The sequence below is a fragment of the Mus musculus genome, chromosome 6 (assembly GCF_000001635.26).
Source record: "Mus musculus strain C57BL/6J chromosome 6, GRCm38.p6 C57BL/6J".
NCBI lineage: Eukaryota > Metazoa > Chordata > Mammalia > Rodentia > Muridae > Mus > Mus musculus.
This window is the reverse complement of record NC_000072.6, coordinates 75422173-75494261: the sequence shown is the minus strand read 5'-3', so window position 1 is coordinate 75494261 and position 72089 is coordinate 75422173. Positions and strand designations below refer to the sequence as shown.

Here is a 72089-nt window from a genome sequence, read left to right as displayed (position 1 = left end):
GCATCAAGGCACTAACACAGAAAAATAAAGATGTCCAATTTCAAATCTTTCTAATTTCAAAACTTGCTGTTATTACTTACAAGGCCATTCACAAACTGCAATTCAATTGAGTCATATAAAAATTGAATAGAATTTACTAGTAAACTACAATATTTGAAGGTGAAGAGAGAAAAATAACATTGTCCAATGTTGTAACACCTGTGAGGCAAATAGTGAAAAATCCCGAGAGCAGTTATTTTCCCAGAAACAAGCTTCAAGGAAAATAAACAAGTTTATGCAATTGTCTGTCTCTTTTCAAAGGATATTCTCACTGACATCAATTTGTTCTTAATTTGTCGTTTTCACATTCCAAGCACCAAATCTAAGAACTAAAAATTAAACATAAATGAAGGTGATTTAAATGCCAAGGGAGTTGACAATGTGGAGTTTCCTAAAGCTATTTCAGTGTGTCAGGGCAAAGAAAACAATTGTTCTGAGAAAACAATGATGGTTCAGGAGACAGGCACCTTTAGTGTTGCATCTGTCTTAGAGCTGGAAGAGTCAGTTTGAAATAAGAGTGTCAGTGCCACCAGTGAAGCACATATCAGAGGTGAAATCTACTGCGTTCTGAGTTTTTCATCAAGGGATTGCTTCTTTGAGATGGGTACCTGGTTCCTGGGATGTACAATAGCAGATACTGCCTCACATTCAGACGAACTAATACAGGAAACCCAATTTAAAAAAAGAAAAGACACTCGGTAGGAAAGTGGTGTATTTTTGTTCCTTAAAACATGCTACTATGAAAATGGTATGTATCAACCAAAACTTACAAGGCTCAGGTCAAGAAAGCTGAAGCCTATGGCATTCATGATTCCATACTAAAATTTTGCAGTTAATATTTTGGGTCCCCAAACTCCAAAGGTCCTTGATCAGCAACAGCATCAGATCATGTGCTCACAATAAGATAATTGCCTCAAACTAGTTTAAACAACATTTGACGCTAAGTGCTGTATGGTCACATTCTAGAACTTGGCATAGAACTGAGTTTTTTTCATATCTAATATAGGGTTGAGAAATGGCATGGTTGGTGCCTAGGGACTGAATGTTGAACAAGGACATAAATGACTACAAAGTTCCACTGAGAATTAATGAAACTCGTTTGACAATGAATATGAAATATATGAAGATTCTTTTAGGATCATTAAAATATCACATTTTTAAAAAATAAAGGCTTATTTTATATTAATAAACAAAACCTGAGATTTGAATAGAGATCCCCATCATTTTCTGTGCTATAGAAATGATTTTGATATATTTTTGTGTTCTATTCTGGGTAGAAGTACGCTTTTCTATATCAAAACATGTATAAAATTTTCATGCTGAAAAGAATGGCTTTGTATCTTATTTCCAGCAAAGATGGATCACTTTAATAGCTAATAACTCCCTTTTCTCATTCTAATCTTTAACAGTCAGATGTGTAGTCACTATGAACAATGGTGTCTAGGAAGTATTGCTTCAAAATCCCACCATTTGTGTGTGTAGCACATTTGGCAATCATACTGTGATTATGTTTTTCAAACTAAAGAAGAATAAAAGGCATCAAAAACATTTTAAAAACTGAGAATTTGGAAATAAGTAAGGAGTATGATGGAAATATTTTTCTTTTTGGCTTGCTTCTAATTCAATTGGTTTTGAATTTATATTTAACTTCTCAGAATGTTTCCTTAGACTGGATATATAGTACATGCCGTTAACTTACACTGTGACAGTTACTAAGTCTATATTTATGTGCAGTCTTCAAAAATGTATTGCTAACAAAAAGGAGAAAATGGGGATAAAAGAATATTCTAGAATTCTCAAAGTTTTGTTCACCATTTTGTTCTTTGCAAAATAACAACCAAGGTTTTTTGAAGTAGGTAAGAAATTAAAATGTAGCTAGAAGAAACATACAAACCACAAAACAGATAATGTTCATTTAAATTCACTTCAACAAAATAATTCTAATTGATAAGCTGTGTCTCAGAATCCTAAATAAGAATGTTAATCAGATTCTATAATTTTCAGACAATTTTATAGAATTATTGTAGTGTGTGTATGATATTTAGATGTCTGTGTAGAAAGGTTCCTGCATGTGATGTGCTGGTATATGTCTAGGTGAGTGTGGAATCAAAAGGTCAATCTCAGATAATTTCCTCAACAAAATTTCACATAAGTTTAGAGATGTCTTTTCTCAGTGAATCTGATGGTCATCAATTTGCCTGGTTATTAATCTCTCCCAGTGCTACGTTCATAAACATGAACCACATGATACAGCTTACATTTTGTTCCAGAGCTCCAAATCACTTCCTCACTTGCTTCTTTACCAACTGAGCCATCTCTTTTGTCCCACAATTAAAGAATGTATATGCTTTTTCTTAGGTTTTGTAAGACAACAGTGTTAATCACCTTATCTGTTTAAGTTTACAGAAATAAAAAGCATGCTGAATAAATATTCCCTTGCTTTTTTAAGACATTGGCCTAGATTGAAAATTTGGTTCAGAAAGTGATATAAAACTGTCACTTTATCAAATCTGTCGTGTTCTAGTTCTATAACTATTTTGAACACTACTGAGTTTAAAGCCAAAATGTATGTTAGTTATTCTGTGAAATAAAGCATTACATGGTCATTAGAAACACTCAAAAATTTCCGAACTATACAACATTTTAAAGGGATGGAAGTTGCTGCCAAAGGACTGGATCTTCAGGACCTACATATGGTTTCTGATCACATCATGGGAGTCTTCCCATAACTAGCAATGGGTCATGAAAATCCTGATGCTTCCTTGGCTTTTGCTTCCTCTATCCTAGTGAAGGCATTGGATACTTCATTGTTCTCTGCTCTGTGTTGGGGTCTAGATTAGACTTACCTTTTGACCTTTTCTGACTTGAGTGAAAGTTGATAACATTGTTTTCTGTTACCTTATCAGAAATAATGATCTAAGAGTCTTCTTTCATGATTACCTGTCACTCCCAGCATACTTCAGTCAAAGAAAGCAGATACTGTGTTTTCTTCTTATTTTCCTTTATGGGTAACCACCAACACTTGAGAGAATATGATCCTTTGGCTCTGAGTATCAAATATGAGGAAGAAAGTGAAACTCCACATTACTCTATTATGCAAGGCTACAGTTTCTAAGCTCCTTCAGATTTGCAGCCTTCTGCTGCATAGTGTAGTCCCTTTATATTTGTTATGCATATGGTTTGTAGAATTTTACTTCTGCTTGGCAGGAGCAATAGAAAAACACCACGTTTCTATATCCTATATGTTGAACCTCAGTTATATGTGTAAATTAATGTAGGCATGCATGCCATAGTGCCTGTGTAAAAATCACAGGGCAACTTGCAGGATGGAGTTTTTTCATTCAACTATGTGGGTCCCAGGGATTGGACTCATGTTGTCAGGCTTGGCAATGAGTACCTTTATCTTCAAAGCATTTCACTGAGTCTATATAAATGTAAAGTATTTCCAGTAGGTTTACTTGTTTGATTTCTTGGTCCCCAGGTGCTGGTAGGTTATGGAACATTTGCAAGCAAGGTATATACTGGCTGGAGAAAATGAGCTACTGGGGCCTAGCCCTGAGACTTTATGCTCTAACCTCACTTCCTTTTCACTCTCTGCTTCCTGAATACAGCTACAATATGACCAACTATTCTTCCTTCTCTAAGTACCTTCCTTCCATGTCTGCTGCCATGTCCTTTCCACAATGGAATATAGTCTTCAATTTTAATAAACCAAAATAAATGCTATCTCCCTTAAAAGGGGGAGCATAAAAGTAAAAAAGCAGGAGATAGGAAGGATGGTAGAGAAGATGGAAGAAAAAAAGAGGGACAGAGCAAATCATGATAGAAGGGAAGGAAAAAATGAAACCAATACAAAATAAAAGGATAGAGATGAAAATATATGCCTGTAGAGAGAATATCTTGTGTATTGTATGGCTGTGTCACCTGTCAATTAAAAAGCCTATGTCCTATGGCTTAGGCAGAAAATAGAGATGAGACATCTGGGAGTCAGAAAAGATTCTGGGATAGAGCCAGGTGGGAGATTTACTTGGAATATTTGACAAGATAAATGCATGGTATCTGAACACAGGTATCAAGCCATGTGGTAGAATGTAGGGAGAATAAATGGATATTTTAAATTATATCTATTCAGGGAAGAACCTAGCTATATGGCCAAGGTATTCAAAAATATACTTTGAGTCTCAGTCTTATTTCTGGAGCATATGGCTAGACAGAATCAGGGACTAACTTCTACAGATGCCTTTATTGAAAAACCAAAATGTTAATCTGGAATTATATGAGAAAAACATATATATGGATTATAAAAAACACATATATGGATTATATAAAAAATATCTTTCCGCATATATACTTATTTAGAAAATTCTTGTGAAAGTAGTTTTCATGTCCACATTGAATTGTGAAGGGTTTATGTATCTATTAAAATGTTTGTTGTGTCAAACGTCAGTTGAATTGTTACTATTATTAGGTCATTGGTCAGCCTATTGTATTCTGATTATCTTCATACACTCTACATTTCCATGTATTTAGTTTATGTGCTTGAACTTTTTCTGCTTGCATGGAGTAGGGGTCTGCAGCTTAAGGAGAGTTACTTAATTCTGTATAGGACAGTATCACCTACTTCACTCTTCATTAATATATGTGCTACTATCTTAAGAGCGAGAATGGAGGAGCTGCAATTATTTCACATATATTTCTGTCTTAAACAAATGTTGTGTTTATGTAACACAACCTCTATAGTGTCCTTTTAACAAATGGATGCTCATAACTTGATAACTTCCATATTCATTTCCCTTTAAGATGCAACTATAGTATAGATCATAATTCTTTCTTATTTATTTTTACTGTAGAATATTGAACAAAAATAAAGAACCCTGTTAGTTCATTAAGACGTTCGGAAATTCTGGGCAGTGGTGGTGCACACCTTTAATCCTAGCACTTGGGAGGCATAGGCAGGTGGATTTATGAGTTCAAGGCCAGCCTGGTCTACAGAACGAGTTCCAGGACAGTCAGGGCTATACAGAGAAACCTTGTAATGAAAAACAAAACAAAACAAAACGAAACGAAACAAAACAAAACAAAACAAAACAAAACAGTTTGGAAATCTCCTGTGTTTTTATTTCTTGAACAAGTCACTCAATTTCTGCTGTGTCAATATGATTGAAATTCCAGTAATCATATAATTTCTTTTGAAATATCTATTTTGTTAAATATAAATGTAGAATATTCTTATTTTTTAAACATACATTACATAATATAAATAAGCATTATTTTAATCAAGAATCTAAACACTGTATTTTAATTATGAATCTGCTCAGATATTTTCAAATGACCCTAATATTTGTCTTCTTTTTTAACTAAGATTTCAAAAATTGTGACGTAATAATTTCAATTGATTAAAGATTTTTTCACCTATTGTTTTCCCTTTCATTCCTCAAATATATTATATTTAAAGATTTTTAGGACTATGAAAACTGTACAAATATTGTCATTTTACTTTGTTCACACTTGGGTTCCTGTGACTATTAGTTTTCCAATTACAAGCAAAAGATGCTATAAACTGAGTGTTACATGAAGAAACCCTGACATTGATGCAAGTATTCTCGGTGCTTGCATGCTAATAATGTTTCAATGCTATATGTATTCTATATTCCCAGGTAACTGTGATGGCTAACATGTCATCATAGCAGCCCCCACACCCACAGACTTTTCAGAATTTCTCACAACATTTTTCTTCATATTTTGGCAATTTTTAGTAACTCTCCAGTTACTTTAGAATATTCTGCTCAGTTTATATTCGCCTGACCATATTTTTGACTTAGATGTTTTCTATCTATCTATCTATCTATCTATCTATCTATCTATCTATCTATCTATCTATCTATCTATCTATCTACTGGAAACAGTACCATAAAAGCTAAAGCTATGTACCCCTTTTAAAGCTCAATACACAAGCGAGATGAAGCTGAAGTGTTTTATTCAAAATTGTGGGCAAATACTTAGAGATGAGGTAAATAATTGATGTGGCCTCAAACTTACACCAAGCATAATCACATTCATTAAAAAATGAGAATCTTGTCTAAGAAGGATATTTGTCAGATATCATATGTCTACTGAAGGGGTTACATTTCCTTCTGCCTCACATACTTATTAACTGGGGATTCTCAATGAACATTTTTTACTTTACATTAAGAATTGTCTTCAGTTAAATGTTTTTCATCTGTATAGATTTATAGATATTTATTTTATTCTAGATACTGTAGTTTACATTTACTTTCAAATTATTCAATTTTGGTCATACGCACTTCCAAGTGCTGTTTTGATTTTTCTCTGTTTATCACTGATATTTTAATTTTTGGGCAAACAGTAATTTTGAATAACATTTATACTATCCTAGTACTTTAATTGGAATAAAACATGAAAGCATGCATATGAATCCACCTATACTATGTTTACATATCTATATCCATCCATCCATATATATCCATATATATCATGTATATTTACAATACATAAGGCAATATGTTCATACTGAACTACATGCACACACATTTGTATATACAGTTAATTCCACCACATATATATTTCCAAAGCATGACACATTTGTCAGGACTTCATCATATTCTAAGTGGAAATTTTTCATTATTCTGGATTCAGTGAGTTCTTTTCTTTTTTTTTATTTTTTATTAGATGTTTTCTTTATTTACATTGCAAATGTTATCCCCTTTCCTCATTTCCTTTCCCCAAACCCCCTATCTCATCCCCGCCGCACCCCTGCTCACTAACCCACCCACTCCTGCTTCCCTGTCCTGGCATTCCCCCATGCTGGGGCATTGAGCCTTCACAAGACCAAGAGCCTCTCTTCTCATTGATGTCCACAAGGCCATCCCCTGCTACATATGCGGCTGGAGACATGCGTTCCTCCATGTGTACTCTTTGGTTGTTGGTTTAGTTTGTGGGAGCTCTGAAGCAGAAACCGAAGGAAAGGTCATCCAGTAACTGATCCAGTGAGGTCTTACAGATATCTATCTGTACACCATAAAAGACCAGATGTTTGATACTCACCTATTCCTTTTCTTTCTCTATAGCCACTTTCACTCTGATTTGTGAAAAGGATTCTCATTAAAATAGACCTGCTTTCTCTATATTGCTAAATACATATAGGAGAATCCAAATTGCTACTCAACACCTCTAGAAGAAATAATATAGCTTTAAGTACTGAGTTAGTTAAGTTCATTTAGTCTTCAGCCTTACAGGGTAAAATGCTGTATCACATTTTCTATGTTGTGTGAGCTACATCATTGCTGTTCTGTTTCCTTCTGGTATGCTGTGAGTACAATTAGATTCATCCTCTCTAGTTTAACTGCTAATATGAGTTTTCATATGGATTATAATTATCCATTTGCTTCTGTGTAAATGAAATATCACAATGATTCCTAGAGCTGAGGCCATGCCAGGATTTGCAGAAATACCACCATCTCCTTCCATAGTTTCATCTGTTTTCTTCTCCTTGGCATGTACCTTTTCCTACCTATTTTCTTTAGGTGCCTCAACTCATTAGCATCGGCTTTTGACTGTTTAGGATGAACTTTTTACTGTTGGTAATCATCCTATAGCTCCTATGTTTAGTTCCCATTGACTAAACTCTCTCCATCCTACCCTTACTCCCTAGGTCTCAACCTTGTTCAAAACTTTTGTATTCTCGCTGAGTTTTCATTAATAAGATTTTTAAGTTTTATATATCATTTCTGATTGATTGTCAGCTTCAATGCTTTCCCTCTGCTTTGTTAGCCATCATATTTTCACCAAACCTAGCCTTCTGATAATGCTAGTTTTTAATTTCAACAGAGATTTATATTTGAGAATAAGACTACAGCAGATAGTCATGAGGTACTCAAACCAATTCCAACTATGAAATTCAAATAACTCATGGCCAGTGAACATTTTCTAAGTGGAACCAAACACATGAACCTTCTTTACTCCTTCAAGTTCATTCTGTCCTATGTGTTTAGTTTTCTTCACTCTCATCTCCCCTAGAATTCTATGATGAATGGCAATTAGTTTATGTTTTTACATTTCATGGATATTAGAAGTTAAGTTGTGTTTTAATGCTTTTAGATTTCCATCATTTTTTATTGCTTATCTATTCCCAAGCCTTTGAGACTTTTATTTAATATTTTTGTATTTTATACATCTGAAATAACAGCTTTATTTGGGAGAGTTATGAATCTGTAGTTTTTCAAAGAAATTTGATGTTTCTTTTTTATCAGTTTATCTGGTGCTCTCATTTACTTTTAAATTTTTTATTACAAACTGAATTGTTTTACATGTTAATGTAATGTTGCTTTGAGTGGGTACACATAAGTCAAACTGTACCTTTTGATGAATCTAGGATTATGATGCACAATTTTAATCCCACTACACTGGAAAGTGGCACCATGTGGGTACAAATCCAGTCTGTTCTCCAAAATGAGTTCCAAGTGAGCCAAAGCTATATGATGAGATTCTGTCTCAAAATAAAGCAATAATGAAAATGTCACTTACAATTCATGACATATTTATAATACTTTCTTCACATCATATATTATTAGAAATTCAAGAATTGCTATGAAAAATGAACAATGGTTATTATGATCCATCATTTATCTCCTATTGTTGTTGGGCTATCTATAGGAAGACAGAAATGAACACATATCTCTTTTTGACTGTTTATCCCAGAGGGAGTGCCAAAAATAGACTAAGATAATGATTCCAAGCAAGACTTTTTAAACTAAACCAGTGAGTTTATTGAGGTTACTAACAAGTGTATGTACAAGGGTTCACATACAGGAAATGTCAGTTTGAATATGCTTGACCCATGGGCGTGACATTATTAGGAGGTATGACCTTATTAGAAGAGATGCAGCCTAGTTAGAGGAAGTGGGTCAATATGAACGTGGGGTTTTGAGGTTTCATATAACTGCTTAAGTCAAGTGAGTATTAGTCTTCTGATTGACCTCAGAAAAAGATGCAGACCTCTTAACAACAATGTTTTCTATATTCTTACAAGGATGGCCTATTAAGAGCTACTTAAAGAATCACACCACTTTCCAAATGCAACATCGCCAAATCCACATTGCTCCAAAAAAAAAAAAAAAAAAAAACCATGGTGAAACCTATCATATCAATACCCCTGTTCCTGGCACCAACTTCTGCCTTAGAGCTACTATTGCTATAAAGAAATATCATGACCAAGTCAATTCATATAAAGATACCCTTTAATTGAGGCTGGCTTACAGATTTTGAGGTTTAGTCCATTTTCATCAAGCCAAGAGCATGGCAGCATCCAGACAGGCATAGCACTAGAAGAGCTGAGACTCTCCTACTGAATGACAGCTCACCAGATTTCCAATTTAAGCAGTTTACAGGTTGTATATCAGAGACAGCTTAAATTTTATTATTAAGTGAGATACATTCAACTAAAAATAATTCTAGTTTACTGTTCCTGGAAAGATAATATATATTAATATAGTTTACATCATGATTTCTAAAAAGGCACTTAAAGCAATGAGTCTTGGTCTTTATAATTGTGCTGTTTTCAGATTTATTTTCTTGGTAATAATGGAAAGGTGATCAAACACCTACTCAGATGCCTTTATGAAAGCTGTTTATACATAAAACTAAACAAGTTGTCTATTGCAAGATGGACAATATCACAGAGAAACTTCAAACCATACACTTATAATTGTGTAGTGACACTGGCAGCTGCCTCAGTGGTGTGAACTATGATTGGCATGAAATGCACAGTCTTTTCAAATCAGACCAAAGAACTGGCATCATTGGATGGCCTCTTAATTTCCTCAATTGTCCATTGGAAGCCTAAGTAAGACCATAATATTTCATGAAGGAAATTCTTTGGCATAACTAGACAATTTCCTGTAGTTTCCTTATAGTCTCTTTTAAAGGAGCTTTAACTTTGATGATATTACCTCATTGGAAATAATGATATTTTAAAATGCTACAAGATGTGGCAAATTTAAAAACATGGGGGGTTGTTTATTTTTATTTTTAATTAAAATTTAATTACATTATTTTCTTCTTTCCTTTATCTTCACACCCTTTTTTTTCTGTGTTTTCCTCTATCACTTCTCAAATTCAAGGTCTCCTTCTTTAATGGTTATAGATAGATAGATAGATAGATAGATAGATAGATAGATAGATAGATAGATATAGAGATAGAGAGAGATAAAGATAGAGATAGAGATTTGAAAATATCTAGCTGAACTCATTACTTTATATATGCATAAATATTTTGTTTATTAGTTAATTAGTTATAAACAATTCAAGGATGGCCATTCAGAATTGTATAACTAATTATAGTCCCTAACCCTGGGAGAAGCTAAATCTCTCTCCCTCTCCCTCTCCCTCTCCCTCTCCCTCTCCCTCTCCCTCTCCCTCCTCTTTACAGCCATGATTTTCTTCTTTTCTTAGTAGTCCATAGTTGTCTATAGATTTTGAGTAGGGATGTGGTTTTCTGTAGGTATTGCCTAAATATGTTGAACATTTGTTCAAATATGTATTATCCATTTGTACTTATTATGTTAGGATCTGTATATTCAGGTATTATAGTTCATTTCTGTTTGGTGTCCAGTGTTTGCATTTAATAATAATTTCTAGATAGTGAGTATATTCCTTTATATATTTGATGTTCCCCAAAGCCAGTGCCTTTGTAAGTCAGACTTTCATTTTCCTTTGATTCTAGAAACTTTATTTTTAATTTCTCTATTATTTTGTCAATGGTACAAAATTATTCAGCAGTGTACTCTCCATCCAGTTTTGAAAATGTGCATATGAGCTCTTTTCCTTCTTTGCTTCTTATTTCTGTGATAAAGTACCGTGAAATTAATGGACTAATGATCCATAACTGAGGAAAGTTATGGTAGGAACTCAAGGTGGAACAGGTAGAGGAACCATGACAGAAAATCATTTACTGGATTTCTTCCAGACTCAGATTGAACTACCCTTCTTGTATCTCTCTGGGCCACTTTTTAAGGAATGGGGCATCTACAACACACTAGATCATCCCATAGCCAAAAAACTAATTCCATAGTTTTAAAATTAATAAATTAATTGAATAAAAATAATAAAATTAACAAATAAAATTAATTAAAATTAATTGAGGCAATTCCTCAACTAAGGTTTCCTTTTCCTTTGTGTCTTGGGTCTCCTTGACAAAAAACTAACCATCATACTGCTGTTTCTTCATCTATCAAATTCAAATTTAATTGTACTCTTCTGTGTGATTAGGTACAAGACATTATTTTGAAAATTTTTGTCTTTGTTCTATGTTCCAGGAGGTTCCAAAACTGTGCATGAAAGGCTGTGCATTCTGTATCTGTTGAACAGCAAATTCCACATATTTGTTAAGTGCAATTTATTTACCATATAAAGTCTGAGATTTCTTTCTTGATTTTTAGATTTGATGATTTTTCTAAATATGAGTATGAGAAACAGTTATCACCTAATGTTATTTAACCAGAACCTTTGTGATCTATTGTGTTCATTACTGCTCATTCTTAAACATTTGAGAACCCCAGATTTTGGTGCTTGTATATTTATAGTTAATATATTTCTTAAGAAAGTATTAATGAAGAGAATCCTTTATTAATAATCTGGAAAGTTCTACATCTTCCCTGACTATTTTTTATTTGAAGTTTCTTTTATCATTTACCCAAATAGGTACCATAGCTTGGTTCTGCTTAGTAGACTGTTTTCTCTCTTTGATTCAAAGTCTATGGATATGTTTGCCAGTGAGATGAAGGTTTTGCTTGAGACAACATATGGTTGAGTATAATTTTTAATTCCACCCAACCTACTGTATCTGTCTTTATCGTAGGTTAGTTTGGAATTAGATTAATGTTGAAATTAAAAGACTTAGTAAGGTGTTTGTGTAATGTAATGTGTGGGCTTCTTCCATTTCACTTGAAGTTTAAATATGTCAAAGTTAGACCATCCTAAGACAAGACAGACATTTGTTGACATAACTCAATTTGTTGATTCACCTGGAAAGTTCAGTATCATTTAAGGAATTAGAGAGAATGAGGAACAGCTATAGTTAACTTCTTAGGTACAGATTTCCTCCCACATACTTTTCCTTTCTGAGGGAAGGAATCAGAACTGATGGTGGTGTAGCAGCAAACTGCAAAAGGCATAGTGAATAGCTGTGACATTGAAATAAGTTCTTCATAAAGTAGGGAAGATGGGACTATATTTGGTTTGAGCACGAATAGGAACTTAGTGATAACAAGTTTGTACATTGCTATGGTGTCTGTAACAGACTCTCATTTTCATATAGTTCACTTGTTTTACTAGAGTAAGAAAATGTTGTAAGTTTAGTAAAGTACTTCAATAATAAGTTTCTCTTCTTTGTTTCTTCAGGCTTTAAGCACAATCAGTGAGGTTTGGGTAAATGTTTTTAAAATAGTTATGATAACCTACATAGATTTTGTCCTATGTTTACCAATTTTTAACTGACAGAATGCGAAATGCAGCTCCAACATCCTTATCTCCATGTCTTAGTTTGAGTTTCTATTGCTGGAATGAAGATACCATGAACAAATAGCAATTTGTTGCTAAAAGGGCTTATACTTCCAGATCATAATCCATCATTGTAGGAAGTCAGGACAGAACTCAAGCAGGGCTAGATCCTGAAAGTGGGATCTGATGCAGAGTCTGTGGAGGGTTGCTGCTTACTGGTCTGCTTCTACTGGGTTGTTCGGGCTTCTTTCTTATAAAACCCAGGACCACCAGCTTAAGGATGACACCACCCATCCTGGGCTGGAACATTTCCCTCTGGTTACTAACTGAGAAAATCCTTACAGCTCTATCACACGAAAACATTTTTTCACGAGAAGCTCCATCCACTCTGCTGACCCTAGCTTGTGTCAAGCTGACACACAAAACCTGCCAGTACACTAGTGTATGGAATTATGAGGGCAAAATCATATCAAGAATAACACAACCTGCTTATGAATAAAAAAATCACCTGGCACCTTAAGAAATGGTCCCACTGATAAATATTAATAGTAAAATTCCATTTGCAAAGTAATTTTTCCTCCTGTTAAATCTGGAAGTGTTGAATTTCCAAGTTGATATGAAATGGTTTTCATTCAAGGGCATAAGGTATAAGTTAGACTTTGGGTATAGGGAAGATATAATGATTAGTTTAAATGCAAAAATAAAATGTGTTCACTAGGATTATTGTAAGGATAGCATTGGTCAGTTGCTAGAATGCAAAATAGAAAGGGTGATCCCTTCATCAACCATAAACTGATGGCAATGACCCTCAATATGTAGAGATGATTCACACATTCACACTGTCTCTTGCAATGATGGCACATTGATAACTTTTTAAATCTTTCTTTTTTTTCCTCTGCTTCCAGATAATTTTATTTCACCTGGTTTTCCATTTTTAAAGAAGGGAAATCTTTTCTTTTAACAACTGTTTTATGCATGCAATCAACCACTGTGCTTGACAGTAAGCTCTCAGTTGAGAAGGGGGCAACTAGGGAGGTCATCTACAGGGCCACAGTTTATTTTCTGTTCTGTACTATTTTGATTCTGTATTCCTTTCAAAATATTCTGCCAGGTGTTATACAGAGAAGCTAAGAAGATAAGAGTGATACTAGTTTCTGTTTTTTAATTAAATTATCTATGTTAGGTCTGGATACATTTACAAAATGTAGTGAAAGGACTAATACACATAGATACACAGTTATACATCAATATAGATGCATGTTTATTTATTTAATTATTTGTTTATTTTTTTATGTAAATGGTGCCTTCACTTGCCCCCCCCCCTCACAGAGTCCCTCTCCCCATCCTCCCTCCCATTCTCCTCTGAGAGGGTGAAGCCCCTCTAGGTATTCCCCAACCCTGGCACATCAAGTCTCTTCAGGATTAGACATATCTTCCCACTGAGGCCATACAAGGCAGTCCTCTAAGTGCCTGGCTCTTTGGTCGATGGCTCTCTCTCTAAGAGCTCCCAGGGGTCTACTTTAGTTGACACTGTGTAATGCCCAGTTCACTGAAGCAGGTATTTTTCAGATCACTGTAAATATTCTGTTAGTTTTACCTGTTGATGTGGATTTCATTTTCAGGACTGAATTATGGCTCAAATTAAATTTGATTGGAGATAAAAATTGTGGATATTAGGATACTTTGAAATATTATATTTTCCATTTTGTGACCTTCAAACTTATTATGAGCATGATAATAATATAAGTTATTTAGGGGAAGCAGTCCAGTCATCCTTCACTGTCCACATTTTCAGATCTAACCAGAATTTTTAGCAGTTTATACAGGCTATGTAATTCTGAGCCAAATTCATCTGGAAGATTTCTGAAATTTTCTCTGAATATGGGCTGAATACCTCTGAACAGTTTTTCTGAAAACTATTTTGATTTTAGTTTTCAATTTATCTCAGGTCTATCTAAAGTGTATATGTGTCTAAATATCAGGCCAATGAGATGGATGGCATTTTCATGACAAATAAAAGGCATGGGATGGTTTAGGAGAGCTGTAATGAAGAATTTGGCAATCTTGAGGTCTGGAGAAGCAAGACAAAGAAACAGGCAGAATTGTATAGGAGGAAGTTCTTACCATAATACTGAAAAGGTAATATTGGGCACATAGAAATAATTGAAGGGAGATGGGAACGAGGGAAGATTTTTCTAGGGCAATAGACAAATACTTTGTAATTAAGGCTGTTGAATTTCTCATTTTCTCTGGTGAAAGATTTGAATGAAATAAAGCACTTCTTTTTAGGTTGAAATTTTCATATGGATATCTTTATGTTCATGTGAAGATGTTCCCATGCCATCTGTATTTTACGGGTTATAATCAGGAAAGCACTTGGCCAACAACAAGAGCTCAGGTGAACAGTTCAAGCTGTCTTTCACTGGAATCACTGTGTTAACTGAAAATGAAAGGATGCTATCCAATGAGAACAGATACAGATAAATACTGTAGGGCAGTCACCACTATCTGCATTTGTGGCAGAAATTTAAAAGTACATAAAATATGAAAGCTGCATGCTTGAGGAAAGGAAAGCTTCCCAATGCAGTGGTGTTTCTCATGACTGTTATCCTCCAGAAGCCTACTCAGGAGTGTCTCAATTTCAAGTACATTCAGGCCTCATAGCAAGATACTATATCAAAGAACAACCAAAGAATAGCAGTCACACAAACATAAGGATTTTCTGTTCCCCGATGTTCAGTTTTTAATGTGAGCTAGCGATGAGGTATTGTCTCTACAAGTTATATAATACATTTATATTAATAAAAATATTAGATAAATTCTCGTAATCTGTTTAATATATTAAAATATTACAGATTATAATTTCTACACCACATAGTGTGGTTCAATTCAAGTACAATTATAGGGTCTTTTCTGGAGACTGATTCTTACATTCATTACTGGTAACCTACAGAAGCAGTATTAGGGGACCATTATATAAAACATTTTCTTAGGCTATTATAACTTACATAAGCAGCAAACCTTTAAAATAAGAGATCCCTTCAGCTGAATAAGGGAGACATGCTATGATATGGGAAAACAATACTCTGTTGACAATGTAGTCTTTGCTTTAGAGTTATATTTTGTCCATTATTAACTAGAAAATGTACTTTGTGTTTTGTTTTGACCTCCTTTTTTCTACCTTTCTGTATTGCTGAAATGTGATATCTGAATATTATCTCAGAGTTGTTGGAAAGTCTAAGTCCCCCAATCTTGAGCATGTTATACCTGCTTCAGAGACTACAATGGACATATAAATTATAAATTTTAAATAGTTTTAGTACAACAGTAAATATGGGATATCCGGGAAGTGTTATCTGCAAAGCTCAAACTAAATTATTTTTCCTCCTCCTCCTCTTTCTTCCTCTATTTTTTCTGTATATGTCTGTGAAGAGAGTTACTACAGATGGTTTGCTTTTACGATTTAAGAATTTGACCTATGAGGTCTTAAAAGAGAACAATGCTCAAAGTCATTAGCATTTGGAAGTGTACCTCAGAACTTTCTTTTCTGTTATAACTTGTGGAATGAAAAGAAAACAATATAAATAATTCATGCCTGTAAACTAATATAGATTGCAAAAAAAAAAAAAAAAACCTAGGAAACCTAACAATTTGCTTGTCAAGGTGAAAGCTACTTTGAGGAATACCTGATAGGCACACATCAATACATTAATCTGCAACACTTACATAAATGTCATTGCAAAGATAATTAACCCTTAACATTGGTCTTTCAAATACTAATGGGACACATTCTCAGACATTGCAGCTAATGGGAAAGTTTTGCAATTATTCCTGTTTGTAGAGAATTCTTAGCAATCTGTAAAAGTATTGTGACTATCATTCATCGAATATAGAACATGAACTACATTTATCATATATAATATGTTATATAATGCATACTAACTATATTAACATATTGGGTATACCCATCTCAGTCATCTGGGGCTAGAATCACATGTGAGCCATTATGATAACTTAATATTTTGATGGATGTTTGGAGATATAAATTTTGATCATGCATCATGTTTCCTGGCAAGCATTCACCTGAGTAATTATTCTTCAAGTAAACAGATACTACCTAAAATTAAATATATGTGAAATACATGAGAACTTTGTTGTGGAGCAGTGGACCATGCCCGGAAACTGAGTAAGGTTGAGTGGATTCAGAAACCCTGGCACCCATTTGAGGACCATAGGAGTTTCCCTGCTTTCTAATAGATTCCTAACCTGGAAAACAGGACCGCATCCCCCACATCGGAATGTGACCAATGTAACACAGAACAGAGTTCTCTTTGCTAATGAGGTATCTATATTGGACCTGAGGATTTAGCCAATTAGCTTCCAGTCCTCCCTCTTTGGACATTACTTCCTAAAAAAGGTTTTCAATTACTGGTCTACCCTAAGGAAGTTGTATGCACCCATTTTCCACAATTAAAAATCAATAAATGATATGAACAAGCACGGACTACTGTCTCTCTCCTCAAGAACCACTGAGAGAAGCATGGAGCAAGCTTTCATTTACAAAGTTTTCTGTAGAAGGCCCCTCTGAGCTCTAGAACATTCACACCTGAGTTCCCTTCCCCAGTCCTCAGACTGTAGTCCTCTCCATTCCCAACTCCCTATTTTTTCCAGCAGGATCTGGATGTCTAGGAGTCAGAGAATACCTGTTTCAACCTCATTGTGCCTAGTTTCTCATCTGGGCTGAAGTGTCAGCTTGACTAATTTTTAAGGATAGACTAAAAATAAGAGGTCATCTACATATAGTATAAGATTAAGTGTAGGAAGAGACAAGAGAATAAATAAGAGGCCAAAGTCTTCCAAATGTATGCCAACTGTCCAGGACCCCTGGTGTAAGACAGTCCTAGTAGGTTGGATGGAGAGGTGGATATCTAAGTTAGTCCAAGGAAAGGCAGATATTTGTAACTGGGGATTGAGAGGGAAAAGAAGACATCTTTGTGATATGGAGAAATTGGAGGTTCAGAAGGTCATATTAGAGCAGAGTTAAAGAGTGTATGGGTATGGACTCTATGGGATAAAGAGGAACAATGCAGAGTTGATGAGTCACAGATGCTGAAAAAGTTGATATGTCCTGTCATTGGTTTTGTTTGATTGTTTTTGTTGTTATTTTGTTCTGTTTTGTTTTTTAACTGTGTGCATAGGGGATTTAAAGGGGCAAGATGTAACCAGAAATGTTGTTCTCTTAAGAGGTCATAGATGAGTGATTTAAGGCTCTTGAGACTTTGAAGGAAGAGTGGGTTCAGGCTTGAGTGATGAACCAGTTAGTGTGCTATAATTGGATATAATTGGATGATGGGGTGCAAGGGAAGGTGTTTGACTTTAAATGAGCATTGTGTATCCCAGTCCTGAGGGTAACCCGTGAAATTGGTAAGGGAAATTGTGTGTTGGAATGTTTGACTTAGAGAAAATGAGAAACAGCTAGTAAGCCTGGAGTAAAGTTGAAGCTGGAAACAAAGGAAATAGGGCCCCCACCTTACCAACTATGTTCTCAGGAAAGTCATGTGACCTGTTGGTACACCAGGAAAAAACTTAGTAAGAGGAATATCCTTAAAGATACAGTTGAATGGTAGGTTTTAGCAATGTTGGAAAGACTATTCTTCTATCCTGTCCAGAGGGGATCAAGAAGGAAAGGTGGGTTCCCATAACCCCATCATGACTTGGTGGCCTTGGTGTCCAGGGGTAAGGATATGAGTCACCCTGATGCTGTGACAACTGCCTGTGACTCCATGTCAGAGATGGTGACTCAGGCTAAGAGGGCCTTTGGTTGTCCACGGCCCAACTTAGGTGGTGAGCTAGAAGGTAATCTGGGTCCAATTCCCTTGTGCCATAAGGGATACAGGAACAGTCAACAGCTCAATATCCCTTTAATGGCACTCTGGACATGGTCAGTATTGTTTGTGAAGGTTAGGACATATCATGGTCCAGTAATCCTTTTAAATTCATTTGAAACAGAGACCATATGGTCCTCAGACTGTGGGAAGCATGGAAGCATGGGGATTGGCTGCCACCCCTGGAAAGCCTTAGCCAGCATTTGGTACTTTTGTTCGGGGGTTTTTTGATCTCTCCCATGATCCAACCTGAAGTTCAGTGTTAGTCCTTTACCTTTCAGAGTTGGGGTTTTGTTTGTCTGTCTGTTTGTTTTTCTTAATGTTAAATATGGCTATAAGGCTGGGAAATTTTAGGAAAAAGAAGAGGTTTAATGGAAACTTATTTTTTACCTGGGGTCTTGGGATTCAGAATTCTATATTGTAAGAGGGCCTTTTCTAAGGTAGTCTAAGAATTGAGATAGGTTTTTATATTTGCTCTTGGGTTTTCCATAGTTTACTGCTTAAAGAGCAGCTTTACAGAGACCAGTCAGAAGGCAGGCTGTTAGTCTTTATCTAGGATATTCCCTGGGGTATCATAGACCCATTTGGGATCCTTCAGTTGTGCAATGTTAGTTTGGTGCATCTCATCTGTGTGAGCTCTAGGCTTTTCGCAGACTCCCTGTGTTCCTCAGGGAGAAGGTTGTTGGTAACAATCATATCGATGTCATAGATGGTAAGGTTGTAGAACTTGGTGGTGCATTGGAATTCTTTGATGAAAGTAGAAGAGTTGGCAGTACTAGACTCCAGTCTTTGTTTTTGTTTGTTTTGTTTTGTTTTGTTTTTATTTGAGAGAGTTCATTCAGAAAGGCAAGCAAGAGTGCAAGAGGATCACCAGACCCTCAATGGTCAGAATCAGGTGTGCCACTTTGTGGTTGATTTACACAATTGCTGGCCGTGGATGGGATGTTTCGTGATTGGGAGCCTCATGCCCCAGATTCCCACATGGATTAGCCATAATATTCATTTAAAAATAGTATCTCCCAAGGAGGACTTTTAGGCCCCTTTGTTCTCTAATAATACTCTTACCTACATTTGCCTCTTTTCAGATGGCCCACACCAAAGGAAATTTCTGCATTTAATTCAGAACGTAATTCACAAAACCCAGTTGTTGTTTTATGTAATGGTTGAATTGTCTGAGTCTTCCACAATGCATTTAGGAGTAATTTATCTCTTAACACTTTAGAAAGTGTCCTATTACATAGACATGTAGGGTATGTTCTTTTTTTGTCTTTCATCCAAAAGCCTGATATAGGGTTTGAAACTGGGAAAAATAAAATATACAGATTTTAAGTGTTCACTGAATTTCCCCGCAGCCAATTACTATGGATCTTTTAAGTGATAAGTATCTGTGAGGGCTTCCATAGCATTAGGTATAGTGGCTAAGTTGTGGTTTTATATGATTTCTACTATTTTTGTTTATTTAGGTTTGCCTCAAAACTCAATATATTGGTGAAGCTGGTCTTCAAATCCTTGTCTACCTGCCTCTACTCACAAGTGCTAGGATAACAGGTGAGAATCATGGTATGTAATTTGAGACTTTAGACCTGGGTGACTCTCAAATTCACATTTTTGCTTGGTTACCATCTTTTCTATTTGTAAATGAAATAATACCACTGCCTGATTTATATAGTGTTGAGAAATGAAATACTACATTGACACAATTTAGCAAATGCTTGCTGTTACTGTAGCTTGTAGGGTTTTGTTTTATTTTTTTGTTTGTTTGTTTTTGTTTTTTGTTTGTTTGTTTGTTGGACAAATGAAAAGATGAGCTAAATGAAGCATCCATCACCCCTGAGAAGCCATTATCTGATTGGAATCTTCATCACTCATTGATCAAAGGCTCAACTTAAATTCTACTGGTGCAAGGCTATGCTGATCTCATGTGTCCTCCATTATAGCACTCATTGATGTGATTTCAGAATGAAGAGTACATAAAATTAAAATTGGTTTCAGATGAGTGTCTCAGTCATGCTACCTGACTCAAATATTTCAAATATTTTATGGTGCTAAGAGGTCCGACACAAGTGACATTGTAGTCAATACAAATCATTTGTTTGTGCTCATAGTCACTCATTTAACATTACTTCAGCAGTAGTTCAAAGAATGCTTCAAAATAACTTAACAAAAACTTTTATATAACATAGGTAAATCCCTACAGTATATATTTAAATCCCCTCTATTTACTCCATGCCCTGATATGACATGCGTCTAAGTACCTTTTATACTGGACAGTGGGACCTCCATATTTTTTACCACACTGACAATATCTATCAATCATTCAATACTGGCTCACAGACAGTACATTCAGAAACGCATGAATGTACTAACATGTTCTAGGATGGCAAATTACATTTATGTTTTTCAGGAATATTTCAAATCCTCATTAAGCCCCTAATATTCCTCCCCTCATAGAAGCCAAGATTATTCCTAAGAGGCAGTCATTGTATAGCCTCATTGCATTGACGATTTTCTGAAGTTCTGCTCTATGTGCAGTGTAGTAAGAGTTTTTGTTTCTATAAGAACCTAGTTATGTGACATGAATATTAAAAAAAAAGCAGGGTGTGAAATATGGGGCTGTTGCTCTTTGTCCACAACCATTAAATATGATTGACTCATGCTCTAAGAGGGTCTGAACTTTGCCAGCTGCTGACAGTTTCATTCTGAGAATTCTAGAGAGGCAATAAATGCCAGAACCTGCAGCAAGGCAGGAGGTACTCCATGAAGAAGACTGGACTCCTCCTGCTGTATCTGGTTCCTCTTGCTGTGGTTTATCCAGTGGTGTACAGCAAAGAGACAATAAGAAGAAACTGGAGATATCCTGGTAATGAAGACTGGACTTGGCCCAAGGAACTCAACACCTCTTTTCAGCAGGGAAAAGTATATTCTATGCTCTGAAATAGGTCTATGCCCCCTTTCCCTTCTAACCTTCTTTCTCTCCTACCTAGTATTGGATCATCGGAAGTGATCAGGGTGGAATAAGGGTTGGAAATGTGGCATGTATAAGAAAAATAGCTAAAAAGATATTGTGCCAACATTTCAGGGCAGTGATTACGCCACCCTGCCTGATTAACGCCCTTCATTATTTCATAGAATTATGCAAAAGTTTGCTTAGCAAGTACAACTGAGTACCAAGTATCATAAGGAAGCATCTTAAGGCAGGGAAAAACAAGGCTTGAAATGAGGTATAAGCATCAGCCATAATAGAAACATATTGAGAGTAATGCCTTAGTTACGTACATCACCTCATCTGTAGGCACATATATTTTAATACAATGTTACTGTTAAGTTTCCAAATGCTAAATTTCCAAAGGAAAATCTTTTTTACATTATTATATCATATTTAGTTTATTTTTTTCAAGATCATTTGGAATTGTGGATATACATCCACATTCAAATGAAATCACAAGATATATTTGCATTCCATACAATGTAGTGTGAATGACCTAGAATCTGCTTAATGAAACCCCCAAAATATATTCATATTCCCTATAAGGTAGTGTGAATGACCTAGAATCTGTACTAAATAAATAATGCTATCATCAGTTCACTTTTGGCAAATTTCCTTTAAAGTGTCTCCACACTTGTTTAAAATATTTCTGTCCATCAAAATTGTTCATTACTAATGAGAAGAAATTCAGATTCATAGCAGTCAACTTCAGAGCAACCTAGATATTGCTTAGTGATGTGTCACATAACTTTAATTCAAGCACTTAGTGGGCAGAGGCAGATGCATCTCTGTAAATGCCTGGTCAGTGATAAATACTACAATATCACAATCAGGATAACCAAAACATCACATACTTTATTTTTGAGACTTAAGCAATCAGAAGAGGATTTTTTTGTGGAGCAGTCTGAGAAATCAGGATAAAACAGAGATTTTCTTCACAAAAGAAAATTGTGTGTTTGTTTCCAAACTGGAAGAACATATGCATTTTATATATACAAAGTAATTAATACAGTCATGTGCCAGGTGTCTCATATAAACTTTCTACATTTATCATGATAACCTGATAGAAATCTGTCCTTCTAATAATTCATAGAAACTGTTCTTCCCCAAGATCAGTCTGTACCTCAGGCCTCATTGCTTTCTGCAGTGTGCTAGTGAACTCTTTTGGGAAACCCAATACCCTAGCCTTCTATAATACTTTTTGCACAGTTCTCAGTATCATATTGGGACCTGCCTTCTGCTTTAGTGTGTACTTAATTGGTTTTATTTATCTTGACACATTAATTTATGATGATCATTCCCCTAACAGCATTATTAGTGTTAAAAGGAAAGCAGTGATTTATACAGGTTTTCAGTGTACCCAAAGTATAAAATAATGACCTTGAATTTGTTTGGGGATTTCCAACTTCTGGTGAGAAATGATAGAACCATAATTATATTACCATCTTAAATTTGTAAATTAAACATTTTTTAAAAATCATGAAATATATTGTAATTAAATTATATAATGTCCATCACTTTTTTCTACCTACAATCTGTGCAACTTGTTTCCCTAATGAAGACAATTCTGACTAATAGAATGTTAACCTGAAAAAAAATTTAGCTTGGATCCCTGTTAAATTGGAGATCGCATATCTTTTCCCATTGCCATGGAGACTTAGGCAGCAGACAGGGTCCCTACACATCGAGGGAGGTTGCAGTTCATATGGTGGAATTTTAGGACTCAGAATGTTACGTGAAGCAATTACATTCTTTTTTCCAATTTGAACTTGTAAAGCTGACACAAGATCCTGTAAGGACACAGGCAGACAATAAGTTTGGGTTGATTCTAAACTTACAGGAAAGGAAGCTACACCTGTGTGACTTTTAGATCTTCTAGTTCCAATACTTGCACCACACACTTTCTTTACTGATTGTGAAGGGTAAAGAGACCAAGTATAAAATTCTACTCCCTACACAACACAGACTGCTTCCTTCCTCCTAGTCCTCAGATTTTAAATACAGGATGTGTCAATTACCATTCTTGAGGGTCTAATTGGTATATTTGCATATTGACAGTCTTCTTGTAACAGAAGGCACCAGTTCTATTTTTGTTGATCTAATTAGCAAATTTACATATTGAAAGTCCTTAAAATCCACCTTACATATATTCCCATTGCATTTATGAGAATAATGTTTTAAGATTCTAGGCTCTGTCCTTTTGGAGCTTGAGATGCTTTCTCACTGGTTACCATAACCTATGACGTTCTGGAGGTATTTCAAATTCTTTTTCCAGGAATGGAGTCTTTGATTTACTAATTGGATATAATATAATACTGCTATTTTCTTCATCCAAAGAACTCCTAGAAAAAAAATGTTGTTTTCACAGGCCTTTTAAGGAAAGTTCTACCTTGTCTATTCATGAGGTCTATTTGAAAGAGTATATTTTTAGTTTGCACTTTATAGAAAGTTACATGAGCAAAACATAGGATGAGAAGCAGAAGTGAAATGATGCTTTCAATAAAAGTTGCCCACAAATCCCTTCCTAAGAATACTAGCTAGACAAAACATGAACATTGCTTTTGCATGAGCCTGAACACAATGAGGATCTGACAGTGTTTCCATTCAAACAAAAGAAAACAGCAAGTAAACACAGCTGTTAATGCTATTGGTGTAGGAACCCTAGACAACTTTGCCTAGGTTCTGTGAGATGTTATGCTATACAAGGTACAACTTGTGAGTCTACATTGGGTTCAGAAGTGTGTAAGTGACTGGTAGTAATTAAAGAATTCTTAAAAACATCCACAAGCAAACAAACCAACAAAGGACCACCTTGTTGTATCATTCTCACCACTCTATGAGGCACTGATTAGTGTCTGACAAGGGCTGTCACTCTCCATTGGCTAGTAAACATTGTTCATTTCTGCCGTCTACTAAATTAATTGGCCAAGTTTAAATGACTTTTAACTGGCTTTGTTATAGAATCAGAACCTTTCTCTCGGCATAACAAACAGGGTAAGTTTTTTGAACTTCTATGGGAAAATGGAGCCTTTTGACTTGCTTCTTTCTAGGTGATCTGAAGAGTAAAAGGATGAGCCTTGGGATCATGCTGGGGATGGAATAGTTTTTTATTCTTTCTCATTTTTCATTCTTTAGTTTTGTACTCCTTGTTTATTTTCTGGTATATATTCACTGGTGACTTCTGGAAAGAATCCTCCTTTTCTCCACACATTGCAAATAGTGAATTTTTCATGGTCTCATTATTACTTATAAGGAAATGAGACCAAGAGATTCTCTCTTCACCTGACCCTTGTATTTGTGTTGCATTGTTAAGACCTCATAGCTGAGGATAACACTGAACTCTTAATACTTCTCTCCATCTTCCAAATGCTGCATAGCAGGTCACCACACATTTTTAAATGGTTTAGGTACTTTACAGTGCATAGGCTTAAGTAATTTGACATGTAAGACTTAGAAAATAATCAAACTCACATTAATGGTGTTTGTATTGTCAAGACTCTCACAGTGGTACTAGAAGGAGCTGGCAGATTAGAGAGAGTCCTCCTACACTTCTTTACATGCCCCTATTCTCAATGTTTTTGAAGTTATATAAATGTTCTACTCACCTTTCCATCTTTATTATTACATTTAGAGACTTTACTTTCCCTTAAGCAAGCAATTTCAATTTTTTTTTTTTTTACTTCATAATAGAGGATATTTGAAAATTATTTTCCAAAGGCTTGAATTTCTGGATGATTTAATTCTCTGTTTCTCATTCTAATACAGCCATCTCATTTTGCCACTAGAGAAGTGTCAAGAACACTTTAGGTGTCTGAAACCTTTGGTACAAGCTAACTATAACTATCTTTTGTTCTATTCTTTTATAACTGTCAAAAATTGGAATTTACATATTAAGCAAAATATGAAAGCCATGAGAACTACAAACAAAACTGAAAAATTTACAACATGAGTGTATAATTAAAATTTTATGAATGTTTCCATCATGATACAGAAATTCTGAACTGCGCTGACCCTTCTTCCTGTAAGAATGATTCCTGTGTACTGATGAGCAATAAGACTGATATAGTGGAAATTACGATACTGCAGGAGCTGTACCATTGTGTTACTCTGATTCTTATATGTTATATCAAAGTGTTATTTAACACAACATTATAATATCATGACAATGGATAGGAAAACCAGAATGGCTGTGAAGACACGAAGAATGAATAAGGTCTAAGTAAGTAGCTCTGACAGCAGAAGAGTAGACTCATATTTGAGGCTTGATGGAGCAGCTAGGTGACAGATTTCATCATTTTGTACAAAATGTTTATAATTTACACCTGTTGGATTATAATTTGGAGAATCTTAACTTAATAGGTTTGGCAAATGTTTGACTATGGGTAACTCAAATCATAGATAGGAAAACTATGAATACTACCTATTATACTAATGAACCAGAGATTGGGTTGCAATGGCCTAAGTTGAGGTACATAACATTTTCTTCCCAAAGAAAAAGAATGTTTCAGGATGGAAACAGCTATATAGACTCATCTTCATTATGATGAGTTTTTTATTTGGAAAGACTTGAATAAAATAACACAAAGGTAAACTCCACTATATCTTGACTAGAAAAAACACAGCCTGAAATCATATTTGTAAAACTTCAAAATTTCGACTATCATCTATCTCTTTTCTTTTTCCAAGTTGTTTTTCAATAACATTGTAAAACTACCTTTTCAAATGTATGATTGATGGTTTTCTGGTCGAATAGAAATCGCTTCACAGATTTTTTTTTCTCATTTTAAACATTCAGCTATTGCTTTGATGGAGGCACTCATAAAAGCATACATATAAATGAATCATGATGATAGAAAGCAAATCCAATATCCAATATCCAAGTTTTTACATTTTCAAAAGAGCAATCTACTATTTTATTCAGCCTTGCCTGCAATTGCAAGAAACTCTGTGTCCTATGCATTAATGACCCACCTTTTTATATTTGGACATTAAATAAAACAAGTTATACATATACATATACATATATATATATATATATATATATATATATATATCCCCTTTAAGTACACAAATAAGAATATAGATGGGGAGAGCACCCTCATAGAGGCAGATGGGATAGGGGGATTCTGAAGGGGAGACCTGGAAAGGGGAAAACATTTGAAATGTAAATAATGAAAATATCCAAGATAAAAAGAATATAGATATGATTAAAATATTACTCCACTTTAATAATTCTCCATATAAATAGGATGAAATATAAATACGATTTACTTTACATTAAATGAAAAACTCAAAAATAATTATATTGTTTAACCATAACTAAAAAAGTTTATTCTGCTGATGTATTTCAAAGCAAGGGATCTTACTAGTCCCCTATTTTAACTTTATAAATCATTTGTCAAATATGGAAATCCACTAATCAAGCAAGAAAATGAATAACACTGGCCCAACTCTATGAAGTCCTTCTATTGTTTCCATTATATTTGATGAGGCTTTTAAAAATTTAGAATAGCTCAGCTTGTGCATATATTTATTCTCACTAAGAAGTAGCATATTATGTGACTACTATGTTTTGAATTTGAGATGTCTCTCTTAGACTCGTGTACTTGACATTTGGCTCCTTACTGATGTTCCTATGTAGAAGGTTGTGGAACATTTGGAAAGTGGAGCCTCAGAGAAGAAAGTCTGTTAGTTAGGGAAGGACTTAAGGACGCTTAGCCAGGTCCTTTCTGTTCACTCTACCCATTGATATGATGGAATCTGATTTTAAAACAAAACAATGCACAAGGAAACAAAAGAGGTTTATTCTTCAGACTCCATTGTTCATATTAGAACATTTTTGTCCCTGAGGCTGATATGTGAGTTTATAAATTTACCTTCTCCAAGTCAATTCTGATACCATGGACTAATACAATGCTTACTAATTTCTATCTCATAACTATGATGTGGCCAGAAAGGCAGATAAGGTAGATGAAAACTTTACCTCTCCTTCTGTCCCTCGAAATCCAATCCTGCAATCCGTAGTCTTACTTCAAGTTCTGTAGCTGACCACATGAAGTGCCCTGCCATAACTCCTGTCTTCTTCTCTGGTGGATCATACAAATCTTTCCCTTTGACATTTCTCCTCAGTGTGCACCCCTTTATCTCAGCAGGCACCTTCAGATAAAACTAACCAGGGAAGCTGGGAAGCTAACTACAGGTAATACTTCCATTCTTCTAAGTCAAATCCCCAGGTTCATTCCCTGTTTTCCATCAAACCACCTGTTGTGGCCTCTCCTTAATTTCTGCCTCATTCACAGGGGACTAAGAAAATTCTAGTTAAACACCTGGAATTCTGTCTTCCCATGGATCACCAACATCCTCCTTATCCCATCTCTCTCTAAATGTCAGTTCCCAATACCTAAAATGCATTTTACCTGGAAGCCCCAGTGCTAGCACCAAGGGATATCCCAGAAAAATTTCTTACCAGGCAACACACAGCCACCAAACTTTCCTAAGAAGCAGGGAAGGTATCAGAAACAAAGGGACAAAACACCCATCCAAAAGAGAAAAGAGCAGACATCAGTATCCAGAATTACAGTATTCACTAACCAAGATGTCCAGATGTCAGCATAAAAACACACTTAGTATTAACCAAGAGAATGTGTTTTCATTATAGTCCAACAACCTTACCAGAGTCAGTGCAGAGAATCGAAACATAGCAGAAGCTTAAGACAAGGACTTTAAAATCGCCTTTATGAATGTGATACTGTTACTTAAAGAAGAAAGGAATAAATCACTTAAATATATGAAAACACTCAACACAATGGAATAAAATTAATTAAACAATCCAAATTCTAAATGTTTAAATAAAATCAATACAGAGAACCCGAACTCAGCAAAAACTAGAAATGAAAATTTTAGGAATTCAAATAGGAAGCTGAGAAGTAAGTCTCACTAAGAGAATAAAAGGAATGGAGGAGTGGCTTATGCTTTGAAGATATAATAGATGATGTTGAAATGCTGGTCAGCTAAAATGCTAAATTGTTAAAAAGAAACTCTTGGCACAAAACATCCAGGAAATGTGACAATGTATGAAAAATCCAAACCTATAAAAAATAGGCATAGAAGAATGAAGTAAAACCAAGGTCAAAGGCACCGAATATATTTTAAATGCAGCCATAAAATAAAATGCCCTTACCTAAAAAAAGGAGATGTCCACTTGTTATTCTAGTGCAGTGGAAGACCAAAACTTGTGAACGTAAACAACCAGTATCCAACGTGACTTAAGGTCCACTCTATCAAATGGATACCTGACACTGCTTGAGTGACCAAGAAACTGAAGCCAGATATTCTATCCTGGGTGTGTGAGCTAAAACCAAATATTACCATTACAAAACAAACAAACACCCCCCCTAAAAAAGAAAACAATAAGTCGACTTCACATGACAGTTTGAATACTCAGAGATAAATACCATGCTCAGGCGTTGTCAGAGAAGCTTCCTCTGTAGAAGTTGGCAACAGAGACAACCTCCAGCCAGATAGCATGAAGAGAGCGATAGGCACTGGAACCTGCATCTACAAATGGATGTCTCTATCAAATATCTTCTTTTAGGGTTTAGGGAACATTGCTGAACAGGAGTCAAAAAGAGTGTCAGAGGCAGATGGGGTGGAGAAAATCAAAGGAAAAGAAACCTTAAATTAACATGATCAAAACACCTAAGCAGAAGCCAAACAAATAAGGTCATTTGAATCAACATGGTCTATGTACATATAAATTCACAGATGCTGCAGCAGCACAAGGCCTGAAAGCATCTTCTTCAGTATGAGACCCTAGAGCTAAAAGGAGAAATGGCCACAATCCTTAACCCATCCTTAACCCAGAAGCTATCTGCAATTGATAACCATTTGCAAATGGAAGGTTGGGATTCTCTGCAGGAGTCTCACTAGGGAAACACACTACTTTTAAGGATAGTCCCAGAAATAGATAGACAGCAGAAGACAAAATCAATGGCATCTTTATAAATATTTTTTTCTCTTTTCCATATAGGATTTTGCCTCTGTATTTTGGAGTCTAGTTTAGGGTTTTTATAAGATTTCTGATTTTTGAATACATTTCTGTGTCTGTGTCTGTTTCTTGTGCCTTTTCTTGGGCTCTTTTCCATTTGTTTGTTTATTTGTCCTATCCAGATATGGAAGTTTTTGTTTTATATAATAGCATTATTTTTATTTTAATCCATTTACAAGCCTGTTGATTTTCTAATGAGAAATAGAAATGTGGATCTCCATAGAGGAGAGATAGTAAAGAGCTGAGAGCATTAAAGTAGAGGGAGAAAAAAATTTAAATGATATGTTACATAAGAAAATAATCTATTTTCAATAAAAGGATAAAAAGATACCTAAAAAAGTAAAATAGAAAAAAAGAGATGTGTATGCCCCCACTTTGGATACTTCAAGAAAAAGATTTCTCTTGGCTGTATTAAATGATGAAAAAATATGGTTTAGAAAGAGGAGGAGCTTAAGCTCTTAATACCATGTAATCAAAAATTAATTAATAAAACAGGTAACAGATTTTAGGAGAGTCCCTGCAACAGTTGTTTGGGACCCACTTGAAGAACAAGTTTCACATCTGCTACATCAATGTAGAAAGGCCTAGGTCTAGCCTGAGCATATTCTTTGGTTGATGGTTCAGACTCTGAGAGCCCCAAGGGTCTAGGTTAGTTGATTTTGTTGGTCTGCCTGTTGAGTTCCTATCCACTTTGAGGCCTGTGATTCTTCTTCCTATTCTTCCAGAGAAGTCCCCAAACTCCATCCACTCTTTGGCTGTGAGTGTCTACCTGTCTAAGTCAGCTGTTGGTTGAAGCCTCTCAAATGAAATCATGGTCATTTCTGCAAGCATAACACAGTATCATTAATTGTGTCAGGGATTTGTGTTTTTCTATGCATGGATCTCAAGTTGGGCCAATGACTGGTTTGCCGTTCTACCAGTCTCTGCTCCTTCCCCTGTGCTTGCATTTGTTGTAGACAGAATAAACTTGTTTCGACAGTTGTATGGGTGGTTTTTGTCTCTGTAACAGAGACACAGCTAATGTCACCCACAATGATTCTTGGGCACATCCCTTATCCCAGGACTCTGTCTCCTCCTGAAGATCTCCCCCCCTTCCGACCTCCTTACTCCCCTTGTTGCAGATTTCCATTTATTTTAATGACCATCTAGCCATCTCTTCTCCCCTTCTCACAGCTGAACCTGACCACCTCGATTCTTTCCCCCATCCCCTCCCTCTCAGTTCCCTCCCTCCATCTGCCTCTTATGACTATTTTATTCCCCCTTCTAAGTGAGATTCAAGCATTTTCACTCATGCCTTTATTTTAATTTAGATTCTTTGGGTCTGTGGATTATAGCCTGGTATGTGTATTTTATGGCTAATATGCATTTATAAGTAAGGGCATATCAGGCATCTTCTTTTGGGACTGTCTTACCTTACTCAGGATGATATTCTCAACTTCCATTGATTTGTTGACAAAATTCATAATGTCTTTGTTTTTAATAGCGAAATAGTATTTTATTGTGTAGATGTAGGATAGTTTCTTTATCTATTCTTCAGTTAAGGATCATCTAAGTTATTTCTAGTTTCTGGCTGTTACGAATAAAGCTGATATGAACATAGTTGAGCAAGTGTCTTTTTATTTTCATTTTATTTGATTTATTTGTGAAAAAAATCTCAAATAACTAAAGCTACATTGGATTGTGGCCATAGAGAATCTCTACCTGTGAACCAATCTCCAGACTTGGGATAGTTTGCACACCCAGAACCCCTTGATTGAAGGGACTTCCAGGACCCTTGAGGAAGGATCATGTTAATATACCTAAGAGTTTTACTATTATCTTTTCTCCCTTCCTTCTCCATCTTTTTTCTTTTCTTTCTTTTTTTTTTTATATTTCTTATTAGGTATTTTCCTCCTTTACATTTCCAATGTTATCCCAAAAGTCCCCCATACCCTCCCACGCCCCACTCCCCTACCCACCCATTCCCACTTTTTGGCCCTGGCGTTCCCCTGTACTGGGGCATATAAAGTTTGCATGTCCAAAGTGCCTCTCTTTCCAGTGATGGCCGACTAGGCCATCTTTTGATACATATGCAGCTAGAGTCAAGAGCTCCGGGGTACTGGTTAGTTCATAATGTTGTTCAACTTATAGGGTTGCAGATCCCTTTAGCTCCTTGGGTACTTTCTCTAGCTCCTCCATTGGGGGCTCTGTGATCCATCCAATAGCTGACTGTGAGCATCCACTTATGTGTTTGCTAGGCCCCGGCATAGTCTCACAAGAGACAGGTATATCAGGGTCCTTTCAGCAAAATCTTGCTAGTGTATGCAATGGTGTCAGCGTTTGGAGGCTGATTATGAAATGGATCCCTGGTACGGCAGTCTCTAGATGGCCCAAGGTGCCCCAGTGCTGGCACAAACCTGAAGGGACTTGTGAGCCTGGTCAGGCCAGGTTTTCTGCTTCCCTATTTAATGCAATCTCAGGTCCCGAGCGACTGAACTGGAGCAGAAGTTGTGTTCCACTCACCAGAGGTCTTAAGATCCCATGGAGGTTCCTGTGGGGACCTTGCAGGTGTCTGCAGACTCTGTGCTCAAGGTACCCCAGTGCTGGCGTGGACCGGAAGGGACTTGTGACCGAGCAAGTGTCTTTGTGGGATGTTGGAGAATTTCCTGAACAGAACAAATCAATAATTGATAAATGAGACCTCATGAAACTCTAAAGCATCTGTAAGGCAAAAGACACTGTAAATAAAACAAAGCAACAGCCTTCAGATTGGGAAAGAACTTTCTCCACTCTTCCATATGACAGAGGGCTAATATCAAAAATTTATAAAGAACTCAAGAGCCCTTCCGCTCGACTCGAGACTCGAGCCCCAGGCTACCTTGCCAGCAGAGTCTTGCCCAACACCCGCAAGGGCCCACATGGGACTGTGACTCCCCACGGGACCCTAAGACCTCTGGTGAGTGGAACACAGCGCCTGCCCCAATCCAATCGCGCAGAACCTGAGACTGTGGTACATAGGGAAGCAGGCTACCCGGGCCTGATCTGGGGCACAAGTCCCTTCCGCTCGACTCGAGCCCCGGGCTACCTTGCCAGCTGAGTCGCCTGACACCCGCAAGGGCCCACACAGGATTCCACATGTGATCCTAAGACCTCTAGTGAGTGGAACACAACTTCTGCCAGGAGTCTGGTTCGAACACCAGATATCTGGGTACCTGCCTTGCAAGAAGAGAGCTTGCCTGCAGAGAATACTCTGCCCACTGAAACTAAGGAGAGTGCTACCCTCCCGGTCTGCTTATAGAAGCTAACAGAGTCACCTGAAGAACAAGCTCTTAACAGTGACAACTAAAACAGCTAGCTTCAGAGATTACCAGATGGCGAAAGGCAAACGTAAGAATCCTACTAACAGAAATCAAGACCACTCACTATCATAAGAACGCAGCACTCCCACCCCACCTAGTCCTGGGCACCCCAACACAACCGAAAATCTAGACCCAGATTTAAAAACATTTCTCATGATGATGATAGAGGACATCAAGAAGGACTTTCATAAGTCACTTAAAGAATTACAGGAGAGCACTGCTAAAGAGTTACAGGCCCTTAAAGAAAAGCAGGAAAACACAGCCAAACAGGTAGAAATCATTAAAGAAAAACAGGAAAACACATCCAAACAGGTGATGGAAATGAACAAAACCATACTAGAACTAAAAGGGGAAGTAGACACAATAAAGAAAACCCAAAGCGAGGCAACGCTGGAGATAGAAACCCTAGGAAAGAGATCTGGAACCATAGATGCGAGCATCAGCAACAGAATACAAGAAATGGAAGAGAGAATCTCAGGTGCAGAAGATTCCATAGAGAACATCGACAAAACAGTCAAAGAAAATACAAAATGCAAAAGGATCCTAACTCAAAACATCCAGGTAATCCAGGACACAATGAGAAGACCAAACCTACGGATAATAGGAATTGATGAGAATGAAGATTTTCAACTTAAAGGGCCAGCTAATATCTTCAACAAAATAATAGAAGAAAACTTCCCAAACATAAAAAAAGAGATGCCCATGATCATACAAGAAGCCTACAGAACTCCAAATAGACTGGACCAGAAAAGAAATTCCTCCCGACACATAATAATCAGAACAACAAATGCACTAAATAAAGATAGAATATTAAAAGCAGTAAGGGAGAAAGGTCAAGTAACATATAAAGGAAGGCCTATCAGAATTACACCAGACATTTCACCAGAGACTATGAAAGCCAGAAGAGCCTGGACAGATGTTATACAGACACTAAGAGAACACAAATGCCAGCCCAGGCTACTATACCCGGCCAAACTCTCAATTACCCTAGATGGAGAAACCAAAGTATTCCACGACAAAAACAAATTCACACAATATCTTTCCACGAATCCAGCCCTTCAGAGGATAATAACAGAAAAGAAGCAATACAAGGACGGAAATCACGCCCTAGAACAACCAAGAAAGTAATCATTCAACAAACCAAAAAGAAGACAGCCACAAGAACAGAATGCCAACTCTAACAACAAAAATAAAAGGAAGCAACAATTACTTTTCCTTAATATCTCTTAATATCAATGGACTCAATTCCCCAATAAAAAGACATAGACTTACAGACTGGCTACACAAACAGGACCCAACATTCTGCTGCTTACAGGAAACCCATCTCAGGGAAAAAGACAGACACTACCTCAGAGTGAAAGGCTGGAAAACAATTTTCCAAGCAAATGGACTGAAGAAACAAGCTGGAGTAGCCATTTTAATATCGGATAAAATCGACTTCCAACCCAAAGTTATCAAAAAAGACAAGGAGGGACACTTCATACTCATCAAAGGTAAAATCCTCCAAGAGGAACTCTCAATTCTGAATATCTACGCACCAAATGCAAGGGCAGCCACATTCGTTAGAGACACTTTAGTAAAGCTCAAAGCATACATTGCACCTCACACAATAATAATGGGAGACTTCAGCACACCACTTTCTTCAAAGGACAGATCGTGGAAACAGAAACTAAACAGGGACACAGTGAAACTAACAGAAGTTATGAAACAAATGGACCTGACAGATATCTACAGAACATTTTATCCTAAAACAAAAGGATATACCTTCTTCTCAGCACCTCACAGGACCTTCTCCAAAATTGACCATATAATAGGTCACAAAACAGGCCTCAATAGATACAAAAATATAGAAATTGTCCCATGTATCCTGTCAGACCACCATGGCCTAAGACTGATCTTCAATAACAACATAAATAATGGAAAGCCAACATTCACGTGGAAACTGAATAACACTCTTCTCAATGATACCTTGGTCAAGGAAGGAATAAAGAAAGAAATTAAAGACTTTTTAGAGTTTAATGAAAATGAAGCCACAACGTACCCAAACCTATGGGACACAATGAAAGCATTTCTAAGAGGGAAACTCATAGCTCTGAGTGCCTCCAAGAAGAAACGGGAGACAGCACATACTAGCAGCTTGACAACACATCTAAAAGCCCTAGAAAAAAAGGAAGCAAATTCACCCAGGAGGAGTAGACGGCAGGAAATAATCAAACTCAGGGGTGAAATCAACCAAGTGGAAACAAGAAGAACTATTCAAAGAATTAACCAAACGAGGAGTTGGTTCTTTGAGAAAATCAACAAGATAGATAAACCCTTAGCTAGACTCACTAAAGGGCACAGGGACAAAATCGTAATTAACATAATCAGAAATGAAAAGGGAGACATAACAACAGATCCTGAAGAAATCCAAAACACCATCAGATCCTTCTACAAAAGGCTATACTCAACAAAACTGGAAAACCTGGACGAAATGGACAAATTTCTGGACAGATACCAGGTACCAAAGTTGAATCAGGATCAAGTTGATCATCTAAACAGTCCCATATCACCTAAAGAAATAGAAGCAGTTATTAATAGTCTCCCAACCAAAAAAAGCCCAGGACCAGATGGGTTTAGTGCAGAGTTCTATCAGACCTTCAAAGAAGATCTAATTCCAGTTCTGCACAAACTATTTCACAAAATAGAAGTAGAAGGTACTCTACCCAACTCATTTTATGAAGCCACTATTACTCTGATTCCTAAACCACAGAAAGACCCAACAAAGATAGAGAACTTCAGACCAATTTCTCTTATGAATATCGATGCAAAAATCCTCAATAAAATTCTCGCTAACCGAATCCAAGAACACATTAAAGCAATCATCCATCCTGACCAAGTAGGTTTTATTTCAGGGATGCAGCGATGGTTTAATATACGAAAATCCATCAATGTAATCCATTATATAAACAAACTCAAAGACAAAAACCACATGATCATCTCGTTAGATGCAGAAAAAGCATTTGACAAGATCCAACACCCATTCATGATAAAAGTTTTGGAAAGATCAGGAATTCAAGGCCCATACCTAAACATGATAAAAGCAATCTACAGCAAACCAGTAGCCAACATCAAAGTAAATGGAGAGAAGCTGGAAGCAATCCCACTAAAATCAGGGACTAGACAAGGCTGCCCACTTTCTCCCTACCTTTTCAACATAGTACTTGAAGTATTAGCCAGAGCAATTCGACAACAAAAGGAGATCAAGGGGATACAAATTGGAAAAGTGGAAGTCAAAATATCACTTTTTGCAGATGATATGATAGTATATATAAGTGACCCTAAAAATTCTACCAGAGAACTCCTAAACCTGATAAACAGCTTCGGTGAAGTAGCTGGATATAAAATAAACTCAAACAAGTCAATGGCCTTTCTCTATACAAAGAATAAACAGGCTGAGAAAGAAATTAGGGAAACAACACCCTTCTCAATAGTCACAAATAATATAAAATATCTTGGCGTGACTCTAACTAAGGAAGTGAAAGATCTGTATGATAAAAACTTCAAATCTCTGAAGAAAGAAATTAAGGAAGATCTCAGAAGATGGAAAGATCTCCCATGCTCATGGATTGGCAGGATCAACATTGTAAAAATGGCTATCTTGCCAAAAGCAATCTACAGATTCAATGCAATCCCCATCAAAATTCCAACTCAATTCTTCAACGAATTGGAAGGAGCAATTTGCAAATTTGTCTGGAATAACAAAAAACCTAGGATAGCAAAAAGTCTTCTCAAGGATAAAAGAACTTCTGGCGGAATCACCATGCCAGACCTAAAGCTTTACTACAGAGCAATTGTGATAAAAACTGCATGGTACTGGTATAGAGACAGACAAGTAGACCAATGGAATAGAATTGAAGACCCAGAAATGAACCCACACACCTATGGTCACTTGATCTGCGACAAGGGAGCTAAAACCATCCAGTGGAAGAAAGACAGCATTTTCAACAATTGGTGCTGGCACAACTGGTTGTTATCGTGTAGAAGAATGCGAATTGATCCATACTTATCTCCTTGTACTAAGGTCAAATCTAAGTGGATCAAGGAACTTCACATAAAACCAGAGACACTGAAACTTATAGAGGAGAAAGTGGGGAAAAGCCTTGAAGATATGGGCACAGGGGAAAAATTCCTGAACAGAACAGCAATGGCTTGTGCTGTAAGATCGAGAATTGACAAATGGGACCTAATGAAACTCCATAGTTTCTGCAAGGCAAAAGACACCGTCAATAAGACAAAAAGACCACCAACAGATTGGAAAAGGATCTTTACCTATCCTAAATCAGATAGGGGACTAATATCCAACATATATAAAGAACTCAAGAAGGTGGACTTCAGAAAATCAAATAACCCCATTAAAAAATGGGGCTCAGAACTGAACAAAGAATTCTCACCTGAGGAATACCGAATGGCAGAGAAGCACCTGAAAAAATGTTCAACATCCTTAATCATTAGGGAAATGCAAATCAAAACAACCCTGAGATTCCACATCACACCAGTCAGAATGGCTAAGATCAAAAATTCAGGTGACAGCAGATGCTGGCGTGGATGTGGAGAAAGAGGAACACTCCTCCATTGTTGGTGGGAGTGCAGGCTTGTACAACCACTCTGGAAATCAGTCTGGCAGTTCCTCAGAAAACTGGACATAGTACTACCGGAGGATCCAGCAATACCTCTCCTGGGCATATATCCAGAAGATGCCCCAGCTGGTAAGAAGGACACATGCTCCACTATGTTCATAGCAGCCTTATTTATAATAGCCAGAAGCTGGAAAGAACCTAGATGCCCCTCAATAGAGGAATGGATACAGAAAATGTGGTACATCTAGACAATGGAGTACTACTCAGCTATTAAAAGAATGAATTTATGAAATTCCTAGGCAAATGGATGGACCTGGAGGGCATCATCCTGAGTGAGGTAACACATTCAAAAAGGAACTCACACAATATGTACTCACTGATAAGTGGATATTAGCCCCAAACCTAGGATACCCAAGATATAAGATATAATTTGCTAAACACATGAAACTCAAGAAGAATGAAGACTGAAGTGTGGACACTATGCCCCTCCTTAGATTTGGGAACAAAACACCCATGGAAGGAGTTACAGAGACAAAGTTTGGAGCTGAGATGAAAGGATGGACCATGTAGAGACTGCCATATCCAGGGATCCACCCCATAATCAGCATCCAAATGCTGACACCATTGCATACACTAGCAAGATTTTATTGAAAGGACCCAGATGTAGCTGTCTCTTGTGAGACTATGCTGGGGCCTAGCAAACACAGAAGTGGATGCTCACAGTCAGCTAATGGATGGATCACAGGGCTCCCAATGGAGGAGCTAGAGAAAGTACCCAAGGAGCTAAAGGGATCTGCAACCCTATAGGTGGAACAACATTATGAACTAACAAGTACCCCGGAGCTCTTGACTCTAGCTGCATATATATCAAAAGATGGCCTAGTCGGCCATCACTGGAAAGAGAGGCCCATTGGACTTGCAAACTTTATATGCCCCAGTAGAGGGTAACACCAGGGCCAAAAAGGGGGAGTGGGTGGGCAGGGGAGTGGGGGTGGGTGGATATGGGGGACTTTTGGTATAGCATTGGAAATGTAAATGAGTTAAATACCTAATAAAAAATGGAAAAAAAATAAAAACTCAAGAAGTTAGATATTAACATCACTAATAACCCGATTTCAAAAATGAGGTACAGAGATAGAGAATTATCAACACAGGAACATCAAATAGCTAAGAACTACTTAGAGAAATGTTCAGGACTGGTGAGATAGCTCAGCCTTTAAGAGCACTGACTGCTCTTCTGAAGGTCCTGAGTTCAAATCCCAACTGCCACATGATGGCTCACAACCACCTGTAATATCTGACACCCTCGTCTGGTGGGTCTGAAGACAACTACAGTGTACTTATTTATGAGCAGGGCATGGTGGTGCACACCTTTAATCCCAGCACTCAGGAGGCAAAGACAGGTGGATTTCTGAGTTCAAGACCAGCCTGGTCTACAGAGTGAGTTCCCTGACATCCAGGGCTATACAGAGAAACCCTGTCTCAAAAACGAAAACAAAACAAAACAAAACAAAACAAAACAAAATGTTCAAAAGTTTTAGTAATCAGGGAAATGCCAATCTTATACACCTACAAATATCAAAGACTAAAGAAAAAGAAAAAGAAAGAAAAAGAGAAAGAAAACCTCTAAAGATAGCACATACTGGAGATGATATGGAGCCAGGGTAGTACTTCATTGCTGGAGGGTGTGTAAGACCACATGAAGCTCAAGAAGAAGGAAAACACAAGTATGAATACTTCAATTCTAGAAGGGGAAACAAAACACCCACAGGAGGAGATACAGAGACAAAGCATGGAGCAGAAAATAAAGGAAAGGCCATCCAGAGACTGCCCCACCTGGGGATCCATCCATTATATAATTACCAAACCCAGACACTATTGTAGATGCCAAGAAGTACATGCTGACAGGAACCTGATATAGCTGTCTCCTGCGATGCTCCACCTAACAAATACAGAGGTGGATGTTCACAGGCAACCATTGGATTGAGTACCAGGTCCCTAGTTGAGGATTTAGAAAAAGGACTGAAGGAGCTGAAAAGGTTCGCCACCCCACAGGATGAACAATATTAACCATTCAGAACCTCAAGAGCTCCCATGGATTAAACCAGCAACCAAAGAGCACACATGGACGGACCCATGGCTCCAGCTCCATACGTAGCAGAGGATGGTCTTGTGGACATCAATTGGAGGAGAGGCCCTTGGACCTGTGAAGGCTTGATGACCAAGAGTAGGGGAATGGCAGGACAGGGAAGCAGGATTGGGAGGGTGGGTGGGTGAGCACCATTATATAAACAGGAGGAGTGGGGATGGGATAGAGGCTTTCTGGAGGGGAAACCAGGAAAGGGGATAATATTTCAAATGTAATAAAAATATCTCGTAAAAAATTCAATTAAAAAACATTTTGGAATTTCCTGAGAAAACTGTGACTAGTTCTACCTCAAGAAACTGCTATAGCACTCATGACAATATACCTAAAATATTTAGCTTTCTTACCTGCATAGGATCCCTAGCTTCATTAATGGTGCCACCAACAATAGGGTGGGGACGCTTACATCAATCCGCAATAAAGACAACATATTCAGGAGCTACCACAGTAGAAATAATTCTTCAGATTAGATCCTTTCCCCAGATATTCAAGTCTGTGTCAAGTTGAATTTATAGGTTACTAGACCATAATATAATGACGTCTAGGAAAATTTGGCAGGTATTTTCCAAATATCCAAATATATTTATGTGAGTCTCACTGTTTATGTCTCTGTGTGTGTGTATATATATATATATATATATATATATATATATATATATATATATATATATATATACATATATACACATATAATGTTTAATAAGAAAAGTGTAATCTGTAAAATTATGGTTATATAACTTTATATAATGTAGGTGAGACTAAAGCTAATATAAAATTATTTTATGTTATTAATTTATACTGTTCTATATAAAAAACAACAAACAACAATCAGATCCATTTACAAATGTACTGAAATTAATGTATGACACAAGTCTATAGAGCAATTTTTATCCAGTAACGTGGCTTTTCTGTCAATGGATCACATCCAAAAACTTTTTAGGTCTATTTGATTAGACTGGAATGCAAGTAGGCCACACATATTTAGTCCTACTGGCTGAAATACAGACATACCCTGTAATAAACACCTTTAACCTCAAAGAGCATAGTTAACGTTATTTTGTAGAAGGAAGCAGTTTGAATGTGATATCTCTTTGTGGAGCAGATAAAGTGACAGTTTAGGAAATGTTTGATAGAATGGGTCAGAGATAGATATGCTGAACTTACATGTTAACAGACAGAGATAGGTAGCAGGTGAAGACAGAACTAACCAGAGAATGATAATCTACCAGAAGATAAGAACAAATTTCCATAGTTTGTGTGAGACCACACAGAACAATTAAGTGAGAAAGTGAGAGAAATCAGATCAGTTATCTTGGAGATGAGTTTGAGGCAGAAAAATCAGTGGAACAAGCCAGGAAGAGTAAGCTTCTGAGATGATAATTACATCTGGCAGATAAAAGTAAAGTTTACATGTGTCATTCTCATTAACAAATCTGTATAGCAAATAATTCCCTGTTCTATGGTCAAATTTAAGGAAGAAACTACGAGGAATATATTGACTTGCTTAAATGTATATAAATGGAAAGTAGGCCTTTTATCCAAGTAAGTTGGCTAATTTCTAAGAAGAGAACTACCTTAAGATAACTTCATTGTTCTCACTGTCTACTCTTGTGAAGTCAATGTTAAGCTCTAAACATGCCCCAGTCCTCATAATCTATCCTGCACCCGTATCAAACTCCAGGTCCCATCCTTTTCTCACATTTGCCATTCCTCTGTCAAGATTCGACAAACTTAACATTTTTAGTTGTTGTTGTTGTTGTCTAAAGGACTACATTTTGACAATCTAGTGAATTCATGCTTGACAGTGTTGAGATCCAGGCCTGTTCCCAAATCCTGTCAAGGCAATCTGGCTACGACAGTTCAGAGCTCTGCATTCAGAAAAGCTAACATGTCTATATCCTGCAGTGCCTTGCTAAAAAGACATATGCTCATATGTCAGAATGAAGCAGATTATGTAGTGGTCTGAGATCGTCCAGGTTTACCTCAGGCATTTTAAGTAATATTGTTTTGTCTTAATAATTAAGAAATAATTTTTATCAGTTTTTGAATTACTTATTATATTTGTATACTGATATTTTTGGTAGAAAACTGCTATGTCATTAATTGTATTCCTGCTCTGTCTACTTTTGTTTGAAATATATAAAATAAATTTCATAAGAAATACTGAACATAGAAATGAACATTTTATTAGAGCTGGAACTGATGGTAAACAAAGCAAGATATTCTTACAATACATAAATCATTGACAGGAAAACATTTATTTGCAATCACGTTTTCAGAAGTTCATGAGAACATTTCATGTTGAAGACTTGAAAAGACAGAAGTCTTCCTAAACTTTTGCTCTAACAGTAATTGGAGTTTTTTATGCAAACATGATTTGAGATGTGTCTCCTACCTTAGAGAGCCCACCATAAGCAACAGAGTTAAGCAACTATTTCCTCACTCAGATTCATCTTGGTCTCAATCAGTGCCCAAATGAGGCCAGACTCTTGTGACTTAAACACTTATAGACTGAAATTATAGCTCTGATGCTAATATTTATGTTAAATTTCATGCAGAAAATGTCTAGCTAAAAGGATGGAGAAAACAATATGAGCAAGGCAGTTTTTTTTTTCCAAACAGCTATTTTCAAAAGTAGGACTGCAAATTCAGATCTCCAAAGATCTAATATGTTACAATTTTACTGAAGTAAGAATATTTTTGGAATAAATTCATGCTCGTGGCATCTTAGTTAGATGTCAATATCTAAGCCAAATAAGCAAATTTAGACATCTTGTTTCTTTATCATGCCTATCTGCCTACTGCTTCAGACTTGTAGTCTTTTTCTCAAAAGATGTTTCTCTAATTTTATGTTCTTTCTTATTCTTTGCTTTGAGTACCCACTACTCTTTATCTGGCTTGCAGAAAACTGCATCTCTGTAAAAGTTGAGCGACAGTATGAATAAAACTTCACTATTGAGAAGGAACTAGGACATTAGACTGATCACTTAGTCTTTTCAGGGTGAAGTGGAAGATAAGAAGTTTTTTTTTTCCATTTTTTATTAGGTATTTAGCTCATTTACATTTCCAATGCTATACCAAAAGCCCCCATACCCACCCACCCCCACTCCCCTAACCACCCACTTCCCCTTTTTGGCCCTGGCGTTGCCCTGTACTGGGGCATATAAAGTTTGCAAGTCCAATGGGCCTCGCTTTCCAGTGATGGTCGACTAGGCCATCTTTTGATACATATGCAGCTAGAGTCAAGAGCTCCGGGGTACTTGTTAGTTCATAATGTTGTTCCACCTATAGGGTTGCAGTTCCCTTTAGCTCCTTGGGTACTTTCTCTAGCTCCTCCATTGGGAGCCCTGTGATCCATCCATTAGCTGACTGTGAGCATCCACTTCTGTGTTTGCTAGGCCCCGGCATAGTCTCACAAGAGACAGCTACATCTGGGTCCTTTCAATAAAATCTTGCTAGTGTATGCAATGGTGTCAGCGTTTGGATGCTGATTATGGGGTGGATCCCTGGATATGGCAGTCTCTACATGGTCCATCCTTTCATCTCAGCTCCAAACTTTGTCTCTGTAACTCCTTCCATGGGTGTTTTGTTCCCAAATCTAAGGAGGGGCATAGTGTCCACACTTCAGTCTTCATTCTTCTTGAGTTTCATGTGTTTAGCAAATTATATCTTATATCTTGGGTATCCTAGGTTTGGGGCTAATATCCACTTATCAGTGAGTACATATTGTGTGAGTTCCTTTTTGAATGTGTTACCTCACTCAGGATGATGCCCTCCAGGTCCATCCATTTGCCTAGGAATTTCATAAATTCATTCTTTTAATAGCTGAGTAGTACTCCATTGTCTAGATGTACCACATTTTCTGTATCCATTCCTCTGTTGAGGGGCATCTGGGTTCTTTCCAGCTTCTGGTTATTATAAATAAGGCTGCTATGAACATAGTGGAGCATGTGTCCTTCTTACCAGTTGGGGCATCTTCTGGATATATGCCCAGGAGAGGTATTGCTGGATCCTCCGGTAGTACTATGTCCAATTTTCTGAGGAACCGCCAGACTGATTTCCAGAGTGGTTGTACAAGCCTGCAATCCCACCAACAATGGAGGAGTGTTCCTCTTTCTCCACATCCACGCCAGCATCTGCTGTCACCTGAATTTTTGATCTTGGCCATTCTGACTGGTGTGAGGTGGAATCTCAGGGTTGTTTTGATTTGCATTTCCCTGATGATTAAGGATGTTTAACATTTTTTTCAGGTGCTTCTCTGCCATTCGGTATTCCTCAGGTGAGAATTCTTTGTTCAGTTCTGAGCCCCATTTTTTAATGGGGTTATTTGATTTTCTGAAGTCCAACTTCTTGAGTTCTTTATATATGTTGGATATTAGTCCCCTATCTGATTTAGGATAGGTAAAGATCCTTTCCCAATCTGTTGGTGTTCTTTTTGTCTTATTGACGGTGTCTTTTGCCTTGCAGAAACTTTGGAGTTTCATTAGGTCCCATTTGTCAATTCTCGATCTTACAGTACAAGCTATTGCTGTTCTATTCAGGAATTTTTCCCCTGTGCCCATATCTTCAAGGCTTTTCCCCACTTTCTCCTCTATAAGTTTCAGTGTCTCTGGTTTTATGTGAAATTCCTTGATCCACTTAGATTTGACATTAGTACAAGGAGATAAGTATGGATCGATTTGCATTCTTCTACATGATAACAACCAGTTGTGCCAGCACCAATTGTTGAAAATGCTGTCTTTCTTCCACTGGATGGTTTTAGCTCCCTTTTCGAAGATCAAGTGACCATAGGTGTGTGGGTTCATTTCTGGGTCTTCAATTCTGTTCCATTGGTCTACTCGTCTGTCTCTATACCAGTACCATGCAGTTTTTATCACAATTGCTCTGTAGTAAAGCTTTAGGTCAGGCATGGTGATTCCACCAGAGGTTCTTTTATCCTTGAGAAGAGTTTTTGCTATCCTAGGTTTTTTGTTATTCCAGATGAATTTGCAAATTTCTCCTTCTAATTCGTTGAAGAATTGAGTTGGAATTTTGATGGGGATTGCAGAAGTTTTAAAAAGAAGTGTTTCTTTCAGGCTTTACAAAGAAAGTTGTAGACAAAAAAAAATATTATTATCAAAAGGATGGATTGTAAACTCTTCCCACTGTCTCCAAATTTTTGCAAATACCATAATTGTCGTAAAATGATCACTATGCCTGCTACCATGAAGAGCATTTTGGTAATATTAGATGGTGCAGTTAAGATCATATAATCCATCACACACAAAATCTTAGAAATTTGTGAAGATCAGAGAGCTATTCACAGTTGATTCATTTAGACACAATAAGTTTTTTGGTTTTGGGGGTTTTTTGTTTTTGTTTTTGTGTTTTGGGTTTGTTTTTGTTTTGTTGTTGTTGTTGTTTTTTGGCTTTTTTTTATTTTTGTTTTGTTTTTGTTTTCTTTTGTTTCTTTTGTTTTTTAGGGTTTTTTGTTTGTTTTTTTTGTTTTTGTTTTTTGGCTTTTGGGGGTTTTTGTGTTTTTGTTTTTTGTTTTGTTTTGTTTTTTGTTTTGGTAGATGTACCAGAAGGAAATTTCTGTACTTACATCTCTAAGGACTCCTGATTTTGTTCTTTCCTACTATCAATATATTTTTGCTTAGCATTACCATGTCTAACCTATTGAGGTTGAAGGGTGTTATACTTTCCATCACTGCCTTTTTAAAAATCAACACAAGATAGTGACATCTGATAATATAGATTTATTAGCTTACAATATGGCAGTATACTTCATCAAAGGCAGAAAGGAAAACAATTTGTTTGCAAAAGGGAATTTACAAATCCCATGTAATCTAATCATGGAGTAACATCCCTTCAGGGTTGATGTATTCCATTGATTAGAAGGAAATTACTTCAAAGAAGAAGATTACTCAATGTTTAAAAGACCAGGATTTTTCTATGGAGGAAACCTTTTTCCAAAATACCGATTATGACTTCATTAGTTTATTTGTTTAAAGAGAATATTTTTGGACTCTGGCGTTTGTGATATATATGTCATATATATGTGTGTGTGTATATATATATATGTGTGTGTGTGTAATATATATATATATATATATATATATATTACATATGATAAATAAGTTTTGTGAGTAATCCAATGTAAGATCTCTTTCTTTCTAGTACCATTCCAGAGTGTGAAGTATACAATACCACACTGCTAACTACTCAGCACGGGAAGATATTGCTTGAATTTAACTGAAAATCAATGAGAACTAGCACAACAGACACAATTATGCGGCCTTATTTTAATTGTGTATTTAAACAAACACAGCACTATATAAAACACACAATATGTACTCACTGATAAGTGGATATTAGCCCAGAAACGTAGGATACACAAGATATAAGATACAATTTGCTAAACGCATGAAACTCAAAAAGAACGAAGACCAAAGTGTGGACACTTTCCCCCTTATTAGAATTAGGAACAAAACACCCATGTAAGGAGTTACAGAGACAAAGTTTGGAGCTGAGACAAAAGGATGGACCTTCTAGTGATTGCCGTATCCAGGAATCCATCCCACGATCAGCTTCCAAACGCTGACACCATTGCACACACTAGCAAGATTTTGCTGAAAGGACCCAGATATAGCTGTCTCTTGTGAGACTATGCCGGGGCCTAGCAAAAACAGAAGTGGATGCTCACAGTCAGCTATTGAATGGATCACAGGGCCCCCAATGGAGGAGCTAGAGAAAGCACCCAACGAACTAAAGGAAACTGCAACCCTATAGGTGGAACAACAATATGAACTAACCAGTATCCCGGAGCTCTTGTCTCTAGCTGAATATGTATCAAAAGATGACCTAGTAGGCCATCACTGGAAAGAGAGGCCCATTGGACTTGCAAACTTTATATGCCCCAGTACAGGGTAATGCCAGGGCCAAAAAGGGGGAGTGGGGGGGTAGGGGAGTGGGGGGGTGGGTATGGGGGACTTTTGGGATAGCATTGGAAACGTAAATGAGGAAAATACCTAATTAAAAAAAAAGATGGACAAACACACACACACACACACACACAAAGAAATGCAAAGAAAATACATAGGCAATCCTAATAATGACTAAAGTAGAATTTAAGCATATCACTAGTCCATAATTTCTCTACCTAAAATAGATAAAAGGGTAACAAATGGTATCTTTTCAATGCACCCTTCCAAGTGAGTATTTAACTCTAGATAGCTTGTCTAGCCTGTAAAAGGTCATGAGTTCTCACCAGCATCACAGACAGCTATCACATACACGTATGTATGTATGTATGTATGTATGTATGTATGTATCTACACATGTGCTTTTCTAGACTTTACAATCTAATGATAAGACAGACTAAAGGATAGGAGTACTCCTTAAATTTGAGGAACACTCTAAGTACATATGGTTCCAGAAATATATTTTTAAATATGAATATTATACTTTGAGTTACAGATGTTTCTTTGTTTTTACTCTTACCACAGAAGTCAATACTATCCTGTTTATTTATGACAGGGGCTCACTTTGTAGCCTAGACTGGTTTAAAATTCTGAGTGCTGAGGTTCCAAGCATGTACCATCAACACCTGACTGAATTATTTAAAAAATGAATAAAAAGGGGGGACGGGTGATCAGTGGTTAAAAACTTGTTCTTGCAGAGGATAAGGTTTCAGTTCTGATTGCCCATGTAGTGGCTCACAACCATCATAATTCCAGGTCCAAAAATTTTGACATCTTCTTGTAAACTTCTTGGTCAATCAAGCACACATGTGGCACACATACGTACATACAAGCAAAATACTTATACACATAAAATAATTTTCAGCACAAAAAATATGAATATATATACATATGAATATATATATATCTTATGTATATTCATATGTTTGATGTTATATTTACAATTTCTGAGGCTGTAAACAATGAGAAAAATTATTTCTGAGCAAGTAACCAGTAGACAATTCAAATAAGAAATCTAGTAGCTTCAGATGTGAACATATTTTCATTAAAAATACTGTTATGATCTATGATCTATCAAACAGAGTTAAGATATAAATTTATCTTGTACATGCACAATAACAACTCATTATCATCAGTTTAAAATATATAAAACGTAATGGATCTTGAGAGCTAAAGAAGCCTGACTTTCTCTAGCTGAGACATACAATATTCTCATGGATTGAACAAGTCAAGGACTGGTCCTATCAGAATGTATTCTACAGTGAATAACACCGTATGACCTAAATGCAATATTTTAGTCCTTATGTAAACAGCTATTTGAAAAGGCTTACATTTTCTCCCATACTCTCAATGATAGGATAATAAGTAAAATTAGAAGGCACTCCAAATATAAGGTACCCTCTTTTTCTTAAAAAATTTACTTTACATATGCCTTAGGGTCTCTATTGTGGTAAAGAAACACTATGACCACAGCAAGTCTTAAAAGAAAACCATCTAATTGGGTGTGTCTTACAGGTTCAGAGTTTTAGTTCATTATCATCGTAATTGAAAGCAAGGTGACATGCAGGCAAGCATTGTGCTGTATAAGAAATGAAGAAAAGTTCTGTATTCATATCCTGAAGTAGCAGGAAGAATTGAGCCACTGGGCCTAGCTTGAGTTTTTTAAACCTCAAAGCTCTCCTCTAGGAACACACTTCCTCCAGTAAGGTTATACCTATTCCAACAAGGCCCCAAAACCCTAGGCATTTCAAAAAAAAAAAAAATCTATGGGGGGCCAATTTTATTCAACCTACTACAATGTAGCAAGTTAAAATTTAATTCTACCCCTAAAAGAGTCTGTGTTCGCTTAAATTATGAGACCACATAATTGTGTCTGTTGTGCTAGTTCTCATTGAGTTTTCAGTTAAGTTCAAGCAATCTCTTCCAGTGCTGAGTAGTTAGCAGTGTGGTATTGTATACTTCACACTCCTGAATGGTACTAGAAATAAAGAGATCTTACAGTGGATTACTCACAAAACTGTCATTATATAGGAATGTTTGTTTCAGAACAGTCAGCTAAAACACTATAAAATATTTATATTGTACTGAAGTTGCATGCACACCTTGCAAAACGGAAGGGAATTTAAAGTACACTAAAGAATTCACATCTCGTTCACTTTGAATAAGTGCAGGGATTGATTTTTGCCAGAGGTGTCTATTAAATTTTTACTTTAAACAGATAACCCATATACTGGCTTGTCTGTATTTTCCTTTATTAAATAATTTATAATTTCCAAGAAAAGTTTTAGTACACACCCTAATTCATCTATTCCTCTTTCTTTGAAAGTCAGGACAACTCTGCAATGATAATAATAATAAATTATAGTTATTGGTACTAGGAAGAGTACTCAGTTGGTAACATGCCTGCTCTAGAGGCACAAGGATCTAAATTCAGGTCCTCTGGACCCCAAAACAACGGAGGTAGATCAAATAGAGGTGCAGATCTAGGAGAATTCTCGGCTCTTGATTAGGAGCCAACTTACCAGATCAATAAGTACTGGCTATAAGTGATAAATACTGTCTCAAAATCCAAAGTCGAGAGCAATATCAGAGGAGACCTCAAATCAACAACTTTTGCTCACAAAACTGTGCTTACTTTTCTGCATATACACTTGAATATATTATAAAGAACTCACATACACACATACACACACACACACACACACACACACACACACACATTACATTCACATGCACACATAAAATAATTGTTTTGAGTCATTTGAAGAAACTGGAAAGCACTCTTAATTACTCTTGTTTTAGATCATGCAACATGTAGTGTGGATGAAAAAACGTATTAACTGAGAGTCAACCATGCCTGAAAATTAGGGGGAAATCTATTGTAAAAGTACAGAACAAAGATAAAGTACAGAGGAGCTGTTTATTTTTATGTTTAATATCTTATTATTATTATTATTATTAGTAGTAGTATTAGTATTATTATCATTAGTTAATATTTTTTGAAGTCCAGTCATTATCCCCCTCTTGGTTCACCTTCCAACTGTTCCACATTCCATTCCTTTTCACACATCTCCATGAGGATATCCCCATACTCCCAAACCTCCCTACTCCCTGGTGCCTCAATTCTCTTGAGGATTAGGTATATTGTCTCTCACTGAGGCTAGACAAGGTAGTCCTCTGCTGTATATATGCCACGGACCTCATATCAGTTAGTGTATGCTGCCTGGTTTGTGGCTCATGATCTGAGAGGTCTCCAGGGTCCAGGTTAGTTGAGACTGCTAGTCGTCCTATGGGGTTGCCCTCTTTTTAGCTTCTTCTACCTTTTCCCTAATTCAACCACTGGTATCCCAGGTTTATGTCCAGTGGTTGGATGTAAGTATCTGCATATGAATCTTTTGACAAGAAGGCAACTATGCAGGATAGGATAATGTGAACTTAACATAAGCCAAAGCAGAGGAAACTTCAGTTAAGCAAATACTTCTACCTAAAGCCCACACAATATCCCCAAACTTCACCCTTCCATAAGGCACATTCTAGACCATAACTCTGGCTGCTTTCCTGATGACCAGAACTATTCTAAAGACCCCAGTTAAGATAGCAACATTTGTCCCCAACTCACCTTAAATCCCAATCAACACCCCAAAGTGTACTCTTCTTTTCAGCTCCATATTACATCCTACATCTTTGGCAGATGACTTTTACTTACTGGATGCCGCACTATACTAGGAAGCCCAGAGAAAAAGCAGGTACTCAAAACCCCAAAGTTTATACAGTTACTTGGAACCTCAGAGAAAACATTGGGACCCAAACACCAGAGGTCACACAAGCCCCATGAAAGACAAAGTAATGGACCTCAAGAATCACTACTCAACAGAACTCAGGCATTCAGGCCAGAAGACAAGAGAGAAAATAGAAACCAAAGGGAAATTATCCAAAGAACAGCTATCTATCAAAGATAAACTCAAAAATTAGAAGCTATACCTGTAAAAAACAAAAATCCAGATGACTAACTGTCAGTAAAACAGCACAATCATCATAGCTAGGGCAATATGGAAACATCATAGCCCAGCTATCCTATTAGAGCAGAGCCTGGATATATCAACATAGCTGAAGAAAACAAAATAATCTTAAATTCAATCTTATAAAGATGATAAGGGCACTTAGATAGGAAATGAATACATTTCTTTCTTTTTTTTCCCCCTTAGGTATTCATATATGGTGTGTCAGAGCTAAACGTTTTTAATCAGTGTATCTTTTTTTATTAATTAGGTATTTTCTTCATTTACATTTCCAATGCTACCACATAAGTCCCCCAAACTCCCCCCCCCACTCCCACTTCTTGGCCCTGGTGTTCCCCTGTACTGAGGCATATAAAGTTTGCAGAGACCAATGGGACTCTCTTTCCACTGATTGCCAACTAGATAAACTTCTGATACATATGCAGCTAGAGACACAAGCTCCGGGGGGGGGCAGGGCGGGGAGATACTGGTTAGTTCATATTGTTGTTCCACCTATAGGGTTGCAGAACACTTTAGCTACTTGGGAACTTTCCCTAGCTCCTCCATTGGGGGCCCTGTGATCCATGCAATAGCTGACTGTGAACATCCACTTAGTGTTTGCTAGGCCCCGGCATAGCCTCTCAAGAGACAGCTCCTCCATTGGGGGCTCCTCCATTGGGGGCCCTGTGATCCATCCAATAGCTGACTGTGAACATCCACTTAGTGTTTGCTAGGCACTGGCATAGCCTCTCAAGAGACAGCTATATCAGGGTCCTTTCAGCAACATCTTGCTAGTGTGTGCAATGGTGTCAGCATTTGGAGGCTGATTATGGGATGGATACCTGGATATGGCAGTCTCTAGATGGTCCATCCTTTTGTCTCAGCTCCAAACTTTGTCTCTTTAACTCTGTCCATGGGTGTTCTGTTCCCAATTCTAAGAAGGGGCAAGGTATCCACACTTTGGTGTTTGTTCTTCTTGAGTTTCATGTGTTTTGCAAATTGTATCTTGTATCTTAGGTATTCTAAATTTCTGGGCTAATATCCACTTATAAGTGAATACATATCTTGTGAGTTGTTTTGTGATTGGGTTACGGCACTCAGGATGATGCCATCCACGTCCATGCATTTAGGTAAAGATCCTTTCCCAATCTGTTGGTGGCCTTTTTGTCTTATTGACAGTGTCTTTTGCCTTACAGAAGCTTTGCAATTTTATGAGGTCCCATTTGTCAATTCTCGATCTTATAGCACAAGCCATTGCTGTTCTAATCAGGAATTTTTCCCCTGTGCCCATATCTTCGAGGATTTTCCCCACTTTCTCCTTTATAAGTTTCACTGTCTCTGGTTTTATGTGAAGTTCCTTGATCCACTTAGATTTGACCTTAGTACAAGGAGATAGGAATGGATTAATTCGCATTCTTCTACATGATAACCACCAGTTGTGCCAGGACCAAGAGAGAAAATGCTCTCTTTTTTTCCACTGGATGGTTTTAGCTCCCTTGTCAAAGATCAAGTGACCATAGGTGTGTGGGTTCATTTCTGGGTCTTCAATTCTATTCCATTGGTCTAGAATTCTATTCTACTTGTCTGTTGCTATATCAGCACCATGCAGTTTTTAATCACTATTGCTCTGTAGTACAGCTTTAGGTTAGGCATGGTAATTCCACCAGATGTGCTTTTATCCTTGAGGAGAGTTTTTGCTATCCTAGGTTTTTTTGTTATTCCAGATGAGTTTGCCTATTGCCCTTACTAATTCGTTGAAGAATTGAGTTAGAATTTTGATGGCGATTGATTGAATCTGTAGATTGCTTTTGGCAAGATAGCCATTTGTACTATATTGATCCTGCCAATCCATGAGCATGGAAGATCTTTCCATCTTTTGAGATCTTCTTTAATTTCTTTCTTCAGAGACTTGAAGTTTTTATCATACAGATTTTTCACTTCCTTATTTAAAGTCATGGCATGGTATTTTATATTATTTGTGACTATTTTATATTATTTTTGACTATTGAGAAGGGTGTTGTTTCCCAAATTTCTCTCTCAGCCTGTTTATCCTTTGTGTAGAGAAAGGCCATTGACTTGTTTGAGTTAATTTGATATCCAGCTACTTCACTGAAGCTGTTTATCAGGTTTAGGAGTTCTCTGGTGGAATTTTTAGGGTCACTTATATATACTATCATATCATCTGCAAAAAGTGATATTTGTGTTCTCTTAGTGTCTGTATAATATCTGTCTAGGATCTTCTGGCTTTCATAGTCTCTGGTAAAAAGTCTGGTGTAATTCTGATAGTCCTGCCTTTATATGTTACTTGACCTTTTTCCCTTACTGCTTTTAATATTCTATCTTTATTTAGTGCATTTGTTGTTCTGATTATTACGACTCGGTAGGAATTTCTTTTCTGGTCCAGTCTATTTGGAGTTCTGTAGGCTTCTTATATGTTCATGGGCATGTCTTTCTTTAGGTTTGGGAAGTTTTCTTCTATAATATTGTTAAAGATATTTGCTGGCCCTTTAAGTTGAAAATCTTCATTCTTATCTACTCCTATTATTGGTAGGTTTGGTCTTCTTATTGTGTCCTGGATTTGCTGGATGTTTTGAGTTAGGATATTTTTGCATTTTGTGCTGATGTTCTCTATGGAATCTTCTGCACCTGAGATTCTCTCTTCCATCTCTTGTATTCTGTTGCTGATGCTTACATCTATGGTTCCAGATTTCTTTCCTAGGGTTTCTATCTCCAGTGTTGCCTCATTTGGGTTTTCTTTATTGTGTCTACTTCCCTTTTCAGGTCTAGTATGGTTTTGTTTATTTCCATCACCTGTTTGGATGTGTTTTTCTGTTTTTCTATATGAACTTTAGCTGTGTTCTCCTGTATTTCTTTATGTGAGTTATTAAAGACCTTCTTGATGTCTTCTACCATCATCATGAGATATGCCTTTAAATCCGAGTCTGTGGGAGTACTGGGTTCTTATGATGGTGAGTGGTCTTGGCTTTTGTTAGTAAGATTCTTACACCTGCCTTTCACCATCTGGTAAACTCGGGAGTCAGTTGCTATAGTTGTCTCTGGTTAGAGCTTGTTCCTCTTGTGATTCTGTTATTCTCTACCAGCAGACTGGGGAGACCATCTCTCTCCTGAGTTTCAGTGGTCAGAGCACTCTCTGCAGACAGGCTCTCCTCTTTCAGAGAAGGTGCACAGATATCTGGCGTTCATACTTGCCTCCTGGGAGAAGATGAAGGCCTAAAACAAGACCTGTCTCAGAAGCTGTTAGCTTCTGTAGTCCACACTCTCACCTGTGCAGACTAGTCTAGGTGGAGTCTGGGAGCCAAGATGTCTCCAGCAGATGCTTAGGCAAAGCTCTCCCAGGCCAGGTGAACACCTATCCTCTGGCAGGGAAGGTGCTCAGATGTCTGGAGCCTGAAATGCGGTCTGCCCCAGAAGCTCTGTTGTTTCTGCCTGACCCAGAAGCTGTTTGTTTCTGTAGTCCACACTCTCCCCTGTGCAGACCTGAATACATTTCATAAAGAAATCCTAGAAAATACAGACAAGTGTAGGAAAACATAAAATTGCTTAGGACTTAAAAATGGAAATAAAAGCAATAAAGAAAACACAAAGTGAAAGAATAATGGAGATGGAAAATACTTAAGTGAATAGGAAATTCAGGCATAAGTATCACCAAAGGATGCAAGAGATGGATGAGAAAATTTCAGGCAATAAAAGAAATAAATTCATTAGACAAAAAAAGAGTTATAGCTAAAATATTTCTAACACAAATTATCCAGTAAATACAGGATACTATGAAAATACCAAATCTAGGAATAATAATTTTAGAAGGAGAAGATTCTCAGCTAAACATCCCAGAAAATATATTCAACAAAATCATAGAAGAAAATTTCACTAACCTAAAGAAAGGGATGCCTATAAAGATATATGAAGCATTTAGAAAACGAAGTATATTAATTCAGGAAATAAAGTTGCTCAACTACATAGTATATTAAATCAGGAAATAAAGTTGTTCAACTACATAATAAGCAAAATACTAATTGCATAGAACAAGGAAAGAATATTAAAAGCTGCAACAGGAAATTGCCAAATAACTTAGAAAGGTAGACCTATGAGAATCAAGCCCAATTTTTCAACAGAGACTCTAAAACACTTAAAGTCTTCCACAGATGTTGTTCAGATTCTAATAGACAATAAATGCCAACCCATATACAAACTACTATACCAAAGAGAATTTTAAATCACCATGAATGTAGAAAATAAGATATCCCATGACAAAACCACATTTAAGTATCCCTCCACAAAACCAATACTACAGAAGATACTAAAATGGAAATTGTAAATCAAGCAGGGTAACTACATCCAAGAAAACAAAGGAAATAAGTGCATTCATACCAGAAAAATTAAACAAAGGAAATAGAAACTAATATAAACATACAGAAACTCTCTCTCTCTCTCTCTCTCTCTCTCTCTCTCTCTCACACACACACACACACACACACACAGAGAGAGAGAGAGAGAGAGAGAGAGAGAGAGAGAGAGAGAGAGAACCACCACCCTCAAAATAATGGGAATTAAAATGAAAAGTCATTGGGCACCATGTGTTTTCTTTGGTTGGTGGTTTAGTTCCAGGGAGCTCTGGGGGTTCGGGTTGGATCACATTGTTGTTCTGCCTATGGGGTTGCAAAACCCTTCAGCTCCTTGAGTATTTTCTCTTGCCCCTTCATTGGGGACCCTGTGCTCAGTCCACTGTATGGCTGTGAGCATCCACTGCAGTATTTGTCAGGCACTGGCAGAGCCTCTCAGGAGACAGCTATATCAGGCTCCTGTCAGCAAGCTCTTGTTGGTATCCACAATAGTGTCTTCATCCTGTGAAGGTTCCATGCCTCAGTATAGGCGAATGCCAGGGCCAGGAATTGGGAGTGGGGTTGGTGAACAGGGTGAAGAAGGAGGGGATAGGGGGTTTTCAGAGGGTAAACCAGGAAATTGGATAACATTTGAAATGTAAATAATGAAAATATCTAATAAAAAATAAGTGAAAGTCATTGGACATTAAGTCTCAAGATCATTGAACCCAATTCCCTAATAAAAGGACACATTTTAAGAGAATGGATGAGAAATGAGATAAGAGGCTCTATTATTCTACTACATACAAGAAACACACTACAGCAACAAAGGTAGATATTACCTCAGAGTGAAGGCCTGGAAGAGGTTTTTATTATTATTTTTTTCAAGCAAATGGTTCCCAAAAACAACATGGTATCACCTGTCTAATATTTAATTAAAAAAAAACTTCCAACAAAAATTAATCAAAATGTATGGAGAAGGATGTTTCATACATATCAAATGAATGTACCAAGATAACATCTCAGTTCTGAATATCTATGCCCCCAAATTCTAGGCAACACATATTTATAAAAGGAACATTACTTAAGCGTAAACTACAGATCATACTCTACACAATAATAGAGGGAGACTTCAGCACCCCAGTCTCACCAATGAAAAGGTCATCCACACCATAGTTAATCAAAGAAATAATGTAGGCAACATTGTGACTCAAAGGGACCTAACAAATACCTACAAAACACAAAAGAGCATACCTTCTTCTCAGTGCTTCATGGAATCTTCTGCAAAACTGACTATATGCTCTGTCATATGCAAATTTCAACAGATGCAAGAAAATTGAAATAACTCTCTTATATAAAGAGACCATCACTTCAACAACAGAGAAACAAGAGAACACTTACAAACTTATGAAAACTGAACACTACTTTACTGAAGTTAACTTGGGGCAGATGATAAAGAAATTAAAGACTACCTACAACTCAATGAAGCCAAATGTATAAAATACATAATCTTGTGAGACATAATGAAAGGAGTACTGAGAGGAAAGTTCATTGCAATAAGTGCATTCGTAAAGAAATTATAAAGATCTTATACTAGTGACTTAACAATCCACCACTAATCGCTATTAAAAAAGAATAAAAAATATTCAAGAAGAGTAGATGGCATGAAATAATCAAACTGAGGGCTGAATCAATAAAATATAAACAACAGTAACACTAAGAATCAATGAAACAAAGAGGTGCCTTTTTGAGAATATGACAGATAAACCCTTACCCCAACTAAAAGGCAGAGAAAGAATATCCAAATTCACAAAATCTAAATGAAAAGGAGCATAACAATGGACATGAAGCCGGGCAGTGGTGGCACACACCTTTAATCCCAGCACTTGGGAGGCTGAGGCTAGTGGATTTCTGAGTTCGAGGCCAGCCTGGTCTACAAGGTGAGTTCCAGGACAGCCAGGGCTATACAGAGAAACCCTGTCTGGAAAAACAAACAAAACAAAACAAAACAAAACAAAACAAAAAACAAAATGAACAAAATAAATAAATAAATAAAATGGACATGAAGGAAATTCTAATACTTCATGATCCATTTTGCACACTACAAAATTCAAAAATCTAAAAGAAATAACAATATTTTCAACAGACACCACTTACCAAAGTTAATTAAACATCAGAAAAAGAATCTAAATAGGTGTATATTCCTAATGGTACAGAATCAGTCATTAAAATTATCCTGCAGAGAAAACATCCCAGAGCCAAACTGTTTCATTGCAGAAATCAAGCAGATGTTCAAAGAGTAGATAATATCTCAAATTATTCCACAATAGAACAGCCAGACCAGTGCCAAGTTCTTATGAGGACACAGTTACCTTGATACCCAACAAAGAGAGGCAACAAATCAACTTACAAATCAATTCCCTCATGAACATTAATGCAAAAATACTCAGTAAAATATTTGTAATCCGAATCCAAGAAGACATTAAAAAGATCATCGTGATCAAGCAGGCTTCATCCCAGAGATGCAGGGACATTTCACTTTATGAAAACAGTGCAATATACCATACAAAGAAACTGAATTAAAACACACACACACACACACACACACACACACACACACACACACACGCACGCACGCACGCACGCACGCACACACACACACACACACACACACACACACACACACACGCACACACACACACACACTATTAAGAATACATTCTGAAAATACAATGGACAACATCTAAATCCTCCATATGGTAAAAATCCTGGAGAGGTCAAGGATATAATTAACTTACCGAAACATAAAGAAATATACAGCAAGCCTATAATCAACATCTAACTAAATGGGAAGAAACTAAAAATAGTTCATCAAAATCAAGGACAAGAAAATGTCTACCTTCTACATATCTATCCAATAGATTACTTGAAGTTTCACCTAGAACAAAAAGAAAACCAATGGAGATCAATGATCTACAATCTGTAAAGGAAGAAGATGAAGGTTCCCTTTTTGTAGATGATATAATAACCTACATTTAAAAAGATCTATAAAAAACTTTAATAGCTAGTAAATATCTTTAGTAAAATGTTTGGAAACAATATTAACTCAAAAAAATCAGTAGCCCTCCTTTATAAAAATAATAAATGGGCTGAGAAAAAAATCGTCAAACACAGCATTCACTAGAGCCACAAATAATATAAAATATCATCATGTAACTCTAATCAAAGAAGCGAGAGACCTGTCTGATAAGAACTTCAAGTCTTTGAATGTAGAAATTGAAGAATATATCAGAAAATGAAAAGATCTCACAGGGTCCTGAATAAGTTAGGATTAGAATAAGAAGAATGGCCATCTTAGCAAAAAGAATATACAGATTCAACACAATTGTCACTTAAATTGTAACACAATTCTTTATAGACCTTGAAGGAACAATAGTCAACCTAATGTGGAATAATAAGACCCTAGAATAGGTAAAGTAATTCTGTACAGTAGAAGAACTTCTGGAGGTATCACAATTCCTGACTTTAAGCAGTACAACACAGCAATAGTAATAATAACTTCATTATATTGGCCCCAAAGGAGACAGGTTGATCAATGGAATCAAACTGAAGACACAGAAATAAAGCCGCACAACTATGGACACTTGATTTTTGACAAAGACATCAAAATTATATGATGTAGAAAACATCTTTAACAAATGGTGCTCATCTAACTGGATGTCTACATGTAGAATAATGGAAGAAGATCCATGTCTATCACTTTGCACAAAACTTAGGTCCAAGTGGATTAAAGACATAAACATAAACACATATATCCTAAACCTACTAGAGGAGAAATTGGGGAAAAGATTTGAGTGTATTCACACAGGAGACAACATTCTGAATAGGACAGATAGAAATCAGGGAAACAACATGTTTCATAATAGCTAGACATAATATAAAATACAATGGTATAACTCTAAGTAAGCAAGTGAAACATCTTTATGATAAGAATTCAAACCTTTGAAGAAAGAACTTCAGAAGCTATCAGAAGATAGAAAGATCTCCCTTGCTCATAGATAGGCACAGGCCCTAAGATCAACAATTAATAAATTGGGGTACTGGTTAGTCCATAATGTTGTTCCTCCAATAGGGTTGCAGATCCCTTTAGCTCCTTGGATACTTTCTCTAGCTCCTCCATTGGGAGCCCCGTGATCCATCCAATAGCTGACTGTGAGCATCCACTTCTGTGTTTGCTAGGCCCCGGCCTAGTCTCACAAGAGACAGCTATATCACCGTCCTTGCAACAAAGGCTTGCTAGTGTATGCAATGGTGTCATCGTTTGGAGGCTAATTATGGGATGGATCCCTGGATATGGCAGTCTCTAGATGGACCATACTTTTGTCTCAGCTCCAAACTTTGTCTCTGTAACTCCTTCCATGGGTGATTGTTTCCAATTCTAAGAATGAGCAAAGTGTCCACACTTTGGTCTTCATTCTTCTTCAGTTTCATATGTTTTACATATTGTACCTTATATCTCACTATACTAAGTCTCTGGGTTAATATCCACTTATCAGTGAGTACATTTCATTTGAGTTCTTTTGTGATTGGGTTACCTCACTCAGGATGATGCCCTCCAGGTCCAACCATTTGCCTAGGAATTTCGTGAATTCATTCTTTTTAATAGCTGAGTAGTACTCCATTGTGTAAATGTACCACATTCTTTGTATCCATTCCTCTGTATCCATTCCTCTAGAGCTCTTGACTCTAGCTGCATATGTATCAAAAGATGACCTAGTCGGCCATCACTGGAAACAGAGGCCCATTGGTCAGGCAAACGTTATATGCCCCAGTACAGGGGAATGCCAGGGCCAAAAAATGGGAATGGGTGGGGAGCGGAGTGGGGGGGACTTTTGGGATAGCATTGGAAATGTAATTGAAGAAAATACATAATAAAAAAAAGAAAAAAAACAATAAATTGGACTGTATGAAACTGAAAAGTTCTGTAAGAGAAAGAACAAAACAGCCCTGTACAGAATAGGAAAAGATTTTTAACAACTCCAAATTTGACAGAGTACTGATATCCAAAATGTATTAAAAAAAAAAAACTCAATAAACTAGACCTCAACAAACCAAGCAATCCAATTTTTAAAATGGGGTACAGATCTAGTGAATTCTCAACTGAGGAATCTCTATTGGCTGAAAAAGCACTTACAGAAATGTTCAACATTCTTAGCCATCAGGAAAATGCAAATGAAATGGGCTCTGGGATTCCTCTCAGGATGTTTAAGATCAAAAACACAAGTAATCACACATGCTGGTAAAGAGACACATGGAAAACAATCCTCCACTGCTCTGCAAAAGAGTGTAAACATGTACAGCCACTTTGCAATTCAATGTGGTGATTTTTCAAAAAATTTCAAGTAGTTCTACCTCAACTCCCAACTATTCTATTCCTGAGGATATACCCAAAGGAGTCATGACCATACCGCAAGAATTAGGTATATCCATACAAGTTTTATTGTTAATAGCAGAAACTGGAAACAATATAGATTGCACTCAAATGAAGAATAGATAAAAAAAAGAAACAGTTAGTTATACAAAGTAGTATTACTCAGCAGATAAAAACAATGACATTATGATATTTTCAGGCAAATGGATGGAGCAAGAAAAGATCATAGTCAATTAGGTAATAGATACTCAGAAAGAAAAACTGATATATTTTTATAAGTTTATATTAGCTGTAAAATAAACGATAACCATGCTACACTCCACAGAGTCAGAAATGATAAATAACAAGGAAAGCTCAAAGGGGAACATATGAACCTCACTGTGAAGTTGAAATTAAATAGACATTGTAGGCAGATTGAAGGAGGGATCTAGATCATGGTGGGGATGGAAACAGGAAAAATTAGGTGAGGTAAGATGGGGTCAGAAAGAGAGTTCTGGCGTGAAAACTGGAGCTGGGGATCATCTTTGGGAATAGCTAGAAATCTAGTACAATGGAAACTTCCAGGAAGTTATGAGGGTGACTCTCGATATATCTCTTAGCATGGTAGATCCAGAACCTGAAAAAGTCATCTCCTATTACCAGGAATGTCTTCCCTTTGTGGGACTGGAAGAAAAACCAATCCACAAAGTCTTTGACTTACAATTTGCCCAGCCTACAAGGTGTGCTAAGGTAAAGTTGTTGCTGAGTTTGGCGGAGTGGCCAGCCAATCACTAATCTAGTTTGAGACTCAGACCAAGAAAAGGATATGTATCCTTTCCACTACCTCAGGGTTATAACCCAGACCTAGGATAGAAAATTATTCCTAATGATAATCTACTATACTCTGATTGGTCCAATTGTCAACAAAGAGAATTCTCCCAGAAACTAGTGGGAGCACATACAGAGAGAGACCCACACTCAAACAGGCAAAGCTTATGAAATCCAGAAGAAGATGGCAAGGAAGGATTGTAGGAGCCACACAAGTCAAGAACGCCATAAGAAAATCCACAGAATCAACAAATCTGGAATAATAGGGTTCATAGAGACTGAACCAACATCCTAGGAGCCTGTGTAAGACTGACCTAGGTCCTCTCTATATAAGTTAGAGTTGTGTAGTTTAGTCTTCTTGTGGGACACTGAACATTGTGAGCAAGAGCTCTGACTAGGTTGCCTGGCTTTGAAGCCCATTGTTTCTTACTGGATTACACTAACTAGCCTTAATAGGAAGTGCCTACACTTGCTGCAAATTGATATCCTATAACTAGTTGATATCCATGTGAGGTATAAATTTCTCTGAAGAAAAATGGAGAAGCAGTGGATCTTACTTTGGGTTTTACTGCTGTGAACAGACACTATGACCAAGGTAACTCTTATAAGGACAACATCTAATTTGGGCAGACTTACAGATTCAGAGGTTCAGTCCTGTATCTTCAAGACGGGAGCATAGCATTGTCCAGACAGGAATGGTACAAGAGGAGCTGATAATTCTACATCTTCATCTAAAGGCAACTAGGAGAAGACTGATTTCCAGGCAGCTATAATGAGGCTATTAAAACCTATGCCCAGAATGACACACCTAATCCAACACACACACACACACACACACACACACATACATGTCCAGCCCATTATATGTGCTGTTATCTGCGATTTAGTAGTCCTGGATTTTATGAGAAAGTAGGAAGAGAAAGCCAATGGTTGTGAGTCAGTAACAGTAACACTTGATGGTTTCTAACATCACTTCTAGTCTACAAGTTCTGGTCCTGTTTCTGTTCCTGTTCTGATTTCCTTTGATGAGAAATAGTGCTGTGGAAGTGTAAGACAAATAATGCCTTTCCTAGGCAAGTAGTTTTGGTCATGGTACTTCATCCTAGACGTGGCTATCCTAATTAGAACAAAAGTTGTTGTCAGGAGAGGAATATTGCTATGACAAATGAGCCCATGTGGTTTTGTAGAAGATGGTGAAAGAATTTTGGAACTTTGGACTAAAAAATCATTTATTATTGAGAGCACAGTGACTTGTTTTGTAGGAGCTTGGAACATAAGAATATTGAGAGTGGTGTAGCTGAAGGAGGATTGGCTTGTTAAGGTCCAGAGTGAAGTTTAAAGACTATCTGGGTCACTTGTTAATTTTTAATAAGTGTCAGGATATTGATTAATTTGGTTTGTGGGCAAATATCTTGTTTTCACCACATATTGTGTTTACAAATGTTGTTGGGTATAGTAGTGTGGGCTGGCATCTGTGGAACATTAGGGTCTACAAGGTATCTGCCCAGGCCCTATTAGCTTTTAGATTCTATATTGAGAAGTCAGGTGTAATTCTGATAAGTTTGCCTTAATAAGTTTCTTGGCCACTTTCCCTTGCATCTTATAATATTCTTTCTTTGTTCTGTACATTTAGGATTTTGATTGTTATGTGGGTGGGAGATTTTCTTTTCTGGTCAAATGTATTTGGTGTTCTGTAGGTTTTTTGTATTTTTATAGCCATTACTTTTTTTTATTAGGTATTTATTTCATTTACATTTCCAATGCTATCCCAAAAGTCCCCAACATGCTCCCCTAACCACTCCCCCACCCACCCACTTCTTGGCCCTTGCTTCCCCCTGTACTGAGGCATATAAATTTTGCATGACCAATGGGCCTCTCTTTCCACTGATGGCCGACTAGGCCATCTTCTGATACATATGCAGCTAGAGACATGAGCTCCGGGCGGTACTGATTAGTTCATATTGTTGTTCCACCTATAGGGTTGCAGATCCCTTTAGCTCCTTGGATACTTTCTCTAGATCCTCCATTGGGGGCCCTGTGATCCATCCAATAGCTGACTGTGAATATGGGATGCGTCCCCAGATATGGCAGTCTCTAGATGGTTAGGTTGGAGAACGTTCCTTCTATGATTTTGATAAAATCAAAATATCCGGCTCTTGGAGCTGAGATTCTTTCTCTTCTGCTCCTATTATTCTTATGTTTTGATATTTTCATAGTGTTCCATATTTCTTGGATGTTTTATGTAAGGTGCTTTTAGCATTAATCTTTTCTTTGACTCATGAATCTATTTCTCATACAGTACTTTATACATCTCTTATATTCTGTTGGTGAGAGTTGTGTCTGTAGTTCCTGATCACTTACATAGATTTCCCATCACCAGGATTCCCTCAGTTTGTGTTTTTTTTTTTTTTTTTTCATTGCTTTTACTATCGTTTCAGGTCTTGTGTTTATTACATTTTCCTGCTATCTGTTTTTATATTCCTGTATTTCTTTAAGGGATATTCACTTCCTTTTCAAAGGCCTCTATCAGCTTTGAAATACTGGATTTAAGGTCATATTCTCTTGATATGACTGTGTTAGGATATCCAGATCTTGCTTCAGTAGGATAGCTTGGCTCTGGTATTACCATATTGCCCTGGCTCTTGATTGTGTTCTTACACTGGCTTTTACCCATCTGTTTGTCCCTGGTGTTAGCTGGATGTTTCTAATGCTTACATAGCTCCTCTCAGATGTAGGTAGAATCTTTCATCTGACAGTGGAGCTCAGTGAATAGAATGCTGCTCACCTCTGCTGGCTGTGCCCCAGGAAAAAATAATGTTCCTGGGGAAATGCAGACTTTTCTGGAGGGCAGAGATGTGGGCCAGACAATGGCACTTAGGTGATAAAGCACAGCTCACAGCACCTTTCTGTTAGCAAGTTGGACCTGGCTGGCAGGGGATAGATGAGATGGGATCAATCCTTGTTGTTCCTGGGGCCCCACAGGCCTGCATGTCCCTATGGCCAGGCTAGGCTCAGTTGGACCTGGCTGGCAGGGGATAGATGAGACAGGGTCAATCCTTGTTGTTCCTGGGGTCCCACAGGCCTGCATGTCCTATGGCCAGGCTAGGCTCAGTTGGACCTGGTTGGCAGGGAATAGATGAGACAGGGTCAATCTTTGTTGTTCCTGGGGGCCTACAGGCCTGCATGTTCCTATGGCCAGGCTAGGCTCAGTTGGACCTGGCTGGCAGGAAATAGATGAGACGGGGTCAATCTTTGTTGTTCTTGGGGTCCCACAGGCCTGCATGTCCCTATGGACAGTCTAGGCTCTTTGGTAGGAAAAGTGATGGCGCTCACAGGATGGTGTGGAGCTCACCTTTGCTGGCTTAGCCAAAGTTGACATGGCAGGCAGAGATTAGGATTTTATTTTAAGAGACAACATCCTGACACTCAAATTAGGGATGCAACCCCATGAACAGAGAAATAACTGCAGCAGTGGACAAATGCACATGCCATCAGTTTTGATAAATCCCCTGTGAAGTTCTCAAGGAGAGAGTTATCGATGAGAAATACTATAATCTAAGGTAGTTGGGACCTTGTATAGTGCTACTTTAGATGGCTTAAAACGGTTGCAGAAAATGAAAGCTAAATGAATTAACTGAAGTTTCCTGAATAATTATTATGATTACTATCATTTTCATATTTCATATTTTATCCTTAATAGCCAGAGTGGCTTTCTGTACTCATTGAAAGAAAAAAAAAACTTTAGAGATGCACAGAAAAGAATACTCTAAAAAGTGGGTTAATAAGATAGAAGCCATAGAAAATCTTATACATGAAAATAAGAAAAATAATCAAATTCAGAGGAATTTAGTAAAGCCTTTAAAAGACTTATAAATGAAAATAAGAAAAAAAAATACTAATCCACAGACAGAGGAATTTAGACAATGCCTAACACATTATCGCATGATGAAACTGAAGAGGGAAGCCCAGTATTATTAGGAAATCAAACATAGTTTATCTAGTTGTAGCAGACAATAGGCACCATGAAGGTTATGAAGAACTTCAATGGAACCCTACAGACATATTAGATTTGAGGAGATTTAAGAAAGCAGTCATCTCATATAATATGTGTTCACCCTATGTGAAGCAAATACTAAATTTGCGGACAACAGACAACTAAGAACAGAATTATCCCTCAAGACTTGAATGATTTTGCAACAGCAGTATTGGAAATCAGTCCTCAGTCACAGTGAAGAACATGGAGGAAATGGTAAGCTAGGATCATAGAAGAACAAAATTAAGCTAGAAGTATCAATATTTCCTAGAAGAAAGTTAGATGTCAATATGCTGAGTTACAAAGGCAGGTGAATTTAGTGATCATACCTTGAAGCTATGTTATTTCACTACTTCAAGTGTTTGGTAAAAGACTGAAGATTCATGAAAGGGGTCTGATTCATTTAAGAAAATTAAACATAGCCAAAAAGAAGTCTTCACTGATTTTTTTTCCAAAGATTGACTTTAGCAGTAAATATAATAGAATAGTATCAGATTCATATATTAGAAAACTACTAATCAAATCTTTGGCTTTTGAGAACACTAATTCAGAATTCAAAAGAGTGATTAGATTCATGAATGCAAGATTAGCACCAATAGATGAATGAATTACAAATAAGGCTGATATTGGATCTCACATTTACAATGCTATTCTGATAGGAGAAGCAATTTTGTAAAGTCTTAGTAAAACTCAAAATGGCAGATGTTTTAATTGCAGTAAGAAGGTCATTTGAAAGAGATTGTAGGCAAGTCATTCCTGGAAACAGTGTATTTTATAAAGATAATCCCAAAACAAGACTCAAGCCTTATGGATTATGTAGATGTGTGGCAAAGACTGGCATTGAACTAATGAATGCAGATAACAAAAGACAGGCAAGATAAACTTTTTCTATCAAGAAACTAACTGAGGATCCTCCCATAGGTCCCAATTTAAATTCAATCATTCCCTGTCAGTGTCTAAGAAGCCAATCCATGGATCAATTGAAAGATTCAATGCATATATATATATATATTCTCTGAATACAATCAAGGACAGAAAAGCTTCAGCTGATAAAACAATAGTTCAGAAAAGACCAAAGGGTAAGTATTTTGACAAGGTGCTATAAATTATCAGAGATCAAAGTTAAAAAATACAAATTAATGGCATTGAAATTGAAGGTTTATTTGAAGGTCAATTAGACTCAGGAACAGGTATAATAATGCTTTAACCAAAATCTTGGTGACCAGATTGGCATCTTCAGGAGGTAAATATTTATATTCTAGTGACTAGATTTTTATCTTACATAAACAAGGTGCAAGGTGGATTGAATACATAGATCCAGTAGGAAAAATTGAAAATGTCATATTTGTCTAATTTAGCCATAAATTTATGGTGACATGATTTGTTGCAGCAATAGAAAGCACAGATTAACATTCTTTCAATCTCAGAAACAAACCATAAAATAAAGGATGCTTCTGAAAAAAATATTAAAAGGTATTATCAATAACAGTAATATAGTCATAGACTTTCCAGTTATCCATTGTTAAGACCTATGTAGAATGTTAGTGCCTAGGTAATTGCAACCTGGATAGTCTGTAATTATAACAAAACTTTCCCATTTTTCTTCTGTTACCAGGAATCATTCCAATGCCAAGATTATGTATTCTGTTGTATTCTGTGCCCTTGGAAACCAATCATAATAAAAGTCAGTACTTTTTCGTATACTTAGCCACAATAAGCTTAGAATTGAACCCACCATCACCCAATTTCCTGAAACTGTGTATAAACTTTAAGGTATAAGATGCCTGTGGGATGGACTCCAGCACAAAACAAAACAAAACAAAACAAAAAAAACACACACACACACACACAAAAAAAAACCAAACAACAATAACAATAACAAAACACCTAACACCTGACACTTGTGCCAATATAAGAAACTATTTGGGATAAGACTTCCATTTTATGTAGTGGTTGAATAAAGTTTAAGTTCCCAAGTCTTCCCAGGGATCTGACATCCTATTTGCCAGAAGAAACATGCATGTGGGTAACTCACATCCTGGTTGGCAAGTGAAGACACAAATATTAGACATGTCCCATCAGGCAGACAAGTTAGGACATGAATATTAAACAAGGCAAGTTCCTGTTACAGTTAAATACCCCAACAAATCAGAGCAGGGTAAGTGTACAACAAAGACGTGTTCCTAAGGAAATCCCCTATCCCTAAATCCTGATTAATAAATTAACTCTCGGGGAAAAAATGTTTGTGGATTTGGGATTAAAATCCCTGTTGGATCTTGACTCAGTGTCATGGTACAGTTCCCAAATCTAGACCATGGCCCGGTTGGCCAGTCCTGGGGCATATGCTCAACAACCTATCCATGCCTAACTGAGATTGGTGTTCATGGGGTTTGTGAAATGATTTCTGGACCCTAATATCCACAAGTAAGAGATAACAGTGTTTGTCTTTCAAAGGTATCAACTCTACTACTTTTAAAATGATTAACTGAAAAACTTGTATTGGTAGATCAATGGCCTGTGACCAAAGAAAAAGTATAGGTACTAGAATAGATTGTGAAGGATCAAAAAATTGAATATTATACCAACCCATGCATTACCGTGTGATTGTTACAAAGTGTAATATGGAAAATGGATGATATTTATATATTTAAGAGCCATAAACAGGATGACTGAGCCAATGGACTCTTTATAGCCTATAATCCCATTAGCTTCTTTGTTACCTAAGTCACGTTCTATGAGAGTAATTAACTTAAAAGATTGTTTTTTCACAGTCCCTTTGCACAATAGGGAAAGATTTGCCTTTCAGTACCTACCTATAATAATAGTTGTCCAATAAAGAGATACCATTGGAAAGTCTTACCACAATGAGTGTTAAACAGCCTACCATGTGGCTATATTTTGTGCAACAACTGTAATAAATAATTCAAACACAATTTCCTCAATCTAAAATTTATCATTTTATGGGTGCTATCTTACTGGTTGATTCATATACAGATAACTTTAAAAATTTTTTTACTCTTTGATTATTTTTGTTGTTTAGTATTAAAATACTCATGTAAGAGATTTAAAATGTTTTAAGATAATTGATATCATTATTATAGTTCATACTTGCTTTCTAAATCTCCAAGACTTTTAGTGATTTGGACCTAAGGGAAAATACTGGAGCAAGAAGGTACTAGCCCTTGCCTTTAAATCCAGCAAAGACAGGTAGATTTTTGACAGTTGGTTGGTTTCTAAAATCTAGAGATATAATGACAGTGAAAAAGGTGATAGTGTTTCACTCCCTTAATCCAAGCACTTGAGAGGCACATGCCTTTAATCCCAACAGTTGGGATACAGAGGCAGGCATATAAGAATTGCAATGATTTAAATTTAAAGGTGATTAATAAAGCCAGGCTTAAATTCAAAGTGAATGTCCGCCGTGATCTAAAAGTAAACACACGTAAACCAGGGCTTTGTTTTCATCTATCCAGGATGATAAAGCATCCAAATGAGGAATCTGGAAACCATTTAACAAGTGAAATATCTTAAGAAAGATGCCTCTGTGCTCAGTCCAATAGATGACTGTGAGCATCCACTTCTGTAATTGTCAGGCACTGGCAGAGCCTCTCAGGAGACAGCTATATCAGGTTCCTGTCAGCAAGCACTTGTTGGCATCCACAATGGTGTCTGGGTTTGGGAACTGTACATGGGATGGATCCCCAGGTGAGACAGTTACTGGATGGTTTTTCCTTCAATTTCTGCTGCAAACTTTGTCTCTGTATCTCCTCCCATGGGTATTATGTTCCCCTTTCTAAAATGGAGGACCTTGAGAAAGAACCCAACAATCTCAAAAGGTTTGTAGACCCATAGGAGGAACAACAATATGCACCAACCAGTGCCCCCAGAGCTCCCAGGGACTAAACCTCCAACCAAAGTGTACACATGGAGGGACTCAAGACTCCAGTGGCTTATGTAGCAGAGGATGGACTTGTGGGACATCAATGAGAAGAGAGCACCTTGGTCTTGTGAAGGCTCTATGCCCCAGTGTAGGGGGATACCAGGACAGGGAAGTGGGAGTGGGTGGGTTAGTGAACAGGGGCTGGAAGGATGGGATAGGGGGATTTTCCGAGGGAAAGTGAGGAAAGGAGATAAAATTTGCAATGTAAATAAAGAATATATCTAATAAAAATAAATAATAAAAAAGAAAGAGGATGATCATCAAGAGAATATTATAGACATAAGTACAAATGGTCATTTATGTGCTTTTAGTTCAAGTAAAAGTTAAAGCTGTTTTGGGGTTATAGCATACCTCTTTCCTTTTCTAAACCCATACATGCTTGTTAAAGAAAAAAAAAACAAAATCTCTGTTTCATATCACTTGTTATGGGACAGAGAGAGAAAAAATAAGGGACTATTAAATTCCTATTCATTTCATAATCTTTTCTCTGATACTGGTAATCAAAGAGAGTATTAAGTAATTCTAGAAATAACATTTATCTAACTTCTGATGTGAGTTTCCAGGTTTGAGTATGAAGTAACTAACTAGAAACTAAGATGTATACCTCAGATTCACACAATAGTTTGTGGTCTCAAACCTATCTGAGCTCTGCATAATATGGCATTTAAAAGTACTGAAGCTCTTACCATTCATAACAGTAACTTTTGAGATCTACAAGAAGATGATGGGTCCTTATAACAACAAATCCACCTTGATTTTGGTAATGCTACCACTGGGCAAAACTGCCTCGTGTCTCTTCTGCCACCAGGTTCTGAGCAAAGAGTGGACACTTTGGGTTGGCTGCTGTGTTCTACCTAGTCAGGACTACCATTAAGCCGGCAAATACCACCAAAGAATCAACTTCAGACTACAAACTGATCAGGCTGGTCAAAATTTTAGGTTCATATGAGACTGACACAAATATTTTATACAACATTGAACTAAAAAAGTACTTCATCCTAAAACTGCCAATTTTAACTAAGCTGAACATTGTGGAAATCTTGCCAGACATATACTCGTGATTATAAATGATGTTATTGTGTTACAGTTAAAATGTTTCCTTTTTACTTAGACAAATAAGAAATATAAGAATAATGTAGGAATAATAGGGCATAAATATAGGAAATATAGGAACAATATAGGAATAAAAGGCAGATTATTGAATCTACTCTTAAACTACAAATCTACTTCTAGCCAATGGTCTTAGCTATTCATATAATGATACAAAATTAAGGTTATATTTAGTTATATTATGTATCAAGACTTTTTAATATATCACACCTATGCAATTCTAAAACATGCAATTTTAAGCTTTGCATCCCTTTAAATGCTGCTACTACAAACTGCTTAGGATAATTAAGAAATGTAAATTAACAATCAACCAAACTTATGGTCATGTTATACACAAGTCTACTTAGTTACAGAAATATGTTTCACAGGTTGAAAAAACAGTAAGTAGCTAAAAACAAGCAATATTTTATATACACTATAGTTAGATAGATGGTCTTCACAAACCTCAGAGATCTCCAGATATTCTATTATAAACAGCCTTTTTGACAATGGGACAAGTTTGCTTCTGGGCAGTATCACATTCTACTTCAAGGAAGTTTATGAGCAAAAAGGCTCCAATAAGGAGTTTGCTTCATATATAGCAAGCTAGTCATTGAGATTGCTTGATTGGATCATCAATGAGTCAATTTTCGATCTCTAAAACCAGGATAAATATTGCATTTTCTCAGTTGAGTATTTTTCAGAGGAAACAGAATCTGTACAGATTTATGCTCAGATAAATGTTAGGTTTATGAACTACCAATTAATATTTTTCTTTAGTTACTTTTGTTTGTTACTTTGTATACAAAACAAAAGTGACAGGCAGTAGTCTGGTAACTGTCTGGTCTGCTAACCCTTTCTGGGTTTTTATATATATATATATATATATATATATATATATATATATATATATATATATATGTGTGTGTGTGTGTGTGTGTGTGTGTGTGTAAAGCAAACATGCTGAGAATGTAATGAAATTATATATATATATATATATATATATATATATATGTATATATACATATATATATATCATACATATATATGAAAACAAAATAATGATTTTAGGATTTTTCTTTTTTAGTTAATTTTTATTTTTTATACTAGTACACTGTAGTTGTCTTCAGAAGAGGACATTAGAGTCCCTTACAAATGGTTGTGAGTGACCATGTGGTTGCTGGGAATTGAACTCAGGACCCAAGCAGGTAGAAATAAGCAAATAATTAGGGTTCCATGGCCAGCTAACCTAATACAATGACCCATGACAATGAGAGACCTTACCTCAACAACAACATCAGCAACAAATTGGATTATTCATGAGGGAGAACATCTGAGATACTCTATTGGTGTCCTCTTGACTTTCTGAATATTTGCATTTAAACAAACATTCCTGTAATGGGTTGAATATATCTACTCACTTAATTACTTAATTACTTTAAAATTCACTATGGATAGTCTTACCTCACAGCTGAGTTACTAGATGAAGAGATAAGATTATGACACAAAAATTTCTACTTTACATCACATTTTTTAATTACACTGTAATATAATTATATTGTATATTTTCTTTTATAAAACACTTTTTTAAACTAAATTATTAAATTTTTGTTACAAATAAATAGCATTAAAAATAATCTGATAATGAAGTGAAGGCTTGGCACTTTCAAACACTTGGTTGTCTTGCAAATGACTAGAGTTCAGTATCTAAAATCACATTGTAGTGCACAGCCATTCATAAGTCTAGATAAAGAGGATAAGACTTCCTTTTATGGTCTTGCTGAATATTCTCTATATATGGTCTCCATAATATATATGTTAGCACAAACTCATAAACATAAATGAAAATTAAATCTTTAAAAACACAGATAATACCATGGAACATATATAGGAAAGTTATGATTAAACAATAT

General features: G+C 36.7%; 1 long non-coding RNA gene across 1 annotated transcript; it reads left to right on the top strand.

Moving 5' to 3' along the window:
- Positions 1 to 19277: 19277 nt before the first annotated feature.
- Positions 19278 to 66812, top strand: Gm38835. The gene is made up of 3 exons (XR_869183.1): positions 19278 to 19335; positions 19904 to 19988; positions 66763 to 66812. It is a non-coding gene; the product is annotated as a predicted gene, 38835 (long non-coding RNA).
- The last annotated feature ends 5277 nt before the right edge of the window (positions 66813 to 72089 follow it).